This window comes from Dermacentor variabilis, unplaced genomic scaffold (assembly GCF_050947875.1).
Source record: "Dermacentor variabilis isolate Ectoservices unplaced genomic scaffold, ASM5094787v1 scaffold_13, whole genome shotgun sequence".
Lineage (NCBI taxonomy): Eukaryota > Metazoa > Arthropoda > Arachnida > Ixodida > Ixodidae > Dermacentor > Dermacentor variabilis.
Genome location: NW_027460291.1, coordinates 42,377,020 through 42,449,108, shown reverse-complemented (window position 1 = coordinate 42,449,108; position 72,089 = coordinate 42,377,020). Strand labels below are relative to the sequence as shown.

The window sequence follows — 72,089 nt, the reverse complement described above, 5'->3', positions numbered from 1 at the left end:
CCTTCAACATTCATCGTGACCCCCCGTAAAAGCCCTGCAGAAATTGCAGCGCTTACATTACTGCTATACCCATGTCCACAGGGAAGGCATACATAATGGCAGAGAGGAGGGAAAAGAGGAGGCAGAGAATGGGTAGAACTGACGCTATCGCGAAACGAGTGAATAAAATCCTTGCCAATCTTCGCTCCCACTTCCCATACAAGGAGGGGGAAGGGAAGGGGAGATATGGAAAAGGTCACGTGGGAAGGCAAGCAAACTCTACTATAATATAGGTACGGTGACATGACAACCCCCTCCTCCCCTTTGGGACCGCTACTAGCCCTCGCCTTGCTTTCACATCAATGTTTCCCTTTCATCCATGTCACTCGTTCGGAGCGCACCTCCAGAAAGGTTCTGTTCCGCGGGAATGGGGAAGAGGTTTCGTCAGAATATTTCGGGGAGGGGGGGGGGGGTCGAGTTCTCAAACCTTCACCCTGTCTACGCCAATGTTCTACGTATAGTGTTAGCTGCTACGCCCACATAGCTGGAGATAGCGGGCCGATACCAAAAGCGGCTCAGTCTTCCACAACATCTCAAAGTGCTGCGTGCTTCGAGACAAGAATGCGGCAAACTGGCACATGATGACGCAAGCGCCAGACCACTCAAACAACTAGTTGGGAAGTTGGGTTTCGCAATGGGAGAATTGAAATTGTGACTTCAATGATGGCGGTACACAGCAGAAGCAGATACATACAGCAAATGCGTTTAGAAAGTAAGAATAATGAAATCATCGCCTTTTGACTCTACAAATGCGGCATCTAAATTCACCAGACTGCACACGATATCTATAAAAGTAGAATCTGCAGACTTGTGACAGCCGACGTGTCTGCTCTGATTCAAAGTGTTTCATTTTGTATTCAATAAATCGCTACGCTTCCCTATTCTTGCCTTCATTTAAGTTGCAATTTCTATTATTTCATTACCTATAAGAAAAGTAAGTACACGCAAAGGACTTTCCGTAGGAAAATTACCGTATCAGAACGTCTTTTGCCTTCGAGACATTCAAAGTGTGGTGAGATAATGCCGGCGGAAAAAAAGCTAAAGACACAGAGGCGAATTTCTTTCGCACCAGTAGGTGTTTTCTATCTTATTCTTTCTTTTCATCACTTACTTGCTTCGCACCGATGATGTCACTATGTGTTGACGGAAAGAACGAGTGGCGCTGTGCTTTCGCGACTTTCCAGCCGTGAAAATGCTCGTCCGTGTTATATCCAGACCGAAGGGTGTACATCATCTTCGAAACAAAAGTATATGCGGCTTACCTTCGTCGTCAAGTTTAGGTGTGCAGTCCAGCGCACAGGAAATCATGTCTGCCGCGGCGCAATGCTGCTTGAATGTGTCGTCACCATGTGCACGCTGCAAAATGATTTAGTGATGTTTTAGCTGATTCTGCTAAGTAATTACGTGATGTCAGCTCGCCCAAGGTGCAGTTGGGCAAGCACTGTGTAGTGTTTGGGCTAAGCAGTAAGTATACAGTTAGTCCTGGCAGCGCAAGCGTCCGACGCGCATACACCAACCGCGGCGTGTGAATTTTTGTAAACCATTTCGACAGCAACCATTTCGAATAGCCTCTTGAATGACCAATCTCGTGTTGCGTTATTTGCACCGCATAGCCTATACCGGCCAGTCGTGCACAAATCTTTCGTACTTCAAGAACATATCCCTAGGCAACTGTATACATTAACCAGCTTGTGATAATACTTGGCCGTTGGTGAGTAAAATTTTTACCGAAACCGAAGAGTTTAGCCGATAGAAAGGCTCGGCATATGCTACTGCAGGTTTTATATATTTCAAGTGACCAAGGAACAACAACAAAAAAAAACTCGTACACATCCAGTAGCACACAATCTCCGAAATGTAGACAAGAGTGATCAACCTGCCACGGTGGCTTAGCTGCTATGGCCTTGCGCTGCGCCAGATCGCGGTATTGAATCCCTGCCGCGGTGGCGGCATTCAGATGGGGGCGAAATGCAAAAACACCCGTGTGTCGTGCATTTGGTGCACGTTGAACATCCCCAGGTGGTCAAAATTTCCCGAGACCCCGCTATGGCGTGCCTCGTAATCCTGTGCTGGTTTTGGCACGTTAAACACCAAAATTTATTATAATCAGCAGTGGTCACCGTGAAATGAGGAAAGTGAAAAGGGGAGCTTTATGTAACCATAAAAAAAAAAAATGTTGCCCCTCTCATTTTGCTTTGCTGCAGCAGTGCATTCTTTCTACGACATTATCGAGTGAAAACGCTGCATCAAATAGCTTACAAACGTGGGCAATGACATTTACATAAGAAACTGCGATATGGTACCTTTTTCTACACTGTACTGCATAAAACTACACCACCATTCGTTGCGTTGTGTATATGAATACACAGCCAACTAGTCGGCCGGACGTTGATTGGAGGATCAAGCGCACGCCCACGTGATCTGTGCTCCGTCCGCCTCATGAGCGGCAGCAAATCTGGCCGTGTCCAGATAAATCATTTCATAATTATCACAGAATCGTTTTCAACTTGCCACGTATTGCTAAAGGCTCACTCACAGTAGGCCGACCCGACCCCGATTTTGGTCAGCCGACTGTCGGCGACAGCGTTTTTTTTTTTTTTTTTTTGTCGGCGCCTCTGTCACAGTGTGCTGGTGCCGAACAATCTGCAGGCCGTCGGCAGATTGGTCGGCGTCGGTGCAGTGTGACAGACGCGCTGACTCGAAGGAAAAAAACCCTGCCGCCGATAGTTGGAAGACCGAAATCGGGGTCGGGTCGGCCTACGGTGAGTAAGCCTTAAGTAGGCCACGGCAACCCCAAGGCAACCGCCGCAGAGCGTATACCTGGCATACAACACAGCGCACTTCTCCGAAGTCAGCATGACGTTAAAATCATAGTGCTAATAGATGGCGCCGCTGCCTGTGCAATATGGCGGCGCCCGAGAAAAAAAGAAAAGGTCTATAGGTGGCGTGCGCGACTAGTGCGGCAGTGCCCACTAACCGTACTGTGGCTGGCTACACTTCTCTCGTGCTAAAGCGGACTTCCCGGCTAGCTGCATTTGTCGTCTGGCCCTTGCGTCACGTGTCAGTTTCTCGCATTCTTCCGTAGCAGCAGACAACACTTTGAGATGTTGTGCAAGACTATGCCGCTTTTGGATCGGTCCACTATCCCCAGTTATTTCCGTGTGGCAGCTAACACTACTCAGAAGGCGGGCGAACTTTATGCCGCCTTCATATTCAATGGAGGTCGAACAGGTATTAACCTTTCCTTGCCGGAGTTCAAATGGTTTAATCATTTTAGCATAAACCACCTAACATACATATGTTTAGGTACGTACGATTGTATAACACTTCGTAGCAGATAACTTAATAGTCCCTGTTTCTTTCACTTAATTCCCTATGTAGGGTCCAGGAATAGGCATGTCCTTTACTCACGTCCAAAGGCCGGAGTATAAATAATGCCGTCACCGTCGTCATGCGATCGTCGTCACTGTCATCGTTGCCATATTGCGGCCATGGTAACACAGACTCGCATAAACCACACAACTTCTCGCATTACATAAACACGTTGCTCCACCTGGCAATGCTTTGCGCTGCACCAAACGAAGCTGGATAGCCAGCAACTTGCATAATGCATCGCATACGGTATTTGTTTATGACAGTGTGTTGGATCTGCATATTTTTATAAATAATTTTGTTACCATTGGTCGCCCTCTTCATGTTTAGAACTATTCTGTTCATTCGGAATCTTCGTTTCTGCATTATTTCGCTGACGCAGTTGCGCGGGTTCCTGCGCCGCGGTCCCGATGTTCTCGGTTGTTGCCAAGCTGGGATCGGAGGCGACACTCCGCGCTGTTTCCCAATCGGCAGCATTCCGCGTGGCTTGCGGCTGCAGTGCCCGAGTCTAAACGCTATTGGCCATGCGTTGAGGCCCTTGTATTAGAAATTCACCTCGTGCCGCCTCGTCGCCAGTAAAGATTGCAGATCTCAATTCAAGATTTCTTGCATGTGCGCAGCTTCTATTCGATGGGCAACTCCGCTGCCCCATCCTCCTACATTCCACGTCCCGCCATTTTTCAGGCTCGAGCACGACAGCCCACAAACCCTCGGACTCGTCGTCGCTCAGAGGTGGGTTCTCCGTACAAACTCACTGAAGCTGATGAGGCCAACACGCGAGTCGTCAAGCGCGAAACTTCCCCGCATAACTCCGTACAGCCAGATCCCTGTAGAGCAGCCAATGCTGTGGTTCGTGTCAGTCACCCTGGAGCGACAAGCGGCTCTTTGCGGCGAACAACGAAAGGCTCTCCGTGTGACCGCCGCCAAGGCTATGCTCTTTGCCACACTTAGCCCGCTTCCGATCCTCGTTGGCGATTCTCGCTTTATTGCTCGAAGCTGGCGAGACGGCAGGTATAGTGAACGTATGGCGTGGGTTTACATCTCTATGTTAGATATTTTTACAATCAGAAGTTGACGCGTTAACAAAATCCGCACTAGTAAGTTTGAGATTCAAGGTATAGTCGAACTAGCTAGCTTATCATGTTAATGTGATGTGCCTCAATTTACATATATTACACAATTTCGCGTGACGGTCGCGTAGAGTGGACAAAATAAGAGAGCGATGGTTCGAGATAAAAATAAGTGTACTCGCTGACTCTTAGAGTTTCTCTCTTATCTTTGATTCGATGGAGAAGGTGTTCGTATATTACAAATTCACCGAAGATTGCGATGCTCCCAAATGCGAAATTTGAGTGCAGCTCTATACGTGCTTTCATTTCGCGATATGCTGGCTCGCGCGGGCAATCTGTCTCGTGTGGCATGTTTCAAACGGAGCGAAGTGTAGCGCGACTGCGTCCCTAATCGGGGGACCGCGAGAGGCAGCACGTAGGTAACGCACAGGCGCGATTCACAGCAGCCGTCGCAGACTGACTTCCCAGACGACGCATGCTAGTGCGGCGCCATCGCGTTGTCATCGTCGCCGCAGAGCGCGTCTTGCGAGGAACTACGCTCTTATTGTTCCGCTTTCACCCTTCCCTCCTCCGCCGCTTTCCCCCTTGCCCTCTCTTCGCTGTCACCCTTTTTCATCTTTCAATGTGTTTGTTCGCTCCGTGGCGCCGACGCTCACCGTAGGAACGAAAGCCTAAGAGCTGCGTTCCAAAATTAAATTCACGGGTTTTAAGCGCAAGAACTACGATGTGATTATGTGGCACGTTGTAGTCTTCTTTAACTTGCACCCAATGCATGGTAAACGCACGTTTTTGCACTTTGCCCCATCGAATAGCGACCGCTGCGGCCAGGAGTAGATAGTGCACCTTTCGGGTTAGCACGGTTTCTGTTTGTATGTAGTCTTGAAAGTTAACTTGCAACTTTCAGTGTCCCCATTATACAACATTACCTATTACGTATACTTCGAGGTTGACTTTTGTTTTCATCTATTTTAGAGCTGCGTTTGCATTCGTGTATACTTCGATAGTGCTTATACCGCCGGGAGATCATCTTTCCATTTCTCGTGCAGGGAATGGCCGTCTCTCTGAGTAATCAAGCTGAATGACTAGAATTACATTATCTGCAACAGGCTGCATTTAAAAATTCCATAAAACTTTGATGTGATCATCATGTGTCGATCGGGTTTGGAAGGTGAAACACCTCAAGCTTCTTTTTTTTGTTTTCTTTTTTAATGCGAGATGATTACTTGGCTCATTCAGCCACCCCGCCATCGTCAGAAAGCCGCGGCAGAAAAACGACACAAGAGTTACACCATCATTTAATTTATTAAAGTAAGGAAGAGGAAGATGGAATTCACTCAAATGGACGGTTCACCATTACATTATTAACATATGGGTTAGCAATCCAGGCAATTAAATTAAAGCTGCAGGGATAGGCAGAGAATAGCAGCATTTTAGGATAAATTCAGAATGGCTTCAGAATAATTAAACGTCTCGATAAGTTATTAGAAATGAAATGAGTAGAAGAAATAAGTAGAAATGACACCGCTATACGTGGCCTTTTTGGACATTAGGTGAGCGTACGAAAAGGTAAATCGCAAAATTTTGTGGGATATTCTGGAAGGGGAAGGCTTGGGCGAAAACTGTATACAGGTTTTGAGATAGATTTACCTAGAAAATATTGTTTGCGTTGAATGGAAAAGGATGAGGAGCGAGGAGGAAGTTGATATCAGCAAGGGACTGAGGCGAAGCTGCCCTGGTGATGATGGAAAGGGCGCTAGAGGGAAGTAATATCGGGTTTAATCTCTTATGCAAATAGGTGGGTGTAACAGTAGAGCAGTAGCTTCCAGGTTTGTTTTATGCGGTTGACATTGTGTTGCTAGCTAACAAGCAAAGTGATATGCAACGTCTTGTTAATTTTGGTGGACAGGAAAGCGAGAATTTAGGTCGCAAATGTAGCGTTAAAAACCATGTGTTATGGAATTCAATGGAAACAGTGAACAGACTGTGTAAATGCGGGGCCAGGAAATACCTCGGAAAAAAGAATGTAAATACCTTGGTATATGTATAAACGATATACCATGTGCTGTATATAACCATTTCCAGATAGATATCTGGAAACACAGGAAAAAATAACAGCAACCGGGAAGAGAAATACGTCTTTAATGAAACACGGAGCGCTATGGGGATACAATAGGTAGGAGGTGCTCCGGGGTATATGAAAAGGTTTGGTGGTTCCAGGACTTACATTGGAAAATGCGGTTGTTAGCTTGAAATCAGAGGCACAATCGGGACTCGATGGCAACCAAAGGTCAGAGGGATGCCTCGCCTTGGGCGCTCACGGGAAGACTACGAATGAAGCTGTGCAGGGTGATACGGGCTGGGCAAGCTCTGAAGTGAGAGAACCTCAACGTAAAATTGATTATGAATAACTACTGACTAATATGGAGAAAAGTTAGACGGGCTTGGAGAGTTTTCAGGCATTTGTACAACAAAAAAGAAAAAAAAAGAAACGCGGATTCACAGTGCAGGAAAAGAACTAGGAAGCTCTCCAGCAAGTATGCTAACTGTATGGTGAGCAACATGGCAACAAAGAACATCAAGCGGAAAGTCAGAGAGGCTGAGATAATCTCATGGGTGGCGGCATTGGAAAAGAAACCTGCCATGAGTAACTACGTCAGAGGAAAAAAAAAACGAAATCGGAAAAGAAACAATTCATGATAACTCAAGGGAAGCTCCTACTTTTCGAAGCGAGAGCGGGATGCCTTAGAACACGCACTTATAAAGCGAGATATAAGAAGGAAGTAGACGCATGGTGGCTGTTGCGGTAAAGCTGGGGAAACGATGGAGTACGATTTATTAGAACGTGAATATATCTTTCCAGCGGTCGATTTAGGCATCTCAGGCCTCTTTCAAGAACATGGATTTAGCGAGAGCAGGGGTAACGTAAATATGTGCGCAGAAGAGATTAGTAAGCGGCGATTGGAAGATTGGTGAATAAAAAGTAGGCAAACGACAAACAACCGAGGCATGCAAAAACAAAGCTTACAATGGGGGTTCAGCAACATTGGTTACGGGAATTCATCGTGATTTTTTTCTCCTTTCCTTTTTTTCTTTGTTATCAAAGGTAGGACATTACGCAATATAATAAGAAGAGCTTGGTGGCGCAACCCACCTCTCCGTTCCAAAGGGCACACTGACGGCATCCATCCATCCATCCATACCACCATGTTTTTGCACGTATAGGTTCCTATGGAAGCTTCGCTGCCCGGTGTATTTACCTTGGAGGCGAGCTGCAGCAACTCACTCTGCCTTTCGCGTGTTCGGGATCCCGCCAACGCCGTCGACGAATAAGATGCAGCGCGCTTAAGGTGCCCCTCGGATGACGACGACTACGACATCCCCCCGGAGTATGAGGTGAAGTTCGCCTACGAAACCGATGAAGAAATTTAGTGCTGACACTATGGTGCCGGATCGGAAAAAAATACTGGCATCGCTCGGCCAAGTGTAGTAATCGAGAAATAACACTCAACGCAAGGGAAACACTGTACAACTCAGCTGAGAGATCGCACAACGGCCTGTTTGTCGTCTGGCGTTGTTGCGACCTCACTGGAAGCCACATTACCCTCCGAAACATAACGCAGCAGCGCCAAACTCGGCAAAATTTTGCCGCTGCATTAAACTCGGCGACATACCTTAGCGACACGTTATGCTCTCGCATTCACACGCAACGATTGCTTAGTTGCTCCCATCAATTTTTTTTTGATGACACCATACGGCTCTCTGGTGTCCCCTTAACATGTTGTATGGCACGGAGGCACGGCATACAACGCTGGAATCATTGGTGTGTTCTGCCGGTGTTCACGGAGCACAAGTTCCAGAAGACTTTGGGAAGATATTTTTTTGTCGGCTCCCCCTATTTATTTATTTATTTATTTATTTATTTATTTATTTATCTATATAAAATACCTTCAAGGCCCTATGGGGGCAATGTGTAAGGAGGTTACAAAATCAAATGTATAAAGAGGAAGAGTAAGCAGCCTTCTGAAGTCTTGTACAGAAGATACGTCCCAATGCAGGGCTTTTCAACATGACTAGCAAAATCAAAACATGAAAGGGGAAAAACTGAAGTAATAAAATGTCACCAAGGCACACTTCAAGGAAAAAAAAAACACGAGTAAAATTAACGTAAGACACTAATGCTAGAAAGTACAATACAGGAAAATTGAACAGATCAAGGAATACAATGCTTCAGGGAATATTTCGGGAAAAAGACGCAATAAAGCAATTTATACATGGCATGCAAGTGAACACGTGACGCAGCATAAAATACCAATTGATAAGAGCGAGATAGCAATGCATCAATGGAAATAAAAACATCGCAAGAAGTTCGAAGCACATTGCCAAGTACTAGAAACAAGATAAAATGGTTTGTATATACTATTATGAAAAATGTCCTTGTAGGGGATGAAATATTTCTTGATCTGACTCGGAACCAATGTTATCAGAAATGGCTGTAAGGAGTGCGGAGAAGTTAAAAGCATGTGCCGTACCGTATATGAGCGCGAAACTTAAGTAGTTATTTAATCGGTGACACGTGTTTTAGGCGATCTGGATGTGCTGTGCGGAGTGTGTGGCATTATAAACATATTTGCGAAACAAGGATATTGGAGCGATATTACGGCGAAGAACGAAAGGCAGGAGGAAATGATCGAGTTTATTTGCGTTACGCTGGATTCGTGGCTATAACTACGTGAGATGAAACGGGCCCCTCGGTTCTTCACTGATTCAAGCATGTCGATTAAGAAGGTAGGATGTGGGTACGAAATGGATTATGCATACACGAGCTGGTGGACGAACAAATGGCTGATAGGCCAACTTGTGGATGTTGGAAGGTGAATTACCCAGATAACGACGTAGGTAACCTAATGTCCTTGAAGCTTTTGCACAGATGGCTGCAATGTGGTCTGTCACGGAGAGGTTTTCGGTTAGTAAAGCATACAGTAAAGCATATAGAAAAGCAGCCGGCCTGCTGCTTGCAGTAAGCATTGTTCAGCATATATTCACGAATGAATCTGTGCAGCAGGTGAACAGCAAGGTGTCCCAACTATCATGCAGCAAGGTTTAAAAAATACGCGAATGCCACGTAGCTGGACCGAACGACGGTAATGCTGTTCGCCGTCGCACGGAGGTACTCAGATTATTCTTTCCATTCCGCCTAATCACATCGTTACTCTTAATTACTTGATCAGCTTCTCAAATGTTATATTTAGATGAAGAGCGTCTGTGAGAAACATGTAGAGGAACACGAAAAACTTCCACTAAAGCTTTCGGTTGCTCAACACGTGCTATAAAAGAAGAGTTTTTCCGAGCCTGAAAGGAGCGCGCGAACACACGCAAAGTGCCTCGAGCGACCAGGCACGCGGCCATATTGCGTGCATTCGTGGCTAATCTCGCTGATGTCGAGCGTGTCAGTAGAAGGGGCGAATGGTATCTCAGGCAGCACGCCCGTGCGTTGTTGGCTGATCTGGGGTCTGTACGAGAACACCGAGGCGTTTAATAACTGCACTGGCAGCCATTTAGCGCGGTTTCTGACGTTGCTGCGTCCAAGACACAAAAAAGGGAAATAAGTTTTTGTTTTGTCGTCGCTTTCTTGCACCGTTCGACGTTTACTCACACACAGATATATGTATATACATGGTGTTTCAGCGAACACATTTAAAATATTTTAAAGGTTGTCTGCGGCAGATAGCTCAATTATACTTTATGAGCCGGTCTACTGGAAGCGGCAGACACTGCTTGCATGAAGAATTCAAATGCAAAATAGACTAATTAGTGAGAAATCACTAATTAACTGTCTAAGCTAATTATCCTATTGCCCATATTGCAATTTACAAATTCTAGCAGTGGATTTCGCAAGGCGGATCCGCTTAAAATGAATTCTGAGAGTGACACCAGTTTGGGGATATAAAATCCCAAACTTTGCGTAGACACGCATTGGCGTTCCAGTTACTTGTGTGCTTCAGTGCATGAAACTACGTTTTTTTTTACCAAATTAACTCGAATGCCATTGCATTTCTTCGCGAAGTTCGGGAATTTATATATCGAAACCGGTGTCGTCTGGAAAATTCTGTCCAAATAGATCCGCCTTGCGAACTCCGCGGCCAGAATTTGTAAATTGTAATATGCGCCATAACGTAATTAGTTAAAATCTTAATTAGGGGATTTTTATTAATTAGTCGATTTTGCATCGCGATTTTTTGTGCGAGTATTGTCCGCCGCTTCGAGTAGACCGTCTCATCAACTAGAATTGTGATATCTGCCACTGTCAACTTTTAAAGATATTTAAATGGGTTCTCTGAAACTCGCTGAATATATATATATAAATATATATATATATATATATATATATATATATATATATATATATATATATAGAGAGAGAGAGAGAGAGAGAGAGAGATAGATATATATATATATATATATATTTTATTTATTTATTTCATACTGTAGACCTAGTTCAGGTCCAAGCAGGGCGGCTAGACATAGCAATAATATAATGCATCAATCAATTGAAACAGGCAACAACGAGTTATTCAAGTCTGTTATAGTTCGGGGAAAAAATGAATACTCTAATACATCCGTCCGTGTTAAATGTGTCGAGTAAGCCTAGACGTTGAACTAGATAGATAGGATGGAGGAATAATTGGTAAATCTACATTCAAAAGCAATTGCAAAGAAATCGAATTCTTAAGTTTTTCCTTCGTTGCTCAAGGATTTCGATGCCATTATCACGCATTACTTGTGAGGGAGAGTCATATCGTGAGAATTTTGAAAATATGAATTGCACGGCTGTCTTCTGTACCCTTTAGAGACATTTAATATTTTGTATAATAAACGCGTCCCAAACAACACATGCATACTCAAGTTTCGGTCTAATTAATGAATAATAAGCAAGCATTTATACGTTACGTGGGGAATCTTTAGGTTTATGTCGCAAAAAATATAATTTACGCAAGACCACAGAACACATATTATCAATGTGTAAATTCCACGATAAATTGTTAGTAATTGTGACACCGAAATACTTATATTTTGTTCCTTCATTCAAAGGCAACGAACCTATCGTGTTACTAAAGGTTAGTGGAGTTTTCTGAGGAGTAAAGCGAAGAAAGACCGCCTTTTCAGCGTTAAGCCGCATTCCCCACAATTTGAACCGATCATTAACGCCAGCTAGAGAAGTATTTAAATCAATTTGATCATCTGTTGAAGTGATTGCTCTAAAAAGCACACAGTCGTCGGCAAACAACCTAATTTGCACACTGGAACGAATATATATATATATATACATATATATATATATATATATATATATATATATATACATATATATATATATATATTTATATATATATATATATATATATATATATATATATATATATATATATATATATATATATGTATATATATATATATATATATAAATTTAATTTGACGATATAAAGAAAGCGACATGACATTAAAGCCTAGGAAAGCAACGGGTAAATTAACCGTGGTTGGAATTACTTACGCCTCTAAGTAATCTTGCGACACTGTTATAGTTAAAGTGAACTTCAGATATATGGTCCAGCCATAACTCCGTGTAACGCTGTACTGGAGCCATATTAGGGGTGTGTGAACACAGACGGAAAATAACGAATAAAACAGCATGCCTTCTTATATTTGTCTGCTACTGGATGTAGTACTATCTGACTGTAACCTCGGAATATATTCCTGCTCCCGGCCACTATTCTTGAAAAATTTTCACTGCTCCGTCGTGTTGTCTGAAATGTTAAGCCATGTGAATCGGAAAAGCCTTTTTTTTTAATGTAACGTTAACTTTGCGTCAATCTCCTAATTAAGTGTCCTCATAATTTCATGCACCTGTGGTTTCTGACTTCTCTTGTAGGAAAAACGATGGCATTGTCGTTTTTAATTAGCTTTCTAGCATCGTTATTCATCCGAGGCTTGTCTTGACGCCCGTTTCGTGTTATGACTTCAGAAGGGACTAAAGCGTTTATGAACGCAATGAATTTAGTTGTCAGAGCAGTCACATGCCATCGCAATCTCTGGAATACACTGTATTCAAGAACTTTGGCAAATACAATGTAAGTTCGCATTTTATTGTTGCGTTGTCTTCATTACCATAAAGTTAAACCTACCTGGGCCCCCTATATATGGTGCTTTGGCGGCGAACTGCAATCCATGCGGAACAAGAAATTATGATGGCAATATACCGGGAATTATTTCGACATTCGAAACAAGCGGTCCAGGGTTTGCCAAGAAGAAGTCGAGCATTGGAGGTGCAGTGTTCCTTTGGCACGTGGTTTCAGTCACAGGCTGATTTAAAATATTTGAGGCTGTGATGTCCGCAAATTCTATAGACAAAGCCTTCCCGTTTTCAAATACCTACTACGAAAACACTGTCTTACCATAAAACTTGTTGCTTGTTGACATGCCCCCCAATTATAAAGCCGTGATTTGTTTTCCACAAAAAAAGCACAAAAATACCAGCTTAAAAACGTGTACGGTTATTCGGAAAATGAAAAGGATACACAGCGGCAATGGCCAGACAACCGCCAGTGTTGATTTTGAGTTTACGCCGCGCGGATTCGCAAGATTCGAAAGACGCCGAAAGCGGACAAGGCTGAAGGCACCTGTGTGTATTCTGGTCAGAGTGCAAGACAGAGAGACCAATTTATTCGTCAGAGTGGGCAGCTAATTCATGGCCTCCTCAGGAAGGCCAGATGGCCGCCAGGCGATGCGTGACGGCGACCTCTTCGGCTCGGAGTTTCCCGTCCGGGCTGTAGCTAAGCAGCGCGGAAGGCGTAGTAATGTGAGGGAGAATTTTCGGCATTGCGAATAGATCCATGTAGCTGAGATTCATTGCCGATTACAACGCGAGGCTTAAAAGAAGAAACCGAGACAGCAAATGTGTCAATTTTATTTATTATACTGCGGCAATTAAGTATTATCAAAATGAGGTCTTTCCAGACGGCAGTCTCATACCGCTGTGCTATCTCTTCAGCTCCAGAATCTTGTCCTGATTGGTATCATAAATGCACCACCTATTACCCATATAAAGGACAGGAAAGAAGGCTAAACTAGGGTCCCGATTTTTTAATAATCATATCATAAGAAGTCCAACAAACAATGACACCACGAAAAACATGGGTGAAATAATTGTGCTCACAAATTATATTAAAGAAATAATAGGTTATTGGAAATTCATGTGCATGAAAAAACAACATGCCGAAGACGGGGAACGATCCCACGTCTTCGCGTTAAGCGCGCCATGCTGTACCAGCTGGGCTACCGTGGCGCCGCTTGCCCATCTACTTTCTTGTCTATTTATGTTTTACTAATAGAACTAATCCTGGGAGTGTTAGCCAGCGTCACCACTCGCAAACCTTGGAGGCGGATGTGGCACATCCTTTCTGCCGCAAGAGTCACGAGTACGTGATATTTTTTGCGTGAAGGCAACTGATCAATAAACCCACACATGCTACCTGAAGGCATCAATGTTGCCTTTAATGTTGGCTTGGAGAGTCGAGACTTTCGTTATATAATAAACGAGAAGAAAGGCGGTTAACCGAGGCGACTGATTTTGAATAATGAGATCATAAGAAGCCACCAAACAGTCACACCAAGGAAAACGTAAGAAAAATTGCTTGTACTCACTGATTGAATTAAAGAAACGTAATTCCTAATTAGTAATTCTCGTTTGTTACATAACAAGCGTCTTGAATCCGGCAACGTTGATGCCTTAAGGTAGCATGTGTTGTCTTCACCCAAAAAGATCACGTGCTCGTGACGCCTCTGGCAGAAAGGGTGTGCCACATACGCCGCCAAGGCTGGCGAGTGGTGGCGCTGGCTAAGACTCCCAGGATTAGTTCTAGAAGTAACACATTAATACCCGAGAATGTAGATGGGCAAACGGCGCTGCGGTAGCTGACCTTGTAGAGCATGGCGCGCATAATGCGAAGACGTGGCATTGTTCCCCACCTTCGGTACGTTGTTTTTCAGCCACATTTATTTCCAATAATCTATTTAATTCGGTTAGTGAGTACAAGTAATTTCCCCTACGTTTTCCTTAATGTTATTGTTTGTTCGATTCTCATGATATGATTACCCTTATGCAACTTATCATAGTGAAGCTGAAATGACACCCCCCCCCCCCCCCCCCCGTTCCTCCCGTGCTGCAGCAGCTTTGATTGTGCATGGGGAACACAAGGGGTGAATTCTTCGTGCATCACTTATTGTGACACTTTCAATTTACACCTTCAGACACAACAAGCATTGCTAATCTTTGTAATGATTATTGGCATAATAACTGGTCCGCGCTTTCCACTCAGATGATGCTTCCCACATATATCAGCGTTTCATCGCATTCGCATAAAACGCGACGTACCCCACAACGCTCTTTTTTTATGACACATCCGAGCTGAAGCATAATACAGCATTCACACAATTGCATGTACAGAACGCAGAAGCGCAAATGAAAAGCAGGCCTCGTTATAGGTCAGTCTATTCTCTGTACGCATGTCAAAAGTGCGGCACCCTAATGGACTCACTTAAGAACTGCAGGGGCTTGGGGGCGTTATGGCAGGTTTATATTTTAGGCTATAGAGTATGTAAAATTTTAAAAATTGCCTGCGGCATTGTAACGCAATTCCAATCCTTCAGCTGGAATAATGGTAGAGGCTGATATCTGCGCGAGAAATCAAAATTCCTAACTGACTTATTAGCACATATTTAGTTTAAGGATGGTCGCCGGCGCTTTTGCAAGGCATATGCATTTTGATCGAATCCTAAGGGTGGCACCGTATTCCAGATACCCACCACGAAAGTTGCGCTAGAACTGCTGTGCTGCTCTTGCTTTTACTTTCTTAACACCGTTTGATGCATTTAAGCACAAGACTACCAGAAGATCGCGGTACAAGTACACGACCGCGAAACACACCGTAATCATTTCAGCAGTTGTACTCCTTTTTTGCGATTGTTGATAGCAAGGCTATAGGAGAGGAGAGACTTCGGCACAGCATGAAATCATCTCTTCTCGCATAACGACAGCGTTTTAGCATAGCCGTCACGCGAATAGACAATCAAAACCATATTTATTAATATATTAAAGAAGCAGTAGAACAAAAAGTCTGGGATCACGAAAGCAAAAGCGTCAACATAAATTTCCTGGCCACGCGCGCGTACTCTTTATAGGGAAAGAGTAGCCCACGTGACCTCGTTCGCCAACGCTGGTTCGCTGGAGGCGCAGCAGCTGCTGCATGCGATGGACGTGGCGAAGTGATTGCTGCTCTTGGCGGTGCTGCTGCGTGCGATTCTTCGGCATCGAGCAGCCACCGCAGCGTCGCGGAAGGGCAGCACGCCGGCAGTTCCGGACACTGCGAGGGTCAAATATTAACCAACCACACCCGTGGGTCTCACATTTAGCAAAAAAAAAATATAAAAACTACTGTTCGTTGGATTACAATCTCGCTCCAGGACGGTGAAGAGTGTCGAAGTGCGCAGGCCAATTGCAGCGAAATTGGGCCGAGCAAATTCAGCGCTTTTTCCGCATGCAGGTAACCGGGCATGCGCGCTTAGTCGTTAACGAGCAACATGTCGTTCTAGCAGTTGACGACGATTCTCCGTCGCCCGCCATTGTTACTTAGTGTCGATGGTATTGGGCTGCTAAGCACGAAATGCTAAAACACCGGTGTACTAATATTTGGGTGCACGTTAAAGAACCCCAGCTGGTCCAAATTTAGGGAGTCCCCACCGACGTCGTGCACCATAATATGATCGTGCTTTTCGCACGTAAAACCCTACATTTTTTCAACGATTCTCCCTCTGTCTTACGACACTTGTTGCCTCATGTTTTCCTGCACTGCAGAATCTCCGACTCGCAAGCAGTCGTTTACAAACCCTTGCCGCGGCCTAAGGAAATAGCAGGTCTTGCTAAAACAATTCGATAAACGTGCAACATTGTCCATCTTGTTTTGCAAATTTTAATCGCAAAATGTCATTAAACAAAGCTGAAACACTCACGCGCCAAGTAAAGGATAACTGAGTTCTAACGGTCGATTCCAAGTAGAACGTCGCCAATGGCCGATGTGCACATACCATTCATTACCCCCTCAATGACGCCAGTTGTGCTGCTGCGTGCGATTCTCAGGCGTCCAGGAGTGTCTGCAGCTTCGCCGAAGCACAGCGTGGCCACGGCTCCTGGAACCGTGACAGCACAAAACAAGCCCTTTGTAATCCTTGCGTGGCACTTGTATTGTGTGACAAATCCACTAACATTGCCCACGCTCACTCGAAGCGCTGTAAAGAGGCGGGTATGCAATTATAAGTTCCGGAGCAGTCGGGCAACGGCAAGAAAATAGTTCCTAGCGAAATAATCCAATTTGAACAAGAACACCTGCACCATGAAGACCACAACTCCTCCTTTATTCCAGTTGCCTCCAGCATTCCTCAAGGGATGGTGCTTTGTGCTTTGCTTTTTATAGTCTGTTTTATTGACTTGCCTGACTGCATGTCGTCCCGAATAAGACGGTTCGCCGATGATTCAGCCATTTTCCGTAAAGTTTCTACTAACTCTAACCGTGAAGGGTTCCGACCACACCTAAACGCATTGAGTACACGGTGTTCAGACTGGTAAATGCCCTTAAATTATGCTAAAGCTAAGTGCATGTCATTTTCACGCTCTACGTCTCGTATTGAACGTCATACTCTCTTTACAATAAGATTGTTGAGGAGTCAATTTGCAAAGTGATACAATATGTTCGTCATCACATCATCGTTAAACTTGCATCTGTTGCCTGCAAATTTGAAATAATAAAACACAGACTAAAGCAAGCGCGTTTACACTTAAACAAAAAAGATCCACCATATACACCGCATTAGTGATACCTCAAAGTCGAATACGCATGCGCCACCTGCGATCAGAACCAGGACTCCATCGTGCGTAACCTTGAATCCTTGTAAGCCGCGCTGCTTGCTTTATCTTTACAGATTATCCCGCGCACTACAATGCTGCATGTTTAAAAAATCGTGCCGAATTGCATCCGTTATCACTACGCCGCAAACACGCGCGCCTATCGCTCTTTCGTAAACTTCACCATCACGAGCGTTTGCATTGATGGCTTCTTTCACTCACGCTCTGTCATTTTCTCTCGCCGAGATCACCCTCTCTAAGTCAAAGCCCGGTGTGTATCACTTAGATCTTGGCGCTCAGTAATTAATACCCAGATTCATACTTCGCTAGAATAACCTACCATCAGACATTGCCTACTGAAGTTCACCCCGACAAATTTCAACAAATCCTGCGTACGTATGTCATAATGTGATGTCTCTGTGCAATGTGAAAGTTTCTTTTTCTTTTCTTTTTGAATGAGTTATATTCTATGTTGTGTTCCTTCGGTACCTTTGCTATTCGGTAGATTTCGTTTTCGAATTATCCTCTTTGATTGCCTTTTATATATTCTGAGTTCTAGGTGCTTCAATGTTCGAATTTCTGCTAATATACTGTTAATGTGGCTTAATCCAAGCTGTGATCTTACTACTCATAGTCGTGTCTGCGTATTTAGTCGCGTATTTAGGCGCGTTTGTTGTATTCTTTAGAAATTGTTATAACAGTATGTTCACGTGCCCCCCCCCCCCCCCCCAATTCTAATACCCTCTTCCGCAGGGCATTCGGTGGTGTTATTGAATAAATAGATAAATAAATAAATAAATAAATAAATAAATAAATAAATAAATAAATAAATAAATAAATAAACTTTACAGAATATTTCTCTTCGTACTTATACGTAAGAATTCCTTAGGAACTTCTTAGGCGACGAACACAGGCAAGAAGACGCCGCCGCAATTTAGCGTTTGCCATCTTGACTTTGTCCGACGCCCAAATGGGCTCTTTTCTCGAGTATGTGAGAACTCAACAGGGTAAACTAACGACAACAGTAAAATATCAGTCGCTTACTGATGACTTTTACGCATTGTTCCAATTTTATGCTTTGAAAAAAAAAAGACAGTGTTTTTGAACCTAAGAAAACGTCAGCAGTACAGCGAGAGTACTTCCTACAGCGGTGCAAAAGTGGCGATTTGGATCCCTAGCCTTCGCTTTCGCGCCAAAAATAATTGTCCACGAAGACAAAGCTGCTAGAATAATTTTTTGTTTCTTATCGTCCAGACTGGCGTTCACTCAATGGGAGAAACAGATGTAAAGAAGGCGTATATTATTGACTGGACAAGCAGGTACTTTTTCGATTTAAGGTTTGTTTGTCGAACAGTGAGAATGACTTATATAGACTCTCAGTAACGCGCCGTGGTTGCTTAGTGGCTATGGTATTGCGCTGCAAAGCAGGAGGTCGCGGGAACGAATCCCGACCAGGGTGGGCGCGTTTGGATGGGTGCGAAACGCGAAAAAACCCGAACAGTTAGGCTTAGCTGCACGTTAAAGACCACCAGAAGGTGAAAATTATTCCGAAGTCCCCCACTATGGCGTGCGTCATAATAAGATCGTGGTTCTGCCTTGTAAAACACCATCTTAAAAAAAAACATGAAGAATATTCTCTAACGAAAGCAGCAAATCCTAAAAATATACTTGAACGCTTGAAATGACTCTCAATTTTTCCTGATGAGTAGACGCCTTTTAATCCAAATAATCCAAACAAGGTGCCTCTTATGGTACACTCTGGTGGTTCCTACGACGCTCCAAGACGGTTTACAGCGATGCGGAGCCCTCTCGTGATTCGAGCCGTAGAAATACTGCCCCAGCCGAATGTGCTAGCTGCTGCCAGAGCCATCAGATTAGCCAAGTGATCCAGCTTCCCTAGGATCTCGGTGGCGCTGTCGTGTGGAAGACATACAGCACCGCCTCCTAACGCTCTCTGCTGGAGCGCGGCGCTCTGAAAACACCACGCGAATGTGTTCAGAACGCCTGGTTTCAACCAGCCGAATGCAAACTGCATCCCGAGAGCGCCCCAAAGAGGCCACTCCTCTGTCAAGTCAATAAAGAAATACCACGTGACACACTGTACTGTGGGCGCCTATCAAATCACCTTGACGGCACCACAGCTATTAACACTGATGGCGAATGAAGAAACACAACTTGCCATTACTAGGCAGGGGCAGGGACTTTGGTGCCGGAGCCAGAAGCACGGCAGGATACTGGAGTTGCCACCTGCTGCTCCTGCTGATCCCAGAGGGCAGCCCAAGATGGCGTCATGGTGGCACTTGCGCTGGCAGACGTGGCGAGGAGACCTGCTGCAGTCCTTGTGGCGCCCAGGCAGCCGGAGTGAAAACTGGTAGGCCGAAGTACGCTGCGTAGCCCCGCCAGCATAAAGTCGGCTTCTATGTTTGGTCCCTTTGCGCAACTACACAATGAAACAGCCATTTACATAAAATTATATTGTCGTTCATCTAAATGATTCAGTTAGCTACCAGGGGCGCTATAACGTAAAATTATCCGAAACTTTTCTAATCAATTTCTGAGATCAGCCCCCCGCGATCGGTCAAACACTTTTTCGGACCACCCACGCTTCACCTGTCTGTCACGCGACTTCACGAAAACCGCGATGGCTCCCCATCTGATATGACGTGCACACACTGATTATGCATGATTTGATCGAACAAAAGAAAAATTGTAACATCCGATTCGACGGCTTTTCACCATTAGCACTCGGCTATTGGTCAAAAGTTTTCGGGCTGCACCCTCTTCACCCGCTTGTCACGCGGCGTCACAAAACCGCAAGAACTCACCGCGTCAAAGTGACGTGCACGCGTTAAAGATGCAATAATATGCCGCACAACTGAATTTTCTTCTGAACAGCCGCACCTTGCCTCGTTCCCAAACGAATAAAAGATGGCTGCTGCCGATCCTTCAGGCATTGGCTACTCGCACCTGCCAGAGAGCATGGTTTTTTTCGCTTATAATAAACTGCTTGCGTGGCCGTGTAACCTTTTTGAGCACTTTCGGCACGTTTACGATCCCACTGTTCCAGCTCTTCTTTGTTGAGGATTCGTTTGAGCGGCATTCTTAACCCTCAGTTGCGCGACGTCGCGATTTTCGACCAGCCACCGCAAGCTAAGCAAGAGAAAGCGGACCAATCGCAGACGCCGACACCACCCTCTTCATCTGGTTATTCCTTTGAGTGCGGTGGCTCGGTCCCATCGAAGCACTGTTCACTTGAGCGTGCTCCTCGCCTCCTGCCACCCAATTACAACTGAAACACTTCAACGTAGGCAATGTTATTCTTTTCGAAAGCAAAGAAAAGTAGGAGTGTTTGATTAGGCTGTTCAGGAAGCGCTGCGGGTCGCCGCGTGATGCTTGCGTTGGCGGTTGCGCAAACTTGACGTCAGAAGATTGGAATAGAAACGTATTGGAATAGTTTTACGTTATAGGGCGCCAGGTCATTTTTTTTTCTCGGCGTGGGTTGGGCGGGAGTTAGGTGTCGGAACTGCTAACCAATGATGAGTTGCACTACTCTGGCAATAATTTTATCGCCGGGGGTTATTTACCGTGCTCCGAATCCACCTTGCGCGAGCGATTTTAATACCGCGCAAGGTGCGAGAGAGCGACAGAATGGCTACTGCAGGGCTCCCATGACCGCTTATTACCTCATCAAATTTTAGCTTCTACAATTATTCAGTCTTTATTAAAAACGCAGAACCACGCCCCCTGCGTGGACTAAATATCCGCACAAAATATGGATACAGGGGTGCACACAGAGGCACTTCTTCGATTATACGTTTCTTGTGGTTTAGTATTTGCAAAATTTATATCTGTAGAACGTACTTACAATTACCTACGCGAAGACTCCAACGTCAGGGTTAAAATAAATAAACAAAAATACACGGCTGACCGTTCCATTCTTAGTGATGAATATTGTGAGGAGGTTTTCAATCCAGACTGATAAAGGACAGAAAGGCATAATGGCCCATCCTATACTGAATATGAAGATATCCCGTGACGTAGCGTGCTAATGAAATAATATTGATGGCAGGGCAGCTACATTCACTCACAGCGAATGAATAAACATCACTTGCCAGGGCTCTGCAGGAGCGCAGCCTTTCGTGCCGGAGGCAGAAACACGGTAGGATGCTGCAGTTGCCAGGTGCAGCTGCTGTCCCCAGAACGCAGCTTGACATGGCGTCATGGCGGCACTTGCGGTGGAAGACGTGGCGAGGAGACCTGCTGCAGTCCTTGTGGCGCCCAGGCAGCCGGAGGGATAACGGGTCGGTCGAAGCCCGCTGCGCAGCCCCGCCAGCGCGACGTCGGATGGAGAGTGAAACCGGACGGCGGACCCCATCAATGCGCCGTTGACGTCTTGCGTGAGGGTGCCTTCTCATCCGGGAACGCCTGAAGGAGTTCAGAGCGGCTGAAGGGGCCATCGTGTCCGAGAGTCTCGCTCGGTTGGCTGGTTGCTCTCGTGCAGCGTCTCGTGCAGCGTCTCGTGCAGCGTCGAACGCAGAAGGACGCTTCGTCTTCGTCTTTTACTCGCACATGATCCTGCCACACAGGCGATGGGCATCACTATGAACACGCTTATGAATACGAAAATGGAATGTGTTTATTGTCACGGACATCCACACAGAGGTACGATAGTTCTATACACATTTAACTTGTGTAAAAGTGGCGGCCGGCTTTTCGGAACGATGTTCATGTTTTTACGTTTGCGCGCCGCAGAAGAGGGAGCTGTAGTTTGCAAGTACGGTCCTTTCATCGAGAGTCATGGTGGCGTCCTTTTTGTCCTTGAATTGACAAGCTGTTCTGCTCAAGTCTAATTCGTAAGGAAGAAAAGAAAGGTAGCTGTACGAAAAAGCTAATCAAGAAGAAAGCCAGAAATAAAGGAGACGAGATACAGGGAACGTAAGACGCGGCAGAATTCAATCATTGCCTCCGCCTCTGATGCCGGTGTAATACGGACGTGCGCAAGATGTCTCGGTAATCAGACAATGATGTCGCTGCCAATCCAGAAAGGCAATGCTACTTACAGCGTATATTGACATCATTTTAATATGCGTACTAGTGCATCTCAAGTGCACCGCTTTCATGGGTTACTTGCTTCGAATTATATTAAATATGTGAGGCAGAAAAGAAGAAAATAACGAAAAAATACGGCAGTACCTATTTATTTATTTAGTTATTTCTTTATTTATTTAATTGATTTATTTCGATAGTACGCGGTTAAGGCTAGATGCGCTCGGCGTTTTATATGAATGCGCAGAAAGAGACAACATTCGAGTGGGCTGAGTGCGAGCACCAACAACAGCAACCGTCTCTTTGCTCTTCGTCTTCTGCTGGCGCCCGTATTTCTCAGTGCAAATTGTTTATTTATTTAATTATTTATTCATTTATTTATTTATTTAGTATGCCTCAGAGGTCCCTAAAGGGAAAATTACATAACGGGTGGGCACATACTGAAGAAAGAGAAATATCTAAGTTAATGTGATTAGCGTTGAAACTATCGCTTTGAGCTATTAAGCTAGTACATTGAGCACCGGAGAGACATTCAATGGCGCCTTTCATACTGGAACGTTGGTGTCAGACATTCGTGGTAGTTATTAAAGTGACAAATAGAGAAGCGCGAAAGGGTTGAATATCTTTATTTGACCATAAATAATAAATACATGGGTGGATGAACGTCCCGATGCTACACAATTTAATAGAGACAAAGAAAGGGGCAATTTTCAATGCCAGAAAGATGGAGAGGTCGCCCTGAGTGAAGTTCCTGTAACCTGCTACTCCACGCTGGGGAAGGGATTTGTCGGAATGACAGAGGCTGGATGTGAAATGCAAGGAAGGCGGTTGTGTGCTGAACATGATGATGATTAGAGCTGCACAGCATACTGTTCCTGTGCTCCGCGTACATACACGTCTTCGGGGACAGATGTAGAGATTACTGAGGTGTAGTCACGGGAATGTCTATAGCTTGCATGATTTTTGCAGCTCTTGGAGCCGCTGGCATGTTAAAAACAGATAGTAGCAGCTGCAGGGCGTCGGTTATTTGTCGCAGCATTAGATTGATGAGGGAGCCCGAAGTTGATTTTTCGTTGCACTGCCGTTTCTGGCGCTCACAGTCCAAGCCCCTGTGCGCGGCTGCAGACGTGGCCATGCATTCGATTCCAAGCCTGTGCTGCTCGCTTGAAGCAATAACGCTTGGAGAGGCCCACCGATGACGATTCAAATACCTTCCACTGGAACTGCGGGATGAGAGCCGAGGAGATCTCGGTTAGACCAGCAGCTTGTTCATGTCGACGACGCGATAGTCTCCTCCGGTGCTGCGCTTACGCTGCCCCACCTTTGTGTAACATACTTCTCTTGCTCGTTTAGTTCAATATTATTATCTTCTTTTTCTGTTGGGGACAATCGCTGAAATTTACCTCGTGTGGTCCGCTGTAGGTCAAGCACTTCATTTTTTTCCAACCGTGCATAAATACATGTCGTGGCTGCCTGCGAAGCGAAGTCATGCCGTCTGGCATATGAACACAGCGCTGGCACGACCAAGCTTTCGGGACTTGCGACATCAAAGTGGTTAGGGCACGTAAGGATGCACAGAGTGTCTCACATAGCCCACCTTGACGTGATCAGGTGTCGTGTGTCCCTCGAAAAGGAGCTTGAAGCTCGTCGATGACCTTCACTGTTGAAGACAGAAGCCCTAGGAATTCTTCATCGGTGATGTCAATGAAGACATCGTAAATAACGCTTGCGTTTTTCTTAGCGTTGAAAGCTACCTCATTAATTCTTTTCAGAGCCACATTAAAGAAGGTAGGTCTTGAGAATCTGTCTTGAGGCACAAACGCAAGATTGTAACTTGCGAGTAGGTGGTCCTTAGGGGCCATGCTCATTCACGTCCTTAGTTGTCTTGCGGCCTTTGCTCTTCAATCGCTTGACCTCCACGATGGTGTAGTTGTTGTACGAGTCCAAGGATTCACTGTTGGAGAAGCAGCAGCCGGACCTCTCCACATCGACGTGGCGAGTCTTGCACAAATATCGCTGGGCGCCAAAGTGCAAAGAGGCCTGCCCAGCACAAGTAATGGCGAGCCGTCTGTCATCGCCTCGGATGGCTTTTTGTTGAGGAAGCACAATTTTGCCTCAACTGTAACAAAGGTATCGCAGCAAACTTAATAAGCTACGCTAGTTCAGCTCCTGCAGTTAACCACGCCTACACGTGACAATAAGAAAATGGGCTCCGTATTATACCCTTGAACATCAGGCGTTCCTTCACATACCTGAAGAAATGTGCATGATAAACGTGAATGCACGGACCCTATAGATATGCGTCCACTGCAGCCCGTTAAAACCTGAAAGACCAGAGCCTCTGAGTGGTGGAAACAGGTTATTCGAACCAAGATTTCCACAAAATTGCGGATATAATTCGCATTCGTTAAAAGTACAGAGTTTGAACGGTTGTTCGAGCGTCCCGTAACCCCTATTTGATGTCTCAGGGCGAGGTTCTGCTTCTTACCCCTTAGACGCGTGTTTGCTTTCCTTCCGCAGGGGCGGAAGCCCGATCAGGGTTAAATGAATAAGACACCAGCCCTTTCAAAGCATCAGTGGTGTGGTCGAAAAGGAAAACAAAGTGTTGAAGTCACTCAGCAACCGTTCCTCATGTCACCTCTCCTACCCCCTTCGTTTTTCGACTGTTGAAACTGGCATGTTGAACGAAAGCGTCCACATGTGCTTGCTTCCGCAATTTGTGCCTCTGATCTCTTTACCAATATCCCAGCTTTAATTACTTTTAACAAAACGCTCGCGCACAACACCAACAAAAAAATATTCGAGGGGTGTCTGTAGAAGCTACAATTGCGGATACCTAAGGCCGCGAAGTCTTCTTGCTACAGTTCATGATGTGCTGGTGAGACTGATAATTGTTGATGGTACGATTGCATTATATAATTCGGGCATATACTATAAGCGGTCGTCCTGTACTGTAGAGCCTGTCTGGTGCCTTTTGTTGTCCCGATAACCATAATCAAAGAACAGCTTGCGCACCAGTGTCTCCATGCGTTCATAATGATGATGACGTTCCTCCACGATTAACACGGGGTCGTTATAACAGTGAAGCTCAGGTAACACCGGGTCATGTACCGTTTAGAGAACGTACAAAGAAGTAAATAAAAAACCGTAGCATTGACTCAAGCCTTGCTATTAGTGTCTCCCTTACTCAACATGTGTGTTGTATATTTCCAATGTTGTTGCGAACGAGTCGAGTCGGTTTTGTATGGGAGACAATATAAATCGACGTATTTTCAGGGCACATAATATACAGCTCTAAAAAGTATCCTGTTGCAAGTGTATTTATTACTGACGCAATACCTCTAACAAAATGTCAATTTGTGGTCTTCGAGTGCTTCTGAACTGAATTTCATTATTTTCATTTTTTTGGCAAGGGCACGTAGTTTTTGATAAGTATGAGCCGGAAACACTGACATAGGAAGGTTGAACTGTACTCAATAGACGCACAGAACGGCACTGATGTAGCTGATGTTCTTGATTAAATTTTCACTGCTTTGTGGTTGTTTTGTGGTTTATTATTTATTTAGGTGAATGTAGCAAAATGGGGAAATACGGATCTTTATTTTAATTAATATTCGCAACCCATTGCGAGCCATAAACCCAGGGACCCGCCGCGATAGCGCAGTGGCTTTTGCTTTGCGCTGTTGAGTTCCAGGTGGTGGGTTCAGCTCTAGCCGTCATAGCCGCATTTCTACTGTAACAAATAATTAATATGCTCGTGTACTTTGATTCAGGGGCCCAATAGAGAACCCTACGCGATGAGAAATTAATCCAGAATGCTCCATTACGGTGTGCCTCATTATAATATCGTCGTTTTGCATTTAAACGCCACCGAAATTATAATTTTAACATTTCGGGGACAAGATTCGCGCTTCACACAACCATAAACTTTAGTACTTGTGTTGCTAAACCTTGCACTGCGACCTCCTCTGAGGTAGATAAAGCTTTCTCTACTGGCTCGGTCCACTTTAATAGGAGGTAGTATTTGGGGTCCAATACAACGTGGGTTCCTTCATGAACACCTGCACGGACCTGTGATGAGTATTCGGGCGAGTACCTTCACAACGGGGAACAAATACGTTTTCTGTCCATTGTGCAGTTTCTTCCTTTCCTTCTTGGCCAGCAACTCGATAAGTTTTCCTCCGCCAGACTCGTATGCGCCTCTGTTACCGGCATGAATATCGTAGCAGTTCGTTAGAGTTTTCGTATCGATTCCCAGCAGCGCGCTTCATTGCCAAAAAAAATCGTCAATATTACCATTGGCATCAAGGTTAACATCCTCGATGAAAGCATTCCAGACGCAACTTCATCGTATTGCAACCTGACGCGGCGTACGAAAGTGCGTCGCTCCTTACTTTCGTCCGGAGTCGCCCACTTCGGTGTTCGTCGCACTCATGTTGCATTTTTGGCCCTTAAAACCCGAATATTTAAGTGTCCGGCTCACTCAACTGTAACTCCAAAGCTGTATTGGGATAGCAGTTTTTTATATAATGATAAAGATATAGACATTGCAAAGGGAACAGCAAGCCTTCTGGGGGACCATGGGTCAAAATATTTTATTTATCTTCAAGGAAATGGCTGCACTTAGCGATGCGCCTGTTAATGCGATTTTAAGGAGCTCCATGCAAGTGTGAAATTTTTTCCCAATCGCGACCGCAAAACACCCCTTTTTAAATCACATTGACAATTTACTGGACGTCTTATAAATGCAGTGATAGCCTTAAAGTTGGACGAAAGCTTCATGCACATGACTGCGACGGGCAGTGGAGTCGCTCCAATAGTTCTCGCTTTTTTGTTTAGGGGCTCGTGATTCTTGGGGTAAGACAGCAGGCCATGCGGCGCACATTCAAATGAGATCTCTTCGCACGATAGGATTACGACATACTCGAAGAATGCGACTGTACGATAAATAGCTCCTTTATTGTAAATATTATACAATCACAATTTTCTTTGTACAAGTGTATTTTAAGGAATCACACATTATTTAAATAATCACAGAGAAGCATCCGCACAGGAGAGCGATAGCATCGACAAAATAACAATGAGGCCACCACAGCCATCTGGAGGAATGCGTGGCAGAAGGAGGAGGTGCCCAACGGCTGAGCCGACGTTGCCCACGTAGGCCACCAGTATGTGGAGCAGGCTGCGGAGTGGGGAAGGGAGGCTTGGATAGGAGCCACACATCCGCCGTGTCTTCCTCCTGATAGCAGAACATGGTCAGGAGATGCCAATCCTTGCCACCGTCCTCATCTTGCGGCATGCAATACATCCCGTGAGTGCTTGGACCACGCCACTGCTGGCCGCCTCCGAATATTTGTGGTTGAAAACTATATAGACGGAACACGGCCATCACTCCCTGGACTGGAACGGCTTCTTTTGACCGGTCGCCATTCTTCCATGAGCAGAGCGCTTCACCGGAGTCAACACTTTCACTACGTGAGGCGAAGCTGTCCCACGTAGATGAGAAGGATGAAGTCTGTGACAATGAAGCCGGTGCTCCGTTGTTGGCCGACGCACATGACAAGAAAGAAGCCTGCACCACAGTTTAAGAAGGACAGTTACGAATGTGGAAGTGGACAGGCTGGTGGCATCCTGATTATTCCAAGATAATAATTTATCTTTTTTTTTCGTAGGGTAACCTTGTCTTCTTCTCGCGAGCAACACAAGGCACGGGGGTTGCGAACGGCAATTCGGCAACCCTTACTGCAAACTCCTGCTAGCTTTGCAGTATGAAGCGGAGAATGTGGCAATATTGTCTTTTACGTTTTGCCCCTGTTCCTAGCTAATTACGTGTCATGATACACTGCTGAAAACTGGCATTGTCAACGACGTTTGGATGTAGGCTTTCTACTAAGTGTGTACGGCCAAATACTTCCATGCTGAACGAGCAGACAACGAAAGGCCGCTCTGGTGATCGACTGACGGGGTCTCTGAGCTTCAATAAACCACATCCCGATTTTTGAGCTATGTTGCTATCTCTCTCTCACAGACACACTCACGCGGGCACTCGGTAAGCAACCGTCTTCAACTAACTTGAACACAGTCTGCACACGTGCATGAAATATGTACATGACATTGCTACAAAACATTGCGACCGAGAACATTTGGTGTTCGTTTCAAATCCTATTATCCAGCTCCATATACATAGTTTACTGCTGCTGTTGAAAGGCGATAAAGCTGTAAAGTTAAAGTTTAGACACAAGGGGAGTGGAAGCTGCTCGTTATGTTCATCAACCCATGACGTTTGAAGAATCGCTTCAGTTACGCACGCCATGAGTACTCTTTCGTGTTTGTGTGCGACATTGTTTTTTTAAGACTCATATCAGTTATGCGCTGACGTATTTCAAGTTACGCGCCGAGTTCCAAGATATCTTGATCATATTAAGTTTGAGACTTATAAAAAACAACGCTATTTCCGGTACATCAAAGAATAAATTGTGAAGTAGCAATAATATCCTAACGGATTGCGCGGAAAATGATCGCAATGTACATCCATGTGAATTTAAGGCTATACAGCTGTCCAGACAAAACCCCAGCAACGTGCTCGCAGCACTTCAGTAGTTATATATCACGCGGCGAAGAGAGGTGTGGACTCTAGTCTTTGGCTATGGCTAAGTAGTGCCTGTCTAATTGCGTTAATGGCCTGAGGAGCACGTCATGATATAGGAAGGAAATTTCTGCTTGTATATTATTTAGTCACTTTGCGCAACCCCACAATGACAAAGCCGTTTACATAAAATTATTTTGTCGTTCATTTTAACGATGCAGTTTAATACAGTCACTCTCCTGGCGTTTTACGTGCCAGAACTAGGATCCTCTGATCATCCAATTACTACTCGAAGTTCTTTATGAGCGTTCTTGCATTCTTCCCCCAGCGGAATTTTACCCCCAGCGTCTGGGATCGAACCCACATCCTGGACCTTTGGAGAGCGACAACATGGCCGCTGGGCTACCCTGACTGCTTATTACCTCGTCATCTATTAGTTGCTACTGTTATTCACTCATGGCAGTCACTGCATCGACAAAATATCTCTAATGAAGATGGATAGATGGGCTGCAGACATAGGCACTTCTATATTTATACGTTTCTTGTGGTTTAATCTCTGTAAAACTGGACAAATGACATATCATAGAGACCGCCTGAAAATTATCTGCACGAAGACACCAACTTTAGGATTAAAATGAACAAACAAACACATGAGAGACCGTTCCATTTTTACTGATAAATACCGTGAAGAGGTTTTATATCCAAACAGTTAAAGGGCAGGAATTCAGCATGGCGCACCTTAGATTCAGTATAATGATATCCCGTGACGCACCATGTTATCTCTGCCAATCAACTCAACTTGACGGAAGGGCAGCTACATACACCTATGGCGAATGAAGAAACGGAACAGGAGCGCAGCCTTTCGTACCGGAGCCAGAAGCACGGTAGGATGCTGGAGTTGCCAGGTAGTGCTGCTGATCCCAGATTGCAGCTTGACATGGCGTCACGGTGGTACTTGCGCTGCAAGACGTTTCGAGGAGACCTGCTGCAGTCCTTGCGGTGCCCAGACAGCCGGAGCGAAAACTGGTCGGCGGCAGCCCGCTGCGTAGTCCCGTCTGGACGACTTCGCATGCAGAGTGAAACTGGACGGCAGACGACAGCAGTGCGCCGTTGACGCCTTGCGTGAGGGTGCCTTCGCATCCTGCAGGAACGCGTGAAGGACTGCAGAGCGGTTGAAGGGGCCATCGTGTCCGAGATTCTCGCTCGGTTGGCTGATTGCTCTCCTGCAGCGTCGAACGCAAAGGTGTGGTATGGTATGGTATGGTATGGTATGGTATGGTATGGTATGGTATGGTATGGTATTCCTTATGCGATGGCGCACACCCACTGTGGGGGATTGGCAAAGATTTGGATGAAATTAGGCTATCTTTATTAAAAACTGAAAATGGTAAAGCTAACTGAAGGAAATGAACAAAAATAAAATGTTTAAGAATTCAAGACAATCTCTTTGTAGCAATTCACGGTTGAGCAAATATCCCTGTGGCACTGTCCAAGAGAGGAGGCTCCTAGAGAAAGGATATTTATAATTGAAAAGCTCAAACCAAGCTGTGTAAATCTTGATTCTAGATTTTTAATTAAGGAAGTGAAACGGCGGCAGAATAAGAAAAAATGCTCTATTGTTTCATCTTCTCCACAGACTGGGCACAGAGGGGAGGGCACCAGACCAGCCCTGTGACGATAGAAGTTTAATTTCGGTATTCGAAAACGTAATCGGGTAAAGATGACTTCAGTTTTTCTGGTGTGAAAATAATTTTTAGGCCAAGGGAATAGGAGGTGTCGATATTCTGAAAAATTTGCTACAGCTGGGTTCAAAAAGTCTTGAGTAATTGTATATCTCCTGAATCTAGTAGTCGTCAGGTAAGCTATTGTAGGAAGTAATGGTAATACAGGGCCACTGAGGGCCGCTCTCGCGAGACTGTCAGACATTTCGTTCATGACTAATCCTTTATGCCCAGGCACCCAAAGCAATCTAATTAAATTTATGTGGGCAGGCATTAGAAAATGAAATGTACGTAAAAGGTTAGTGACACCATTTGCTGTGAGCGAGGAACATACAGATAAAGAATCTGTTATAATTACTACCGCCGATGTTGACAAATTTAGTTTGCGTAAGGCTAGGACCACAGCTAGAAATTCAGCCAAAATACGGAATAAAAGTCCGGAATCCTGATTTTTCTTCACACTGTGAGGCGTCTGTCGCAATGACCGTACTTATAGATAATCTCAATAAATGGTCCTGTAATAGGCCGTTTAATATATTATGAGAGATGTTTGCATTATTTTGGTAGATGTCATCATATATAATTTGTAGGTTCTCTCGCACATCACAAATAGGCGGTACCTCCCAGAGACGTACATTTAAGGGATTTATCAATGTTTGTACGAAGACCACCTGTGGTGTATGAAAACGATGCCAGTGTACTCCGAAGAAAAGTGCAGGCTGGGAAATGAATATGTATTTCAATCTTGTAATAGGGGATTCATACACTTTCCAGACTGTTTGCACCGTCAGTGACCGAAATCTACACAATATTGAGGGCAACCTGACTTCTTGGTGTAATATGTTATTGGCAACAGATTTCGGTAATCCGCAACACAGTCGCAGGGCTTCCCGCTCAAGTAGAACAAGGGGACGTAATTTATAAGCTGGGGCACCAGAAAACAAAACACATCCAAATTCTAAAATGGGCCGCACATACATTTCGTATATCATTAAAAGTGGATCTCTCCGCATTCCGGACCGACTATTGCACAGCTTACGTAGCATACCAACTGCTCGTATTCCTTTTTTAACTATATGGTCAACATGGCCGAGCCAGTTGAGGGAACCGTCATATACTACACCCAAGTATTTCACCGACTCCACTTGAGGTATAGTCTCGAGGCGATAGGATATCGATATATTAACGGGAGTGTTAAGAGGGAAAACCAATATCGAGGATTTGCTAACGTTAAGTGAAAGGCGAATTTTGTTTAACCAGGTTTCTATGGCGTTGAGGTAGTTTTGTAGTCGATAATATAGAGAGTGAATATCACTGTCTGATGCGAAGAAAGCAATGTCATCCGCGTATACGTATGTTTGTACATCTTGATGAAGAGGAATGGAACACTTCAGAATATTAAATAGTAATGGTGAAGTGAAAGCTCCTTGAGGAACACCTCGTGATTGATTATATGTACTCGAGGAAACGCCTCTTAGACAGCAGTAAAATGTTCTTCCATTTAAAAATTCACCAATCCAGTTTGAAAAATTATTTGGAATCTGTAGATTTCGCAATATATCAAATGAAATTATGTGTTCTACACTGTCGTAGGCTTTGGAAATGTCTAATGTCACAAGAGCTCCTATTTGCCTCTGTCGCCGTGCTAATTTTATTCTACTTTCTAGGTCCACGTGAGCATGCCAAATTGAACATGATGGTCGGAATCCTATTCGGCAGGGGCTAAGCAAGTCCTTGTTCTGTATAAATTTAATCATGCGGGCATATAGAAGTCTTTCAATTAATTTAACCAAATTTGAAGTTAGCGCAATTGGCCTAATGTTATCTATTGTATATCCTTCCCAATGATTTTTAAGAATAGGGATGATTTTAGCAATTTTCCACGCAGACGGAATCCATGAGAAGCGAATTGAGTAATTTACAATAGCTAAAAGGTCATCAGGAGCTTCCTTAAATAAAATTCTGATCATAGTAGATGTTACCCCATCAACACCGGGAGCTGAATGTGGAAGTCGCTCCACGATTTCAGCCAATTCTAACATGGAGATTTCTGTAAAATCATCTGATGCCCTTCGTAAGTGAGAACCACGTGGCAAGACAGAAGAAAATCTTATTTCTAATCCTTCGCGATTTCTTCTAGTGATTGTTTCATTTCATCGCTACTTAAGATTATAGAGGCAATATTAATTTGACGCGGAAGAATCTTTCTACCGCGTAGAAAACGGAACAATGCACGCTTATTTTTATTGTTAGATAAGAAATCAAAATGCTTACAGTCGAATTCATCTTTGGCTTTAGAAACTGTATGTTTAAAGACAGCTCGAAAAAATTTATAGTCACTCCAATTTTGGGGAATCTGGTTATGCAATAATTTTTTCCAAGCAGCTTTTCTCTTTCTGTAGTCTCGGGTGCATTCTTCATTCCACCAAGGACTATAAGAATTTCTGTTATTCAATCCAATCTCAAATTGAGCCTTTTTTTGAGAACTTTCCAAAGCGGAACAGTTAATTGTGGTTTTTTGTTCTGTAGGCGCATCAGACCGAGATGAAAGAACATTTCGTAAGCATTTTTTAAAAATGTTGTAATTTATGAAGGTTCGAACCTGATCACTTATAAATGTTACCGGACGTGCAACGTCAAATACTATTGGAAGGTGATCACTGCTTGTCAAACAATCAATAGTCGACCAAGAAGTTACGGAGAGACTCGGGCCAGAGAATGTAAGATCTAGTGAAGAGTAAGATCGGCCTATAACAAACGTAATAGATCCGGAGTTTACGCACGTGAGGCGATTGTCCAACGACCAGTTCCACAATCGGGTGGCGCATAAATCTGTTCTTAAACCCCATGAGATATGGTGAGAATTGAAATCACCTGAGATTACAATGTCACGTCCACAAGAGTTAATAACACTATCCAGTGTGCTAGTGTCCTGTACGCCAGATGGAAAATATGCATTAACTATGGTAAAAGGACAACATCCCGGGAGAGCCAATTTTATAGCTATAGGATTTCACACTCTGGAGTAGAAACTTGAAATGAAATTTTAGCCTTATGGCAAATTTTAGATGAGATAAGTGTAAGTAACCCGCCACCTCTTGTAGGACGGTCTAATCGAAATGACCTGTTGAATTTCAGTTGAAAAGATTTCTCAGGTTTTAGCCACGTTTCTTGTAACATAATTAAATCAGATTAGGTTGAGAATTTAAACAAGTTAAATCTACTGATGCAGAATATAAAGAACGGCAGTTCCGCTGAAACACTTTTACTGATCCTATTTTTTGAAAAGTGCCGCAGTCGAAACTGCCTTCTGCAGAATGTTATCCTTTAGCACAACACTGGACTGACTTTTCTTCGCTTTTGAGTGAGGACCGGGGGAGGAGTCTTCACTAATAGACGACATGGTTCTTTTATATGCTCGAGCATTTTGTTCTACCTCTGTCATCTCCAAATCTCTATTAGTCAGATTACAAGTTGTAGGGCCCGCAGAAGAGGGATTTGAAAGTCTAATATCATTATTGCAAGGATTGGCGTCTGATCTTTCAAGGTTAGTTTGGTACTCAGGATCAACTGTTTGCGTTGGTACAGGAGCTGGGCAGGTAGTTTGCAACAAATGATATAAATGACTAGAAACGGCCTGTGAGATACATTCACCAAGGCTCATTGCCAACCTTTCCATAGCTTTTGTTACTGCATTTTCCACAGCGGCCTCTATTGTTGCAGTAAGTGATCGGTCCGTTGTAAGACTTTGTCTACCTATTATCCCCGCATAGCCAGATGACCTTTCTTTCACAATGTTTATGGCCTCCATCCTTGAGCAGCGTCGACGATCAATTATTCTTCTTCTTTTACTCCCACGTGATCCTCGCACACAGGCGACGGGCATCGCTCTTCATATTTTTATAAATTTGAGTATGGAATGGGTGCTTACTCCAGCTTAGATTGACATGGTTTAAAGATTTTCCCAAATCATCCTGATGCGCGCCAGCTTCGGGTTTTACTTGCTGTTATTATCCCTCACTAATGCGAGCTCACAAAAGAAAAGTATTCGGTGCTTTTCGAACGAGGTTCCTAATCCCTTCTTCCATTGTATATGTCACCATTTCATGTCAGTGTCCTCATCGCTGTATTTTCTGCCTGTTGTTCGGCAAACACTTCATTAATGCAGCCGTCCTCCTTCTGCGTTGCCTCGAGAGTAACGTAGACAGAATAGGGGCATCGTTTTATGAAAACTCTTTTACCCCCGATCGGGACGTCACATTATATGTGCCCGTCTGTGCAGAAAAGGAAGTGATGGGGAGAGGTGAGAAACTAGATGCAATGTTTTGTCAGAATTTGAAAGTTGACTTAATATTCCTTAAATCATACTTTCTTTCGAGCTGTATACAAATATTTGTGGATATCACGCTCACATGAAAGCTTGTAGGAAGGCAAAATGTTTATCGACAGTCTGTTTGTTTTCTTAAGTTATAAGTTATTAGAAATGAAATGAGTAGAAGAAATAAGTAGAAATGACACCGTTATACGTGGCCTTTTTGGACATTAGGTGAGCGTATGAAAAGGTAAATCGCAAAATTTTTTGGGATATTCTGGAAGGGGAAGGCTTGGGCGATAACTGTATACAGGTTTTGAGATAGATTTACCTAGAAAATATTGTTTGCGTTGAATGGAAAAGGATGAGGAGCGAGGGAGAAGTTGATATCAGCAAGGGACTGAGGCCAAGGTGCCCTGGTGAGGATGGAAAGGGCGCTAGAGGGAAGTAATATCGGGTTTAATCTCTTATGCAAACAGGTGGGTGTAGCAGTAGAGCAGTAGCTTCCAGGTTTGTTTCATGCGGATGACATCGTGTTGCTAGCTAACAAGCAAAGTGATATCCAACGTCTTGTTAATATCGGTGGACAGGAAAGCGAGAATTTAGGTCGGAAATGTAGCGTTAAAAATCATGTGGTATGGAATTCAATGAAAACAGTGAACAGACTGTGTCAATGCGGGGCCAGGAAATACCTCGGAAAAAAGAATGTAAATCCCTTGGTATATGTATAAACGATATACCATGTGCTGTATATAACCATTTCCAGATAGATATCCGGAAATACAGGAAAAAAAAAAACAGCAAACGGGAAGAGAAATACGGCTTTAATGAAACACGGAGCGCTATGGGGATACCATAGGTAGGAGGTGCTCCGGTGTATATGAAAAGGTTTGGTGGTTCCAGGACTTACATTGGAAAATGCGGTTGTTAGCTTGAAATCAGAGGCACAATCGGGACTCGATGGCAACCAAAGGTCAGAGGGACGCCTCGCATTGGGCGCTCAAGGGAAGACTACAAATGAAGCTGTGCAGGGTGATATAGGCTGGGCAAGCTCTGAAGTAAGAGAACCTCAACGTAAAATTGATTGTGAATAACTACTGTCTAATATGGAGAAAAGTTAAATGGGCTGGGAGAGTTTTCAGGTATTTGTACAACAAAAAAGAAAAAAGAAACACGGATTCACAGCGCAGGAAAAGAACTAGGAAGCTCTCCAGCAAGTATGCGAACTGTATGGTGTGCAAGATGGCAACAAAGAACATCAAGCGGAAAGTCAGAGAGGCTGAGATAATCTCATGGGTGGCGGCATTGGAAAAGAAACCTGCCATGAGTAACTACGTCAGAGGAAAAAAAAACGCAATCGGAAAAGAAACAATTCATGATAACTCGAGGGAAGCTCTTACTTTTCGAAGCGAGAGCGGGATGCCTTAGAACACGCACTTATAAAGCGAGATATAAGAAGGAAGTAGACGCATGGTGGCTGTTGCGGTAAAGCTGGGGAATCGATGGAGCACGTTTTATTAGAACGTGAATATATCTGTCCAGCGGTCGATTTAGGCATCTCAGGCCTCCTTGAAGAACATGTATTTAGCGAGAGCAGGGGTAACGTAAATATGTGCGCAGAAGAGATTAGTAAGTGGCGATTGGAAGATTGGTGAATAAAAAGTAGGCAAACGACAAACAACCGAGGCATGCAAAAACAAAGTTTACAATAGGGGTTCAGCAACATTGGTTATGGGAATTCATCGTGATTTTTTTTCTCCTTTCCTTTTTTTTCCTTGTTATCAAAGGTAGGACATTAGGCAATATAATAAGAAGAGCTTGGTGGCGCAACCCACCTCTCCGTTCCAAAGGGCACACTGACGGCATCCATCCATCCATCCATACCACCATGTTTTTGCACGTATAGGCTCCTATGGAAGCTTCGCTACCCGGTGTATTTACCTTGGAGGCGAGCTGCAGCAGCTCACTCTGCCTTTCGCGTGGTCGGGATCCCGCCAAGGCCGTCGACGAATAAGATGCAGTGCGCTTAAGGTGCCCCTCGGATGACGACGACTACGACATCCCCCCGGAGTATGAGGTGAAGTTCGCCTACGAAACCGATGAAGAAATTTAGTGCTGACACTATGGTGCCGGATCGGAAAAAAATACTGGCATCGCTCGGCCAAGTGTAGTAATCGAGAAATAACACTCAACGCAAGGGAAACACTATACTTTCAGTACAACTCAGCTGAGAGATCGCACAACGGCGTGTTTGTCGTCTGGCGTTGTTGCGACCTCACAGGAAGCCACATTACCCTCCGAAACATAACGCAGCAGAACTAAACTCGGCAAAATTTTGCCGCTGCATTAAACTCGGCGACATACCTGAGCGACGCGTTATGCTCTCGCATTCACACGCAACGATTGCTTAGTTGCTCCCATCAATTTTTTTTTCATGACACCATATGGCTCTCTGGTGTCCCCTTAACATGTTCTATGGCACGGAGGCACGGCATACAACGCTGGAATCATTGGTGTGTTCTGCCGGTGTTCACGGAGCACAAGTTCCAGAAGACTTTGGGAAGATATTTTTTTGTCGGCTCCCCCTATTTATTTATTTATTTATTTATTTATTTATTTATTTATTTATCTATATAAAATACCTTCAAGGCCCTATGGGGGCAATGTGTAAGGAGGTTACAAAATCAAATGTATAAAGAGGAAGAGTAAGCAGCCTTCTGAAGTCTTGTACAGAAGATACGTCCCAATGCAGGGCTTTTCAACATGACTAGAAAAATCAAAACATGAAAAGGGAGAAACTGAATTAATAAAATGTCACCAAGGCACACTTCAAGGGGAAAAAAAACACGAGTAAAATTAACGTAAGACACTAATGCTAGAAAGTACAATACAGGAAAATTGAACAGATCAAGGAATACAATGCTTCAGGGGATATTTCGGGAAAAAGGCGCAATAAAGCAATTTATACATGGCATGCAAGTGAACACGTGACGCAGCATAAAATACCAATTGATAAGAGCGAGATAGCAATGCATCAATGGAAATAAAAACATCGCAAGAAGTTCGAAGCACATTGCCAAGTACTAGAAACAAGATAATATGGTTTGTATATACTATTATGAAAAATGCTCTTGTAGGGGATGAGGATATTTTTCCTGATCTGACTCGGAACCAATGTTATCAGAAAGATTGTATCACAAGCGAATGGCTGTAAGGAGTGCGGAGAAGTTAAAAGCATGTGTCGTACCGTATATGAGCGCGAAACGTAAGTAGTTATTTAATCGGTGACACGTGTTTGAGGCGATCTGGATGTGCTGTGCGGAGTGTGTGGCATTATAAACATATTTGCGAACCAAGGATATTTGAGCGATATTACGGCGAAGAACGAAAGGCAGGAGGAAATGATCGAGTTTGATTTGCGTTACGCTGCAGTGGTGGCTATGACTACGTCAGATGAAACGGGCCCCTCGGTTCTTCACTGATTCAAGCATGTCGATTAAGAAGGTAGGATGTGGGTACGAAATGGATTATGCATACACGAGCTGGTGGACGAACAAATGGCTGATAGGCCAACTTGTGGATGTTGGAAGGTGAATTACCCAGATAACGACGTAGGTAACCTAATGTCCTTGAAGCTTTTGCACAGATGGCTGCAATGTGGTCTGTCACGGAGAGGTTTTCGGTTAGTAAAGCATACAGTAAAGCATATAGAAAAGCAGCCGGCCTGCTGCTTGCAGTAAGCATTGTTCAGCATATTATTCACGAATGAATCTGTGCAGCAGGTGAACAGCAAGGTGTCCCATCTGTCATGCACCAAGGTTTAAAAAATACGCGAATGCCACGTAGCTGGACCGAACGACGGTAATGCTGTTCGCCGTCGCATGGAGGTACTCAGATTATTCTTTCCATTCCGCCTAATCACATCGTTACTCTTAATTACTTGATCAGCTTCTCAAATGTTATATTTAGATGAAGAGCGTCAGTGAGAAACATGTAGAGCAACACGAAAAACTTCCACTAAAGCGTTCGGTTGCTCAACACGTGCTATAAAAGAAGAGTTTTTCCGAGCCTGAAAGAAGCGCGCGAATTCAAAGCAAAGTGCCTCGAGCGGCCAGCCACGCGGCCATATTGCGTGCATTCGTGGCTAATCTCGCTGATTTCGAGCGTGTGAATAGAAGGGGCGAATGGTATCTCAGGCAGCACGCCCGTGCGTTGTTGGCTGATCTGGGGTCTGTACGAGAAACACCGAGACGCTTCATAACTGCACTGGCAACCATTTAGCGCGGTTTCTGACGTTGCTGCGTCCAAGTAAAAAAAAAGGGGGACTTAAGATGCTGCTGTGGCGTTTCTTTCTTGCACCGTTCGACGTTTACTCACACACAGATATATATATATATATATATAGATATATATATATATATATACAGGGTGTTTTAGCGAACACATTTAAAATATTTTAAAGGTTGTCTGCGGCAGATAGCTCAATTATAGTTTATGAGCCGGTCTACTGGAAGCGGCAGACACTGCTTGCATGAAGAATTCAAATGAAAAATAGACTAATTAGTGAGAAATCACTAATTAACTGTCTAAGCTAATTATCTTATTGCCCATATTGCAATTTACAAATTCTAGCAGTGGATTTCGCAAGGCGGACCCGCTTAAAACTAATTCAGAGCTTCACACCAGTTTCGAGATATAAAATCCCAAACTTTGCTTAGACACGCATTGGCGTTCCAGTTACTTGTGTGCTTCAGTGCATGATACGACGTTAGTTGAACATATTAACTGGAATGCCAATGCATTTCTTCGCGAAGTTCGGGAATTTATCTCCCGAAACCGGTGTCGTCTTGAAAATTCTGTCCAAGTGGATCCGCCTTGTGAACTCCACGGCTAGAATTTGTAAATTGTAATATGCGCCTTAACGTAATTATTTAGTGAATTTTTATGAATGAGTCGATTTCGCATCGCAATTTTTTGTGCGAAGTTTGTCCGCCGCTTCGAGTAGACCATCTCATCAACTAGAAGTGTGATATCTGCCACGGCGAACCTTTAAAGATATTTGAATGGGTTCGCTGAAACACGCTGAATATATATATATATATATATATATAAATTTATTTATTTATTTATTTATTTATTTATTTATTTCATACTGCAGACCTAGTTCAGGTTCAAGCAGGGTGGAGAGACACAACAATAATATAATGCATCAATCAATTGAAACAGGCAACAACGAGTTATTCCAGTCTGTTATAGTTCGGGGAAAAAATGAATACTCTAATACATCCGTCCGTGCTAAATGTGTCGAGTAAGCCTAGACGTTCAACTAGATAGATAGGATGCAGGAATAATTGGTAAATCTGCATTCAAAAGCAATTGGAAAGAAATCGAATTCTTAAGTTTTTCCTTCGTTGCTCAAGGATTTCGATGCCATTATCACGCATTACTTGTGAGGGAGAGTCATATCGTGAGAATTTTGAAAATATGAATCGCACGGCTGTCTTCTGTACCTTTTAGAGACATTTAATATTTTGTATAGTAAAGGAGTCCCAAACAACACATGCATATTCAAGTTTCGGTCTAATTAATGAATAATAAGCAAGCATTTATACGTTACGTGGGGAATTTTTAGGTTTATGTCGCAAAAAATATAATTTAGGCAAGACAAAAGAACACATATTATCAATGTGTAAATTCCACGATAAATTGTTAGTAATTGTGACACCGAAATACTTATATTTTGTTTCTTAATTCAAAGGCAACGAACCTATCCTGTTACTAAAGGTTAGTGGAGTTTTCTGAGGAGTAAAGCGAAGAGAGACCGCCTTTGCGGCGTTAAGCCGCATTCCCCACAATTTGCACCAATCATTATTGCCAGCTAGAGAAGTATTTAAATCAATTTGATCATCTGTTGAAGTGATTGCGCTAAAAGCGCACAGTCGTCCGCAAACAACCTAATTTGCACACTTGAGCTAATATATATATATATATATATATATATATATATATATATATATATATATATATATATATATATATATATATGACGCTATAAAGAAAGCGAAATGACATTACAGCCAAGGAAAGGAACGGGTAAATTAACCGTGGCTGGCATTACGTGGCCCTCTAAGTAATTTTGCGGCACTGTTATAGTTAAAGTGAACTTCAGATATATGCTCCAGCCTTAACTCCGTGTAATGCTGTACTGGAGCCATAGTGGGGTGTGTGAACACAGACGGAAAATAACGAATAAAACAGCATGCCTTCTTATAGCTGTCTGCTACTGTATGTAGTACTATCTGACTGTAACCTCGGAATATATTCCTGCTCCCGACCACTATTCTTGAAAAAGTTTCACCGCTCCGTCGTGTTAATGAAGTGTTAAGCCATGTGAATCGAAAAAGCCTTTTTTTTTAAGTAGCGTTAACTTTGCGTCAATCTCCTAATTACGTGTACTCATAATTTCATGCACCTGTGGTTTCTGATAATGGGATCATAAGGAGCCACGAAACAGTCACACCAAGGAAAACGTAAGAAAAATTGCTTGTACTCACTGATTCAATTAAGGAAATGATAATTCCTAAATAGTATTTCTCGTTTGTTACATAACAAGCGTCTTGAATCCGGCAACATTGATGCCTTAAGGTAGCATGTGTTGTCTTCACCCAAAAAGATCACGTGCTCGTGACGACTCTGGCAGAAAGGGTGTGCCACATAAGCCGCCAAGGCTGGCGAGTGGTGGCGCTGGCGAAGACTCCCAGGATTAGTTCTAGTAGTAACACATTAATACCCGAGAATGTATATGGGCAAACGGCGCTGCGGTAGCTGATCTAGTAGAGCATGGCACGCAAAATGCGAACACGTGGGATGGTTCCCCACCTGCGGTACGTTGTTTTTCAGCCACATTTATTTCCAATAATCTATTTAATTCGGTTAGTGAGTACAAGTAATTTCCCCTACGTTTTCCTTGATGTTATTGTTTGTTCGCTTCTCATGATATGATTACCCATATGCGCTTATGATAGTGAAGCTGAAATGACACCCCCCCGTTCCTCCCGTGCTGCGGCAGTTTTGATTGTGCATGCGGAACACAAGGGGTGAATTCTTCGCGCATCACTTATTGTGACACTTTCAATTTACACCTTCAGACACAACAAGCATTGCTAATCTTTGTAATGATTAATGCCATAATAACTGGTCCGCGCTTTCCACTCAGATGATGCTTCCCACATATATCAGCGTTTCATCGCATTCGCATAAAACGCGACGCACCCCAGAACGCTTTTTTATGACACATCCGAGCTGAAGCATAATACAGCATTCACACAATTGCATGTACAGAACGCAGAAGCGCAAATGAACAGCAGGCCACGTTATAGGCCAGTCTATTCTGGGTGCGCATGTCAAAAGTGCGGAACCCTAATGGACTCACTTAAGAACTGCAGGGGCTTGGGGGCGTTATGGCAGGTTTATATTTTAGGCTATACAGTATGTAAAATTTTAAAAATTGCCTGCGGCATTGTAACGCAATTCCAATCCTTCAACTGGAATAATGGTAGAGGCTGATATCTGCGCGAGAAATCAAATTTCCTAACTGACTTATTAGCACATATTTAGTTTAAGGATGGTCGCCGGCGCTTTTGCAAGGCATATTCATTTTAATCGAATCCTAAGAGTGGCACCGTTGTCCAGATACCCACCGCGAAAGTTGCGCTAGAACTGCTGTGCTGCTCTTGCTTTTACTTTTTTAACACCCTTTGATGCATTTAAGCACAAGACTACCAGAAGATCGCGGTACATGTACACGACCGCGAAGCACACCGTAATCATTTCAGCAGTTGTACTCCTTTTTTGCGATTGTTGATAGCAAGGCTATAGGAGAGGAGAGACTTCGGCACAGCATGAAATCATCTCTTCTCGCATAACGACAGCGTTTTGGCATAGCCGTCACGCGAATACACAATCAAAACCATATTTATTAATATATTAAAAACGCAGTAGAACAAAAAGTCATGGATCACGAAAGCAAAAGCGTTAACATAAATTTCCTGTCCACGCGCGCGTACTCTTTCTAGGGAAAGAGTAGCCCACGTGACCTCGTTCGGTAACGCTGGTTCGCTGGAGGCGCAGCAGCTGCAGCATGCGATGGACGTGGCGCAGTGATTGCTGCTCTTGGCGGTGCTGCTGCGTGCGATTCTTCGGCATCGAGCAGCCACCGCAGCGTCGCCGAAGGGCAGCACGCCGGCACTTCCGGACACTGCGAGCGTCAAATATTCACCAACCACACCCGTGGGTCTCACATTTAGTCAAAAAAACATAAAAACTACTGTTCGTTGGATTACAATCTCGCTCCAGGACGGTAAAGAGTGTCGAAGTGCGCAGGCCAATTGCAGCGAAATTGGGACGAGCAAATTCAGCGCTTTTTCCGCATGCAGGTAACCGGGCATGCGCGCATAGTCGTTAACGAGCAACATGTCGTTCTAGCAGTTGACGACGATTCTCCGTCGCCCGCCATTGTTACTTAGTGTCGATGGTATTGGGCTGCTAAGCACGAAATGCTAAAACACCGGTGTACTTATATTTGGGTGCACGTTAAAGAACCCCAGCTGGTCCAAATTTAGGGAGTCCCCACCCACGTCGTACACCATAATATGATCGTGCTTTTTGCACGTAAAATCCTACATTTTTTCAACGATTCTCCCTCTGTCTTACGACACTTGTTGCCTCATGTTTTCCTGCACTGCAGAATCTCCGACTCGCATGCAGTCATTTCCAAACCATTACCGCGGCCTAAGGAAATAGCAGGTCTTGTTAAAACAATTCGATAAACGTGCAACATTGTCCATCTTGTTTTGCAAATGTTAATCGCAAAATGTCATTAAACAAAGCAGAAACACTCACGCGCCAAGTAAAGGATAACTGAGTTCTAACGGTCGATTCCAAGTATAACGTCGCCAATGGCCGATGTGCACATACCATGCATTACCCCCTCAATGACGCCAGTTGTGCTGCTGCGTGCGATTCTCAGGCGTCCAGGAGTGTCTGCAGCTTCGCCAAAGCACAGCGTGGCCACAGGTCCTGGAACCGTGACAGCACAAAACAAGCCCTTTGTAATCCTTGTGTGGCACTTGTATTGTGTGACAAATCCAGTAACATTGCCCACGCTCACTCGAAGCGCAGTATAGAGGCGGGTAGAAAATAGTTCCTAGCGAAATAATCCAATTTCAACAAGAACACGTTCACCATGAACACCACAACTCCTTTATTCCAGCTGCGTCCGGCGTTCCTCAAGGGAGCGTGCTTTGTGCTTTGCTTTTTATAGTCTATAATATTGATTTGCGTGACTGCATGTCCTCCCGAACAAGACGGTTCGCCGATGATTCAGCCATTTTCCGTGAAGTTTCTACTGACGCTAACCGTGAAGGGTTCCGAGCACACCTAAACGCATTGAGTACATGGTGTTCAGACCGGCAAATGACCTGAAATTATGCTAAAGCTAAGTGCACGTCATTTTCACGCTCTACATCTCGTTTTGCAACGTCATACTCTCTTGATTATAAGATTGTTGAGGAGTCAATTTGCAATGTGATGCAATATGTTCGTCATCACATCATCGTTAAACTTGCATCTGTTACCCGCAAATTTCAAATAATAAAACACAGACTAAAGCAAGCGCGTTTACACTTAAACAAAAAAGATCCACCATATACACCGCATTAGTGATACCTCAAAGTCGAATACGCGTGCGCCACCTGGGATCCGAACCAGAACACCATCTTGCGTAACTTTGAATCCTTGTAAGCTGCGCTGCTTGCTTTATCTTTACAGATTATCCCTCGCACTATAGTGGTGCATGTTTAAAGAATCGTGCCGAATTCCATCCGCTATCACTACGCCGCAAACACGCGCGCCTATTGCTCTTTCGTAAACTTCACCATCACGAGCGTTTGCATTGATGGCTTCTTTCACTCACGCTCTGTCATTTTCTCTCGCCGACATCACCCTCTCTAAGTCAAAGCCCTGCGTGTATCACTCAGATCTTTGCGCTCAGTCATTTATATCCAGATTCATACTTCGCTAGAATAACCTACCATCAGACATTGTCTACTCAAGTTCACCCCGAGAAATTTCAACAAATCCTGCGTACGTATGGCATAATGTGATGTCTCTATGCAATGTGAAAGTTTTTTTTCTTTTCATTTTGAATGAGTTATATTCTATGTTGTGTTCGTTCGGTACCTTTGCCATACGGTAGATTTTGTTTTCGAATTATCCTCTTTGATTGCCTTCTATATATTCTGAGTTCTAGGTGCTTCAATGTTCGAATTTCCGCTAATATACTGTTAATTTGGTTTCATCCAAACTGTGATTTTACTACACATAGTCGTGTCTGCGTATTTAGTCGCGTATTTAGGCGCGTTTGTTGTATTCTTTTAAAATTGTTATAACAGTATGTTCGCGTGCCCCCCACCCCCAATTCTAATACCTTCTTCCGCAGGGCATTCAGTGGTATTATTGAACAAATAAATAAAGAAATAAATAAATAAAGTTTACAGAATATTTCTCTTCGTACTCATACGTAAGAATTCCTTAGGAACTCCTTAGGCGACGAACACAGACAAGAAGACGCCGCCGCAATTTCGCGTTTGACATCTTGACTTTGTGTGACGCCGAAATGGGCTCTTTTCTCGAGTATGTGAGAACTCAACAGGGTGAACTAACAAAAAACGTAAAATATCAGTCACTTACTGTTGACTTTTACGCATTGTTCCAATTTTATGCTTTGAAAAAACAAGACAGTGTTTTCGAACATAAGAAAACGTCAGCAGTACTGCAGGACTACTTCCTGCAGCGCTGCAAAAGTCGCGATTTGGATCCGTAGCCTTCGCTTTCGCGCCAAAAATAGTTGTCTACGAAGACAAAGCTGCTGGAATTATTTTTTTTTCTTATCGTGCCGACCGGCGTTCACTCAAAGGGAGAAACATATCTAAAGAAGGCGTATATTATTGACTGGACAAGCAGGTACTTTTTCGATTTAAGGTTTGTTTGTCGAATAGTGAGAATGACTTATACAGACTCTCTGTAACCCGGCGTGGTTGCTTAGTGGCTGTTATTGCGCTCCAAAGCAGGAGATCGCGGGAACGAATCCCGACCAGGGTGAGCGCCTTTGGATTGGTGCGAAACGCGAAAAAACCCGATCAGTAAGGCTTAGCTGCACGTTAAACACCACCAGGAGGTGAAAATTATTCCGAGGTCCCCCACTATGGCGTGCGTCATAATAAGATCGTGGTTCTGCCATGTAAAACGCCATATTAAAAAAATACGTGAAGAATATTCTCTAACGAAAGCACCAAATCCTAAAAATATACTTGAACGCTTGAAATGACTCTCAATTTTTCCTGATGAGTAGAGGCCTTTTAATCCAAATAATCCAAACAAGGTGCATCTTATGGTACACTCTGGTGGTTCCTACGACGCTCCAAGCCGGTTTACAGCGATGCGGAGCCCTCACGCGATTCGAGCCGTAGAAATACTGCCCCAGCCGAATGTGCTAGCTGCTGCCAGAGCCATCAGAGTAGCCACGTGATCCAGCTTCCCTAGGATCTCGGTGGCGCTGTCGTGTGGAAAACATACAGCACCGCCTCCTAACGCTCTCTACTGGAGCGCGGCGCTCTGAATACACAACGCGAATGTGTTCAGAACGCCTGGTTTCAACCAGCCGAATGCAAACTGCATCCCCCAAAGAGGCCACTCCCCTGTCAAGTCAATAAAGAAATATCACGGGTCACACTGTGCTAGGGCCGCCTATCAAATCACCTTGACGGCAGCACAGCTATTAACACTGATGGCGAATGAAGAAACACAACTTGCCATCACTCGGCAGGGGCAGGGACTTTCGTGCCGGAGCCAGAAGCCCGGCAGGATGCTGGAGTTGCCACCTGCTGCTCCTGCTGATCCCAGAGGGCAGCCCAACATGGCGTCATGGTGGCACTTGCGCTGGCAGACGCGGCCAGCAGACCTGCTGCAGTCCTTGTGGCGCCCGGGCAGCCAGAGTGAAAACTGGTTGGCCGATGCACGCTGCGTAGCCCCGCCAGCATAAAGTCGGATTCTATGTTTGGTCCGTTTGCGCAACTACATAATGAAACAGGCATTCACTTAAAATTATTTTGTCGTTCATCTAAATGATTCAGTTAGCTAACAGGGGCGCTATAACGTAAAATTATCCGAAACTTTTCTAACCCAATTCTGAAATCAGCACTCCGCGATCGTACAAACACTTTTTCGGACCACCCACGCTTCACCTGTCTGTCACGCGACTTCACGAAAACCGCGATGGCTCCCCATCTGATATGACGTGTACGCACTGATTATGCATCATTTGACCGAACAAAAGAAAAATTGTGACTTCCGATTCGACGGCTCTTCGCCATTAGCACTCGGCTATTCGTCAAAAGTGTTCGGGCTGCACCTTCTTCACCGGCTTGTCACGCGGCGTCACAAAACCGCAAGAACTCACCGCGTCAAAGTAACGTGTACGCGTTAAATATGCATTATTATGCCGAATAAGTCTGAATTTTCTTCCGAATAGCCGGAGGCTGCATCGCTCCCAAAGGAATAAAAGATGGCTGCTGCCGATCCTTCAGGCACTGGCTACTCGCACCTGCCAGAGAGCATGGTTTTTTTTTGCGTATGATAAACTGCTTGCGTGGCCATGTAACCTTTTTGAGCACTTTCGGCACGTTTACGATCCCACTGTTCCAGCTCTTCTTTGTTGAGGATTCGTTTGAGTGGCATTCTTAACCCTCAGTTGCACGACGCCGCGATTTTCGACCAGCCACCGCAAGCTAAGCAAGAGAAAGCGGACCAATCGCAGACGCCGACCCCACCCTCTTCATCTGGTTATTTCTTTCAGTGCTGTGGCTCGGTCCCATCCAAGCGCTGTCCACTTGAGCGTGCTCCTCGCCTCCTGCCACCCAATTACAAGTGAAACACTTCAACGTAGGCAATGTTATTCATTTCGAAAGCAAAGAAAAGTATGAGTGTTTGATTGGGCTGGTGAGGCAGCGTTGCGGGTCACCGCGTGATGCTTACGTCAGCGGTTGCGCAAACTTGAAGTCACAAGATTGGAATAGAAACATATTGGAATAGTTTTACGTTATAGGGCGCCAGGTCATTTTTTTTTCTCGGCGTGGGTTGGGCGGGAGTTAGGTGTCGGAACTGCTATTCAATGATGAGTCGCACTACTCTGGCAATAATTTTATCGCCGGGAATTATTTACCGTGCTCCGAATCCATCTTGCAAGAGCGATTTTAATGCAGACCCCGATAGGAATTTGACCCCCAACCCCCGCTGGTCTGGGACCTAACACATGACCTCGACCTCTAGAGAGCGACAGAATGGCTACTGCAGGGCTCCCACGACTGCATCTTATACCTCATCAAATTTTAGTTTCTACAATTAGTCAGTCTTTATTAAAAACGCAGAACCACGCCAACTGCGTAAACAAAATATCCGCACAAAAGATGGATACAAGGGTGCACACGGAGGCACTTCTTCGAATATACGTTTCTGGTGGTTTAATATTTGTAAAACTTATAACTCTAAAACGTACTTACTATTACCTACGCTAAGACTCCAACATTAGGATTAAAATAAAGAAAAAAAAATACAGGTGAGACCGTTCCATTCATACTGATGAATATTGTGAGGAGGTTTTCAATCCAGACTGATAAAGGACAGAAAGGCATAATGGCCCATCCTATACTGAATATGAAGATATCCCGTGACGTAGCGTGCTAATGAAATAATATTGATGGCAGGGCAGCTACATTCACTCACAGCGAATGAATAAACATCACTTGCCAGGGCTCTGCAGGAGCGCAGCCTTTCGTGCCGGAGCCAGAAGCATGGTAGGATGCTGCAGTTGCCAGGTGCTGCTGCTGTCCCCAGAACGCAGCTTGACATGGCGTCATGGCGGCACTTGCGGTGGAAGACGTGGCGAGGAGACCTGCTGCAGTCCTTGTGGCGCCCAGGCAGCCGGAGGGATAACGGGTCGGTCGAAGCCCGCTGCGCAGCCCCGCCAGCACGACGTCGGATGCAGAGTGAAACCGAACGGCGGACCCCATCAATGCGCCGTTGACGTCTTGCGTGAGGGTGCCTTCGCATCCGGGAACGCCTGAAGGAGTTCAGAGCGGCTGAAGGGGCCATCGTGTCCGAGGTGCTCGCTCGGTTGGCTGGTTGCTCTCGTGCAGCGTCTCGTGCAGCGTCGAACGCGGAAGGACGCTTCGTCTTCGTCTTTTACTCGCACGTGATCCTCGCACGCAGGCGATGGGCATCACTATGAACACGCTTATGAATACGAAAATGGAATGTGTTTATTGTCACGGACATCCACACAGAGGTACGATAGTTCTATACACATTTAACTTGTGTAAAAGTGGCGGCCGGCTTTTCGGAACGATGTTCATGTTTTTACGTTTGCGCGCCGCAGAAGAGGGAGCTGTAGTTTGCAAGTACGGTCCTTTCATCGAGAGTCATGGTGGCGTCTTTTTTGTACTTGAATTGACAAGCTCTTCTGCTCAAGTTTAATTCGTAAGGAAGAAAAGAAATGTTGCTGTACGAAAAAGCTAATCAAGAAGAAAGCCAGAAATAAAGGAGACGAGATACAGGGAACGTAATACATGGCAGAATTCAATCATTGCCTCCGCCTCTGATGCCGGTGTAATACGGCCGTGCGCAAGATGTCTCGGTAATCAGACAATGATGTCGCTGCCAATCCAGAAAGGCAATGTTACTTACAGTGTATATTGACATCATTTTAATATATATACTAGTGCATCTCAAGTGCACCGCTTTCATGCGTTACTTGCTTCGAATAATATTAAACATGTGAGGCAGAAAAGGAAATAACGAAAAAATACGGCAGTACCTATTTATTTATTTAGTTATTTCTTTATTTCTTTAATTTATTTATTTCGATAGTACGCGGTTAAGGCTGGATGCGCTTGGCGTTTTATATGAATGCGCAGAAAGAGACAACATTCGAGCGGGCTGAGCGCGAGCACCACCAACAGCAACCGTCTCATTGCTCTTCGTCTTCTGCTGGCGCCCGTATTTTTCAGTGCAAATTGTTTATTTATTTATTTATTTAATAATTTATTTATTTAGTTATTTAGTATGCCTCAGAGGTCCCTAAAGGGGAAATTACATAAGGGGTGGGCACATATTGAAAAACAAGAAATATCTACGTTAAAGTGATTAGCGTTGAAACTATCGCTTTGAGCTATTAAGCTACTACATTCAGCACCGGAGAGACATTCTATTTCACCTTTCATGCTGGAACGTTGGTATCAGACATTCGTGGAAGTTGTTAAGGTGACAAATAGAGAAGCGCGAAAGGGTTGAATATCTTTATTTGACCATAAATAATAAATACACGGGTGGATGAACGTCCCGATGCTACACAATTTAATAGAGAGAAAGAAAGGGGCAATTTTCAATGTCAGAAAGATGGAGAGGTCGCCCTGAGTGAAGTTCCTCTAACCTGCTACTCCACGCTGGTGAAGGGATTTGTCGGAATGACAGAGGCGGGATGTTAAATGCAAGGAAGGCGGTTGTGTGCTGAACATGATGATGATGAGAGCTGCACAGCATACTGTTCCTGTTCTCCGCGTACATGCATACTTCAAAGCGCAACCCACACGTATTCGTGGACAGAGGTAGAGATTACTGAGGTGTAGTCACGGGAACGTCTATAGCTTGCATGATTTTTGCAGCTCTTGGAGCCGCTGGCATGTTAAAAACAGATAGTAGCAGCTGCAGGGCGTCGGTTATTTGTCGCAGCATTAGATTGATGAGGGAGCCCGAAGTTGATTTTTCGTTGCGCTGCCGTTCCTGGCGCTCACAGTCCAAGCCCCTGTGCGCGGCTGCAGACGTGGCCATGCATTCGATTCCAAGCCTGTGCTGCTCGCTTGAAGCAATAACGCTTGGAGAGGCCCACCGATCACGATTCAAATACCTTCCACTGGAACTGCGGGATAAGAGCCAAGGAGATCTCGGTTAGACCAGCAGCTTGTTCATGTCGACGACGCGATAGTCTCCTCCGGTGCTGCGCTTACGCTGCCGCACCTTTGTGTGACATACTTCTCTTGCTCGGTTTGTTCAATATTATTATCTTCTTTTTCTGTTGGGGACAATCGCTGAAATTTACCTCGTGTGGTCCGCTGTAGGTCAAGCACTTCATTTCTTTCCAACTATGCATAAACACATGTCGTGGCTGCCTGCGAAGCGAAGTCATGCCGTCTGGCATATGAACACAGCGCTGGCACGACCAAGCTTTCGGGACTTGCGACATCAAAGTGGTTAGGGCACGTAAGGATGCACAGAGTGTCTCACATAGCCCACCTTGACGTGATCAGGTGTCGTGTGTCCCTCGAAAAGGAGCTTGAAGCTCGTCGATGACCTTCACTGTTGAAGACAGAAGCCCTAGGAATTCTTCATCGGTGATGTCAATGACGGCATCGTAAATAACGCTTGCGTTTTTCTTAGCGTTGAAAGCTACCTCATTAATTCCTTTCAGAGCCACATTAACCAAGGTAGGTCTTGAGAATCTGTCTTGAGGCAGAAACGCAAGATTGTAACTTGCGAGTAGGTGGTCCTTAGGGGCCATGCTCACTCACGTCCTTAGTTGTCTTGTGGCATTTTCTCTTAAGTCGTTTGACCTCCACGACGGTGTAGTTGTTGTACGAGTCCAAGGATTCACTGTTGGAGAAGCAGCAGCCGGACGTCTCCAAATCGACGTGGCGAGTGTTGCACAAATATCGCTGGGCGCCAAAGTGCAAAGAGGCGTGCCCGGCACAAGTGATGGCGAGCCGTCTGTCATCGCTTTGGATAGCACAATTATGCCTCAACTGTAACAAAACTATCGCAGCAAACTTAAAAAGCTACGCTAGTTCAGCTCCTGCAGTTAACCACGCCTACACGTGACAATAAGAAAACGGGCTCCGTATTATACCCTTGAGCATCATGCGTTCCTTGACATACCAGAAGAAAGGTGCATGATGAACGTGAACGCACGCACCCTATAGATATGCGTCCACTGCAGCCCGTTAAAGCCTGAAAGACCAGAGCCTCTGAGTGGTGGAAACAGGTTATTCGAACCAAGATTTCCACAAAATTGCGGAAATAATTCGCATTCGTTAAAAGTACAGAGTTTGAACGGTTGTTCGAGCGTCCAGTACCCCCTATTTGATGTCTCAGTGCGAGGTTCTGCTTCTTAGCCCTTAGACGCGTGTTTGCTTTCCTTCCGCAGGGGCGGAAGCCCGATGAGGGTTAAATGAATAAGACACCAGCCCTTTCAAAGCATCAGTGGCGTGTTCGAAAAGGAAAACTAAGTGTTGAAGTCACTCACCAACCGTTCCTCATGTCACCTCTCCTGCCCCCTTCGTTTTTCGACTGTTGAAACTTGCAGGTTGAACGAAAGCGTCCACATGTGCTCGTTTCCGCAATTTGTGCCTCTGATCTCTTTTCCAATATCCCAGCTTTAATTACTTTCAACAAAACGCTCGCGCACAACACCAACAAAAAATATTCGAGGGTTGTCTGTAGAAGCTACAATTGCGGATACCTAAGGCCCCGAAATCTTCTTGCTACAGTTCATGATGTGCTGGTGAGACTGAAAATTGTAGATGTTACGATTACATTATATAATTCGGGCATATACTGTAAGCGGTCGTCCTGTACTGTAGAGCCTGTCTGGTGCCTTTTGTTGTCCCGATAACCATAATCAAAGAACAGCTTGCGCACCCGTGTCTCCATGCGTTGATAATGATGATGACGTTCCTCCACGATTAACACGGGCGCGTTGTAACAGTGTAGTTCAGGTAACACTGGGTCATGTACCGACTGGAGAAGGTACAAAGAAGTAAATAAAAAACCGTAACATTGACTCAAGCCTCGCTATTAGTGTCTCCCTTACTGAAGATGTGTGTTGTATAATATTTCCAATGTTGTTGCGAACGAGTCGAGTCTGTTTTGTATGGGAGACAATAGAAATCGACGTATTTTCATGGCACATAATATACAGCTCTAAAAACTACCCTGTTGCAAGTGTATTTATTACTGACGCAATACCTCTAACAAAATGTCAATTTGTGGTCTTCGAGTGCTTCTGAACTGAATTTCGTTATTTTCATTTTTTTGGCAAGGGCACGTAGTTTTTGATAAGTTTGGCGCGGAAACAGCGACATAAGAAGGCTGAACTGTGCTCTGTAGACGCACAGAAAGGCACTGATGTATCTGATCTTCTTGATTAAATTTTCACTGCTTTGTGGCTGTTTTGTGGTTTATTATTTATTTAGGTGAGTGTAACAAAATGGGGAAATACGGTTCTTTATTGTAATTCATATTCGCAGCGCATCGCGAGCCATAAACCCAGGGACCCGCCGCGATAGCGCAGTGGCTTTTGCTTTGCGCTGTTGAGTTCCAGGTGGTGGGTTCAGCTCTAGCCGCAGTGGCCGCATTTCTACTGTAACAAAACACGAATATGCTCGTGTACTTTGATTCAGGGGCCCATTAGTGAACCCGACGCGATGAGAAATTAATCCAGAATGCTCCATTACGGCGTGCCTCATAATAAGATCGACGTTTTGCATTTAAACACCACCGAAGTTATAATTTTAACATTTCGGGGACAAGAGTCGCGTTTCACACAAGCATAAACTTTAGTACTTATGTTGCAAAACCTTGCTCTACGACCTCCTCTGAGGTAGATAAAGCTTTCTTCTACTGGCTCGGTCCACTTTAATTGGAGGTAGTATTTGGGTTCCAATACAACGTGGGTCCCTTCATGAACACCTGCACGGACGTGTGATGAGTATTCGGGCGAGTACCTTCATAACGGGGAACAAATACGTTTTCTGTCCATTGTGCAGTTTCTCCATTTCCTTCTTGGCCAGCAACTCGATAAGTTTTCCACCGCCAGACTCGTATGCGCCTCTGTTACCGGTATGAACATCGTAGCAGTTCGTTAGAGCTTTGCTATCGATTCCCAGCAGCGCGCTTCATTGCCGAAAAAACCGTCAATATTACCATTGGCATCAAGGTTAACATCCTCGGTGAAAGCATTCCAGACGCAAGTTCATCGTGTTGCGACCTGATGCAGCGTACGAAAGTACGTCGCGCCTTGCTTTCTTCCGAAGTCGCCCACTTCGGTGTTCGTCGCAATCATGTTGCATTTTTGGCCCTTAAAACCCGAATATTTAATTGTCCGGCTCACTCAACTGTAACTCCAAAGCTGTATTGGGATAGGAGTTTCTTTATATAATGATACAAATATAGACATATAGGTCTCGAGCGTCTGTCTTAAACGCGGAAGTTTCTGCCCTGTATGTTAGCACCCGTAGAATGCAATGATTACACACTTTCCCTTTGAACGACACTGGTAAGCTGGTGCCTTCCCATAAAAGGCCGTTAATGTTCCCTTAATTGTGGGGGCTGTAAACAAGGTAAGGGGAGAGATTGTCTGCTGCGTACAATGTAGTCGCTTTCTCGCACTAAAGATTTGCGATAGATCATTTGGATATATCGAGAGTTGCACTAACCTTTACTAACATTCTTTTGGTATACTTTGACACTCCTTGGACGGCACTTTTCGAAAGCTGGTGTGAAACGAATATCTTAGACTGGGCTTGATTGTGGTCCCATTAAACTGCGATGCGATATCATTTGTGAATGAGGTCTTCCGCCACGGCATTGAACAGCTTGCGACGGGTACTAGAGGCTATGCGCACCATCATTCAGGTAAGATAGGTTTTCCGCCCTATGATGTTACACTCCAACATTTACATTCACTGCAACATTTACATTCACTGCACTCACTTATCGATACTAATGTTATTGGCACCCCCCTTTTAAACGGCGGGGCGAGCAACGGTGACATAGTCTGCTTGAGCTGATCATATTATAAAGTTTAGTATATCTACTGCAGTCTGATATTTTGCCGAGCTTTTTCTGATATTGTAAGGTTACCTATGCCTGTAAGAACGCGGCATTTATTCTCTTGATTTGGTTTCCCACGAATACTCTAAACGTGTCTTGCTTATTTGGACCGCTGACCAGATAATGCTCCCGTAAGCTTTCAACCCCTGCGCTTGTTCAAAGCCAACATTCCCTACTGCTCTGACTGGGGATTCCATTGCGGTTGTGGTTGGCCATTGCATCTTGACATTGTCATGTTAAAGTGGGTTTAGTCTTCTCTTGCAATAGACACATGCCACCTGCTGTTGAGAATATTTGCCCCTTCGTGCATTTATGTTCGGGCTGCCTGCTAGGTCGTCAAATATCCAGACATTGTCCTTTGTGCTATCGTATAAATTTTATCTGCTCCTTTCTCGCTTGCCGTATTTGTAAGTATCCGCAACCTTTTCGTGCAAGTAGCGTTCCGTGTATCTCTCGGCCGCGGTCCAACTTTCTCAAGGGCTCTGCTCCCGCGCGAACCGAGTTGCAGGGCGAGTTCAACGCCGCACGGCTTTCAGACGCACATGATGTGGTGCATGGGGCGTTGTTTATGGGCACTGTGGTGCAGCCTCGAGTCCGGGCCGACCCGAAAGCACGGGCCAGGCCTGGTTAAGACATTTTTGGGTGGGCCCGGTGCGGGGTCGGTTTTGAGGCTGCGGAAACCGGGCCGGACCCGTTCGCTAATGAGCCGAAGTCGGGTTTCAGAGCGCACGCGGACGTTCTGCATAGATGCAAGCCACTCCTTGCGAAGCCAAGCTGACCCGTTGTAAAAGCTAAACAAACTTGCTTCGCCTCCCTCCCCTCCATAACTGACATTAAAGCCGCTGTTGATACGATTATTTTATTGCAATTGTGCTATTTCTCTGCATTTTATTTCTTGAAAACACTGATTGGGGGGCGTAATCGTCACTGAAATACGCATGGCAATCTTCTCTGTAGGCCTTAAATAGAAACTTCGTCTCGAGTTCGGTAGGGTCAGTGTGGTAGCTCAAAGCGCTCACTTTCTGTAGGTTTCTGGTGAAAATGACGCTATGGATTTCAACCTTAGCTTAAACTCATCATATGCCATGCGATATTCCAACGTGATCTCAATTGCTGTACCTTGTTTATTATTATGGTTCTTTAAATGACCACCCAGCGGACATGTCCATTTCGTGTCCTGCTGAAGCTCTGATAGGATGGGCTGGGGAGACAGAAGGAGACAGGCGCCCCCACCCAATCACTACTTCCAACACAAGACGAAATTAACATGTCCACTATAGGTGGACACTTAAAGAATACCCCCCTTGGTATGGGCGACCACACCTTAAAGCAGCATTATTATGCTTCTAGGTTTGAAAAAAAAACAAAACAAGGAGCAATAAGATTTATAGCTGGTGGCAGTTACAGAACTTATCAACTTTTTATTCAATAAAATATTCTTTGTGTGGACATTCTTTTTGCATACAGATTATTATATTCTCTCAAATTTTCTCTGCCAAGTGTACCTAACATATTAAGGCTCGCTCTAAAACGGCACGCGTACATCAATGCATTTGTACGAGAAATAAATAGTTATTTTCGCGTGTAAGAACAAACTACAGTAAACGGAGCCTTAAATATCTAATGCTTAGAAAGCTAAATATGTATGACCCGTTCTATGATGTTTATGATGAAGTTTATAGGTTCGCTTCGTTTAGGTTATATTTTATTAAAAGGAACAAATAATACTGTTTGCTAATAGATGACTAGTTTGCATTTTTCCTGTTTTAGTTGATGTTTCATTCCCCAGTCTTTCATATAACATCTTGTCCTTTTGAAATGTTATTTCGCCATTGCCTGCTGGAAAATTGTGTATGCGTGCTACCCCGGGATACCATATATCTGTATTTATACTCTGGGCCTGAGATGCTCAATCTACATTTATGTAACGTTTCACTAGGGTGCATTCCCTAATTGATTGAAACAAATGAAGCAATCATTAATTCCCCGCAGTGCCTCAAAGAGCCACCGCAGTTGGCGTTCGCCTGTGAACGCACCCCGCAACGCAAGCAGGGGCGTCCTTCGCGTCGGCGCCTTGTCTCGAACCTTCGACGAGCAATTCCCGACCACCGGCCTTGGTCTACCAACCCCACACAACCGACCAGGAAAACGGGTGACGAGCCAAAGAAAGCTGTCCGATTTAACAGATGCAAGTCAACGCGAAGGAATAAATGCACACACCCTCTGCTTCATCTCAAAGGGGGGAGATAAAGTGAGAAAGGCAGACAGTGCAGTTCTTTTTTTTTTATCTCGCACCATCGCTCTCTCACTTGATCCGTCCTCAGCGAAGGTCGTGCGAATCGTTGCAATACATGTAAATTACGGTGCACAGCCACGGACACGATGCGCTAACAAATTCGACTGCATATAATATCACCGGAGGTGCCGTGCGCTGTGTGTGCCAGTCACCACGGAATACGCACGAATCCCCTCCGTTTGCGGCGCTGCCGACCGCTAAACCTACATCCGAACCTTTTTTTGGACCGTATCGAAGTCGGAAAGTCTGCTCCTGGCCAGCCGCCGCACTGGGTCTTGCCTCGCTAGAGGCTAGGCCAATCACTTGTAGAGCACCCACCCCCAACAGCCATGGAGGTGCAATCGCAGGGCGAAGACCTCGACCCGACAACGTTCAGACCCGGTGAGTGGACCACGATACTCCGTGCGTACAAGGGAAGCGAACCAAGCCCGGAAACGCTGGTTGTGCCTCCTCATGCAGCCCCTGTTCGAGATAAGCCTGCCGCACCCGCCGTCGGTGCTCCGGCCGACACTGCCCCTGCGACCTTCAAGCCGACATACCGTGCTCAAGAACAGCAGCTGCGCGTGACGGACGCAATCGCATTGCGAAGTAAGCAACTTGCTTCACTCCCTCCCGGCACTATTAGGGTAGTCTTCCGGCCAAGAGGAGGCCTCGCTTTGAACGGAGCCATGGCGCAGCCACTCATGAAAGCTCTGCGAGTCATCGCCGCTGACCGGGACCTAGGAGAGTTTCACCTCCGGATTCACCCGACGAATAACACGTTCACGGTCGCTACACCTCACGAGTCAACGGCCCTTCACCTCGTCCAAATCAAGGCAGTGGTCCTTCAAGAAACCAGTTACCCCGTCGCCGCCTACAACGCACCGCCTCCCGCTGCTGCGCGCGGAGTCATCTCGCAAGCCTACTGGGCGGAAACACCGGAAGAGATGCTACAAGACCTCCACACTCGCAACCCGGAAGCTGATATCGCAGCCTGAAGAATGGGTAGGACCCTTTCCATATTGATCACATTTGCGCATGGCCCAGTCCCTTACACCATACGCTACATGAGTGTAGTGCATAGATGCACGACGTACAAGGGAAGTCCAGACACGTGCAGAAACTGTCATCGACCGGGACACAGATACGACGTGCGCCCCCACCCCAAGAGTGGTCTCTGCCCGCGGTGCGGGGACAAGCATGAGCCGCGAGATGTTCCCTCCTGCATCCCGATCTGCATTCTCTGTGGGGAGCAGCACCTCACGGGCACCGGCTCGTGCAAGGCAAGAAATGCCGCCACCAAACGACTTAGCCCACCGCCTCAGAAGACAAAGTTCCCTACAAAGAAGGACTTTCCCCCGCTTAGCACGACTCTCCCGTCTACCTCTACATGGGCTTCCAAGGTTGCCAAGACGAACATCATGACCTCCCAGGACTCGGACATGAAGGCTCTGCGGGATGAGGTAAGGCAGCTCAAGGCAGCCCTCTCTACCTCCACCCCTGCTCTACCCCCCACTCCACCATCCGCATCTTCTTCATCCACCCCATCCGACCAACCTCCTCAGAAAAAGAGGAGGCCTGATGAGAGCCCAGTCCAACCTATAGACCTGGAAGCCAAATTTCAGGACCTCGCCCAAAACCTAGAATCCAAGTTCACAGAGCGCATTACTGCGCAGGTCACTGCACAGTGCCAGACTATGATTGAAGCTACCATTACCGGTATAATAGATAGGGTCATATCTAGCATCATGGCCAAGGTTGAGGAGCGTTTAGCTAACCTTATGCCTGGACTCTCAGCGGCCTCTCCTCCCGCAGTCCCACCTTCTGCACTCCTCCTTCGCCCCGCCACCCTTCAACATGGCTCCTCCGAGACACCATAATTCCTTACAAATTATTCAATGGAATTGCAGGGGCTTTCGGCGAAAGCGCGACCCTCTGCAGCAGATTATCGCCAATTCTTTGTCCCCACCAGACATTATCGCTATCCAGGATGCCAATGTTTGCAGGCAACTGCCAGGATACGCTGTTATCCCCTCTGACTCCACTGATCTTCCTCGGGTGGTTACATACGTCTGTAACACCTTGCATTATGCGGAGCACGACGTTACCTCCCCTATTGCTCACACCTTCATCGAAATTTTACCCCACACCCCTGCACAATCTCCCCTGTTGATGCTTAACTGCTATCTTCTCCCACGACAGCCGATTCACCTACTTGCTCCACTCCTCAAATCCGTAACCAAAATGGCCGGATCAAACCCCTTACTGGTTGCCGGTGACTTTAACTGCGCTCACGTGGACTGGGGCTATCAACGCACCAACCACAGAGGCACAGTTTTATACAATAATACGCTATTACTTCATCTGACCATCTTTAATGATTTTAGCCTACCTACGCGGGTTGGTAACAGTGTTACTGCCGATACTAGCCCAGACCTCACGCTTGGTAGAAACTTGGCTCACCTACAGTGGGAAAGAACGCAAGCCACACTAGGCAGCGACCACCACCTGATTCGCATAGCGGTGAACTATCGCCGACCTCAGCGCAAGTTTACCGCTAGGCACACAAATTGGGATCAGCTCCGTAAATTTAGGCAAGCGCAGCCAGCACAGGGCCCCTTCGACCTAGACCCCTGGACTACTCAGTTACAGAAAGACATTCGCCAACATACGCAAACGCTCGATACTACCCCAGGCACCCCCGTTATCGACAGTAAGCTCGCCCACCTTCTTGAAGCTCAAGAGAACATAACGCGAAGGTGGAGAACTCAAAAGCACAACAGGAAACTAAAACTTAAACTCACCGAGCTTCAATCCCCAATTGAACACCATAGTGCCACTCTTTGCAAAGCTAAGTGGGCTCAGGTTTGTGACGGCCTCCGAGGCAATCTCTCCACAACCCGCGCTTGGCACCTGTTACGCCATATGCTCGATCCCACGCAATCTAAAACTCAGACGCGTCTTAGCATTCGCCGCCTCACTCATAACCATCGGCAGGACACCGACGCCTTCCTCGCGCAGGTGAAATGCACCTATACCACCCCAGGTCCTCCTTGCAAACATCCCGAGTACACGGGCTCACCCCAACCACAGCTTGACGCTTCTATTACAGAATCTGAATTTCGCGCAACCCTATTGAAATTGCGCAATACCACACCCGGGGACGATCAAATTACGAACGCTGCCATCCGAAATCTTGATGATGACTCCATATCTCACCTCGTTACCTACATTAACGAGTGCTGGGAGGAAGGTACCCTCCCTGCCTCCTGGAAGCATAGAAAAATTATATTTATGCCAAAACCCCACAAGCCCATCACCCTCGAGAACATCCGCCCCATTTCTCTTAGATCTTGTCTCGGCAAGACCTTTGAGCACGTAATTCTTGCCCGACTGACAACGTACATGGAAGAAAATAACCTTTTCCCCCACAGTATGGTGGGCTTCCCTGAGCATCTATCTGCGCAGGATGCCCTACTTCAAATTACGCACGATGTGCTTGATGATACCATCCCCCATCTTACTAAAGCAATCCTGGCAGTTTACCTCAATAAGGCATTTGACAGAATTCGACACGCTGACATCTTACGGGAACTGCAGGAACTACAGGTAGGCCCTAAGACCTACAACTACGTTCGCGCCTTCCTCTCTGGCCGCACTGCCTCCTTGCACATTGATCAGCTCAGCACACCCTCTTATACACTCGTTGAATTTGGAACGCCGCAAGGCGCGGTCCTCTCCCCCCTTCTATTTAACATTGCTCTCATCCCCTTAGCCCAGAAGCTCAATCTTATCCCCCACCTAAAACATACTCTGTACGCTGATGATATTACCGCATGGACTACTCATGGCTCAGACGGGGAAATTGAGGAAACTCTACAATTAGCAGTCGACACGATTTCCACTCACGTATCATCTATCGGACTCGAATGCTCCCCCTCTAAGTCTGCGCTCCTCCTAATTAGACCAAAATCTGCCGCTAACTCACCCATCCAAATCACTTTACAAGGATCACCCATCCCCATCACTCCCACCCTGCGCATCCTTGGCCTCTACCTGCAGGATTCCGGACGCAATGACCATACCCTTAAAACACTCAAGGCCTCCACGCAATCAGTGTTGCAGCTTGTACGCCGCGTATCTTCCCTGCACAAGGGTTTAGACGAAGCAGACAACATGAAAGTTGTACATGCTTTTACGCTTAGCCGCATTCTGTACGCCACACCATATCTCAAGCTGAACGGCACGGAAACCGAGCGCGTGAACGCCATGATCCGCCTTGTAACTAAGGCAGCCCTCAACCTACCTCGCAGTACTAGCACAGCCAAACTCCTTGCACTAGGCATGCATAACACGCTTCCTGAACTAGTTGAGGTGCACCTTCAGACGCAGTATTTAAGACTTGCCGCGAGCGCCACTGGCCGCCATATCCTCGCCTCCCTTCGCATCAACATACCCGCTAATCAGTCAACCCTTATGGCCATTCCGCGACACATTCATACACCCCTTGTAGTGAAACCCCTTCCTCGAAACGTCGATCCCCAGTATCACATGCCCTCCACAAGTATTACGGACAAGTCGAGCAAGCCATCTGGGTAGACGCCGGATGTACAGCGCATGAAGCTGTAGCATTTGCTTACAAGCCCACCTTACCCCGACCCCTAACTCACCATCTTCCCTCGGGCTCTACACCTGAGCAAGCAGAGGAGACCGCCATCGCCTTCGCCCTTGCCCTTTCGGATGCTGAATACATCTTTAGCGATTCAAAGACTGCTTTGTCCAACTTTGCCAGAGGCAGAATTCACAACCCTGCCTGGAACTTGTTGAACATCCCCACTCAGAATTTACCACGCAGGGTTGAGCTCCGGAGGGTGCCGGCTCACTCTGGGAACCCTGGAAACGAGGCTGCCGATAAATTGGCCCGAGGTTTAATTTGCCGGGCTCAGGACAGCCTCGATCCGGGTTTCTCGAGGCAGCGGGTACACAGCTTTGCGGAGCTCACGCGAATACCCCGTTTGGACCGTCGGACTTACCCTCCTCCCCACCCCTCCCTGTCGCACTCCCAACAGATCCTCTGGAGACGCCTCCAGACCCGCTCTCTCCCATCCCCTCAGCTGCTATCCCACTACTGCGGCATCTCCCCTACATGCTCCCTATGCGGAGACCCTCATGCCAAACTCTCCCACATCCTCTTTGGCTGCCCTGCCGATCCTCTCCCGCAGGGACAGCCCGCCATGTCGAGCTGGGAGGACTGGGAGGTCCTGCTCTCGTCTACGGACCCGACATCGCAGCTTACTGCGGTGGCTCGGGCTGCGGACGTCATGAACAAAAGGAGCATGAACGTCTCAACGTAGTGCGGGACCGTGCTGTGGTCCAGGGACCCAGAGGAGTCCAGACTCACTTGCTATCAATAACGTTTTTCTGTCTGTCTGTCTGTTGCAGACGGAAAAATCAGTGACGGACAAAGGGAGAGCCTCTCTTTGTTCATCGTAAAGAACCGCTTGTCGCTCCAGGATGAATGACGCGAACCACAGTATTCGCTGCCCTACTTTGATCTGCACTGTTGTACCTAGTTATGTGGGCAAGCTTGGCGCTTGTCGACTGTCGTGTTAGCTTCATCAACTGTGTTAGCTTCATCGACTGTGCTGTAGGTGCACGGAAAACCCACTTCTGAACGGCTAAGGGTCTGGACGCTTCTTGGCTTTCGTGCTGGAGCCTGAAAAATGGTGCGACCTGGAAGCTTCGAGAGACCGGAAGAGGCCCGCCACGTCGCCCATCGTTTACGGACTGCGCATGCGCTTGCGGCAAGCCTTGAATGAAGACTACCCCGTCTTCCTCGGCGAGGCGGTACGCGGCGACTTGCTCAGCCGTGTGCGTCGACCCGCGGCCAACCATGTTTAGATTCTGGCAGTGCAGCCACAAGCGACGTGAAAGCCGCTCATCGGGAAACAGCGCAGTGTGGCGGCGCCGATGCAAACTTGGCCGCAGCCAGGAACGTGGTGGAAGCGCAGCAGGAGTCCTCGCAACTGCATTGCGTGACGTCACACTCGGCTCGTTACACTCGTACAGCCGGCTACTAGGACCTCGGGAAACGATGCGCAAGCCTGGCTAATGCTGCGCGTGTCACATGGAACGAGGAGCTGCGGGCTCGAGCTGATCACGGTGCATGTCGGGAACTATGGCACAGACTCACTTGAGCGGATATAAGTCTGGTGGCATGGGTATATGGTGCAAAATAAAGGACTGTTCTATAGAGCGAAAAAAGAATGCAAAACCGAATGTGTAAAAATGGAAAGAATAGATCGAAACTGAATCAGACTAACTATACATAAATTCCGGGAAGGTTTCACATACGATGGCTTTCCTAGTATGCGAATAGTCGAAACTTGGAATTTATGAGGCGTGTGCTCAATTTGTGAGGCGCTTCGTGCGGGACACACTGCTGCTTCAGTTGACGCCACCTGGAATTCTGCGCATCACAGTGGCACCGATACAGTGATTCAAGTGGGAGGCAAAGATATTTGTTGAAGCACGCACATGTACCCTTTCGGACACGCCCAGGCGAACGACCCACATTTTTCGACTGCACAATTCCCGTACCGGCAGATATATTTGGTAGGACAGCTGAATAGCTGTATAATCAGGAAAAAAGACATTATTGCCTGAGTATGCCAAGTATGCTTTTCGCATTAAAATGTCGAAATATTATACAGTTCTCCTGCACTGTGGGAATCGATCATAGCCGAAGAATTTAGCAGGTGTCTGGCTGTGCAGAACAAGGTGGAACAACGTGTTTTTGTAGGGCGAGCAGCTATGAGAATGACGCGAACGTCTGTGTGACGACAACAGCGATATGACGACGACGAAAGTTACGACGACCGAACGACGGCGATGACATAATTTATACTGTGGCCTCTGCACGTGACTTGAAGGCACGCGTGTTCCTGGGACCTACATAGGTACTGTATGGGCGTAAGCAAAACTATGGCATCAGCTGCGACTAAGTGTTATACAGTGCTACGTGTCTGTGTCTATGTTAAGCGGTTTATGTTCAAACGACGGTGCAGTTTGTACTCCGCCAAAAAACTTTAAGACCGGTTCGACCTGCGTTGATCACGAAGGCGGTACGATATGTCCTCGATCTACGCCAGTCGCGTAGCCAGAAATGTTTTTCTGGAGAGGGGGAAAAGTACACTACAGTGTGACTGTGTACAGTGTGACGGAGGCGCCGACACGACAGAAAAAGACCCTGCCGCCGATAGTTTAAAGACAGAAATCGGTGTCGGATCGGCGTACTCTGAGTGAGCCTTAAGTAGGCCACGGCAACCCCAAAGCAACTGCCGCCGATCGTATACCTGGCATGCAACACAGCGCACTTCTCCGAAGTCACCATGGCGGTGAAATCAGAGGGCCAATAGATGGCGCCACTGCCTGCGCAATATGGCGGCGCCCATGAAAAAAGAAAGGTCTATAGGTGGCGTGCGCAACTGGTGCCGCATAGAGACACTGGAAAAAATTTCAGAGTACCGCAAAGGTCGGGATTTGACTAGCAACACTGAGCGGCCACCGCCATGTACCTTCCAAGCCGGCTGCGTCGCGGGAAGGCCACCACGTTGGAAGAGCTTGATATTCGGTGACTCACCGGGTTGAGTGTTTACTGAAGTACAAATACTTTGTGCCCGGAGATAATGGTGGCTAAGAACGATCATAAAATGTTATTTTGTGCGACGTAATGCAGCCGCTGGTTGTTTTGCACGCCGATCGTGTTTACTGCTGGAATTGTGCTACGATTGTGGGCAGCAGCTTAGCGCGGCTATCGGGAGCTTATGCGCGCGTTTTTTTTCACCCTTCCGCGCAGCGAGCTACGAAGGAAACATTTCGTCACATTGAGCCGGAATGAGGCAAGCTTGTGCGTTTGGGCATGAACCATCGTGGACCGCCGTCGGCTTCTACTGAATGTTTCCAAACAGGACGAAACTGACACCTGACACTGTCACAGGCACGTACGTTCATTGTATAATTTCACAAGCTAAATCGGATACATTTCATTTCGTTTGTAAGCGGATACCGCGCGTCCTCGATTGTGCCGAGCGACTTCGTCCGCCGTATACGCACGACACACTGCGACTGCCGTGTGCGCACCGGCGTTTGGCCGTGATCGTAAGACGATCTGTGCACAGCAGGCGTAAAAACCAACTTCGATTACCATTTTACGCACTAAATCTTGTGGAAGGCCAATATGAGCCGTTTGCGTAATTACAGCAACGTATATGTACTTCTGTACACTGATAATGAGAGAGAGTTTGCTACATTGCGATTTATGAACGCGGCTGTCTAGTGCGTTCATGAGCGGCTACTCTTCTCAACTTATTTATGACTGTTTTCTTAGACTGCCAAAATTTCCTGCCTGTGAAAAAAAAAAAAAAGCAGGAACGCCCACTGGTGACGCGGACTTTTTTTTTCTAAGTTACATAGGCGATGTATAATATTCTTGTGCTTTTAGAGCGGTTTATGTAACATGCGTAGTGACAGAGTGAAACTAAAGCTACTGGGTGTTCTGTTGTTTTGTAGTTCTCGTTATGCATCAAGCAAAACATTATTTGGGTATGAACCGTTGCATTTCAACATAAGACATGATATGTAGGCTGACTTCAGTTCATTGCGTGTGGTCGGTTACAAGCTCAAAATTTGAAGCATGTGTTGCGAACATCACCTGGCCTTTGGTTTCAAGCTCGAAAAGCGTATATGTAAATGAGCAAAGGATAAGTGGAAAAAAGGAAGTATGATGGGCCTCGTATTGACCCTGTTTTTATTGACTGCGACCGTCACGATCTGCGAAACACAAGTGCCATATGGGTCGAGTGACTCGAGGCGAGAGCGCGCTCGCGTGCGCGGAGAAATCATGCGAGCACCTGGTGCACGTGAGGACGCGGAATACTCGCGCGGGAAGTGGGCCTTCGCGTGCCACGAGCACAGAATAACCGCGTGTGGTGAGCAACAAACGCGTACACGTGTACCCGCGTCAAGCCTGCAATACGCGAACGATCCCCGCAGTGAACTCCTCTTTTCGTAGCATCGTTAACACCACGTGCGCTTCGCTTAAATATCTTTTAAAACAGTGCCGAAAAGCACAAGCAAGGTGCACTTATACCTCGCAGACGCGGGTGTTTTTTGAAAGCTTGAAGTTCTCCCGGCCGATTCTGTTTAACCACGCAGAACGACGCTATCGGTCATTTTTCCCGGTCGGAATCTAGAAAAAAGACTTTCCAGACTAAGTTTTGTTGCTGCATCCGAAGGCGCAGCAGCCAAGCTTGATTTCCTTGCAGTCAAATGCGAGCGCGACAATCGGAACACAAAAAACGTAGGGAATCTGCGCTGCCTGCGCTCTAACCCAGCAGGCCCGCCCGGCGCTTGGAAGGTATATGGCACCCCAAAGTCACGTGGTACGCTTGGGCCAATGAACGCGTCGGCGGCGCGAGGAAAACGAATGCGGTACTCAGAAAATTTTTCCAGTGAATCTAGTGCCGCAGCGGCCACTAACCGTGCTGTGGCTGTCTACACTTCTCTCCTGCTAAAGCGAACTTCCCGGCTAGCTGCATTAGTCGTCTGGCCCTTCCGTCACGTGTTAGTTTCTCGCATTCTTCCGTCGTAGCAGACAACACTTTGAGATGTTGTGCAAGACTATGCCGCTTTTGTATCGGTCCACCATCCCCAGTTATTTCCGCGTGGCAGCTAACACTACGTAGAAGTTGTGCGACACTCTATATACCACCTTCATATTCAATGGAGGTCGAACAGGTCTTAACGTTTCCTTGCCGGAGTTCAAATGGTTTAATCATTTTAATATAAATCATTAACCTGAAACACTTCGTAGCAGATAAATTCATAATCCCTGCTTCTTTCGCTTACTTCCATATGTAGTGTCCAGGAATAGGCATGTCGTAAGGTCACGTCGAAAGGTCGGAGTATAAATAATGCCGTCACCGTCGTCATGCGATCGTCGTCACTGTCATCGGTGCCATATTGCGGCCATGGTCACACAGACTCGCATAATCCACACAACTTCTCGCATTACATAAACACGTTGTTCCACCTGTCAATGCTTTGCCCTGCACCAAACGAAGCTGGATAGCCAGCAACTTGCAAAATGCATCGCATAAGGTGTTTGTTTATGACAGTGTGTTGGGTCTGCATATTTTTAAAAATAATTTTGTTAGCATTGGTGGCACTCTTCATTTTTAGAACTATTCTGTTCATTCGGCATCTTCGTTTCTGCATTATTTCGCCGGCGCAGTTGCGCGGATTCCTGCGCCACTGTCACGGTGTTCTCGGTTGTTGCCAAGCTGGGATCTTAGGCGACATTCCACGGTGTTTCCCAATCGGCAGCCTTCCGCGTGGCTTGCGGCTGCAGTGCCCGAGTCTAAACGCTATTTGCCACGCGTTGAGGCACTTGTATTAGAAATTCACCCCGTGCCGCCTCGTCGCGAGTAAACATTGCAGATCTCAATTCAAGATTTCTTGCATGTGCGCAGCTCCTATTCGATGGGCAACTGCGCTGCCCCGCCCTCCTACATTCCACGTCCCGCCATTTTTCAGGCTCGAGCACGACAGCCCACAAACCCTCGGACTCGTCGTCGCTCAGGGGTGGGTTCTCCGTAGAAACTCACTGAAGCTGATGAGGCCAACACGCGAGTCGTCAAGCGAGAAACTTCCCCGCATAACTCCGTACAGCCAGATCCCTGTAGAGCAGCGAATACTGTGGTTCGTGTCAGCCACCCTGGAGCGACAAGCGGCTCTTTGTGGCGAACAACGAAAGGCTCTCCCTTTGTCCGCCGCCAAGGCTACGCTCTTTGCCACACTTAGCCCGCTTCCGATTCTCGTTGGCGATTCTCGCTTTATTGCTCGAAGCTGGCGAGACGGCAGGTATAGTGAACGTATGGCGTGGGTTTACATCTTCTTGTTAGATATTTGTACAATGAGAAGTTGACGCGTTAACAAAATCTGCACTCGTAAGTTTGAGATTCAAGATATAGTCGAACTAGCTAGCTTATCATGTTAATGTGATGTGCCTAAATTTACATATATTACACAATTATGCGTGACAGTCGCGTAGAGTGGACCAAATAAGAGAGCGACAGTTCGAGATAAAAATATGTGTACTAGCTGACTCTCTCTTATCTTTGATGCGATCGAGAAGGTGTTTGTATATTACAAATTCACCGAAGATTACGATGCTCCCTAATGCGAAATTTGAGTGCAGCTCTATAGGTGGTTCCATTTCGCGATACACTGGCTCGCGCGGGCAATCTGTCTCGTGTGGCATGTTTAAACGGAGCGAAGTGTAGCGCGACTGCGTCCCTAATCGGGAGATCGCGAGAGGCAGCACGTAGGTAACGCACAGGCGCTATTCACAGCAGCCGTCGCAGTCTGACTTCCCAGACGACGCACGCTAGTGCGGCGCCATGGCGTTGTCATCATCGCCGCAGAGCGCGTCTTGCGAGGAACTACGCTCTTATTGTTCCGCTTTCACCATGCCCTCCTCCGCCACTTTCCTCCTTGCGCTCTCTTCGCTGTCACCCTTTTTCATCTTTCAATGTGCTTGTTCGCTCCGTGACGCCGACGCTCACCGTAGGAAAGAACGCCTAAGAGCGGCGTTATAAAATTAAATTCACGCGTTTTAAGCGCAAGAACTACGATGTGATTATGTGGCACGTTGTAGTGTTTTTTAACTTGTACCCAATGCATGGTAAACGCACGTTTTTGCACTTTGCCCCATCGAATAGCGACCGCTGCGGCCAGAAGTACATATTGCACCTTTAAGGTTAGCACGGTTTCTGTTTGTATGTAGTCGTTAAAGTTAACTTGCAACTTTCACTGTCCCCATTATACAACATTACCTATTACGTATATTTCGAGCTTGACTTTTTTCATCTATTTTAGAGCTGCGTTTGCATTCGTGTATACGTCGATTGTACTTATACCGCCGGGAGATCATCTTTCCATTTCTCGTGCAGGGAATGGCCGTCTCTCTGAGTAATCAAGCTGAATGACTAGAATTACGTTATCTGCAACAGGCTGTGTTTAAAAATTCCATAAAACTTTGATGTGATCATCATGTGTCGATCGGGTTTGGAACGTAAAACACCTCAAGTTTTTTTTCTGTTTTCTTTTTTAAAGCGAGATGATTACTTGGCTCATTCAGCCACCCCGCCATCGTCCGAAAGCCGCGACAGAAAAGCGACACAAGATTTACGCCATCACTAATTTATTAAGTTAAGTGAGGGGAAGATAGAATTCACTCATATGGACGGTTCACACTTACATTGGTAATATATGGGTTAGCAATCCAGGCAATTAAAATAAAGCTGCAAGCATAGGCAGAGAATAGCAGCATTTTAGGAGAAATTCAGAATTGCTTCAGAATAATTAAGCGTCTCGATACGTTTTAAGAAATGAAATGAGTAGAAGAAATAAGTAGAAATGACACCGTTATACGTGGCCTTTTTAGACATTATATGAGCGTATGAAAAGGTAGACCGCAAAATTTTGTGGCATATTCTGGAAGGGGAAAGCTTGGGCGATAACTGTATATAGGTTTTGAGATAAATTTACCTAGAAAATCATGTTTGCGCTGAATGGAAAAGGATGAGGAGCGAGGAAGAATTGATATCAGCAAGGGACTGAGGCGAGGGTGCCCTGGTCAGGATGGAAAGGGCGCTAGAGGGAAGTAATATCGGGTTTATTCTCTTATACGAACAGGCGGGTATAGCAGTAGAGCAGTGGCTTCCAGGTTTGTTTTATGCGGATGACGTTGTGTTGCTAGCTAACAAGCAAAGTGTATGCAACGTCTTGTTAATATCTGCGGACAGGAAAGCGAGAATTTAAGTCGGAAATGTAGCGTTAAAAACCATGTGTTATGGAATTCAATGGAAACAGTGAACAGACTGTGTAAATGCGGGGCCAGGAAATACCTCGGAAAAAAGAATGTAAATACCTTGGTATATGTATAAACGATATACCATGTGCTGTATATAACCATTTCCAGATAGATATCTGGAAACACAGGAAAAAATAACAGCAAACGGGAAGAGAAATACGTCTTTAATGAAACACGGAGCGCTATGGGGATACAATAGGTAGGAGGTGCTCCGGTGTATATGAAAAGGCTTGGTGGTTGCAGGACTTACATTGGAAAATGCGGTTGTTAGCTTGAAATCAGAGGTACAATCGGGACTCGATGGCAACCAAAGGTCAGAGGGACGCCTCGCATTGGGCGCTCACGGGAAGACTACAAATGAAGCTGTGCAGGGTGATACGGGCTGGGCAAGCTTTGAAATGAGAGGACCTCAACGTAAAACTGATTATGAATAACTACTGACCAATATGGAGAAAACCTAAAACGCGCTGGGAGAGTTTTCAGGTATTTGTACAAAAAGAAAGAAGAAACATGGATGGATTCACAGTGGCGGAAAAGAACTATAGGAAGCTCTGCAGCAAGTATGCGAACTGTATGGTGAGCAACATGGCAACAAAGAACATCAAGCGGAAAGTCAGAGAGGCTAGATAATCTCATGGGTGGCGGCATAGGAAAAGAAACCTGCCATGAGTAACTACGTCAGAGGAAAAAACGAAATCGGAAAAGAAACAATTCATGATAACTCGAGGGAACCTCTTACTTTCCGAAGCGAGAGCGGGATGCCTTAGAACACGCACTTATAAAGCGAGATATAAGAAGGAAGTAGACGCATGTGGCTGTTGAGGTAAAGCTGGCGAAACGATGGACCACGTTTTATTAGAACGTGAAGATATCTGTCCAGCGGTCGATTTAGGCATCTCAGGCCTCCTTGAAGAACATGGATTTAGCGAGAGCAGGGGTAATGTAAATATGTGTGCAGAAGAGATTAGTAAGCGGCGATTGGAAGATTGGTGAATAAAAAGTAGGCAAACGACAAACAACCGAGGCATGCAAAAACAAAGTTTACAATAGGGGTTCAGCAACATTGGTTATGGGAATTCATCGTGATTTTTTTTCTCCTTTGCTTTTTTTCTTTTTTATCAGATGTAGGACATTAGGCAATATATTAAGAAGAGCTCGGTGGCGCAACCCACCACTCCGTTCCAAAGGACGCACTCACTCACTCACTCACTCACTCACTCACTCACTCACTCACTCACTCACTCACTCACTCACTCACTCACTCACTCACTCACTCACTCACTCACTCATTCACTCGCTCGCTCGCTCACTCACTCACTCACTCACTCCATCCATCCATCCATCCATCCATCCATCCATCCATCCACCCATCCACGCACCCACCCATCCATTCATCCATCCATCCATCCATACCGCCATGTTTTTGCACGTATAGGCTCCCATGGAAGCTTCGCTACCAGGTGTATTTACCTTGGAGGCGAGCTGCAGCAACTCACTCTGCCTTTCGCGTGGTCGGGATCCCGCCAACGCCGTCGACGAATAAGATGCAGTGCGCTTAAGGTGCCCCTCGGATGACGACGACTACGACATCCCCCCGGAGTATGAGGTGAAGTTCGCCTACGAAACCGATGAAGAAATTTAGTGCTGACACAATGGTGCCGGATCGGAAGAAAAACAGTGGCATCGCTCCGCAAAGTGTAGTCATCGAGAAATAACATTCAACGCAAGTGAAACACCATAGTTTAAGTAGAACTCAGCTGAAATATCGGACTACGGCCTGT

The 72,089-nt window shown here is 45.7% G+C and overlaps 1 protein-coding gene across 2 annotated transcripts; it reads right to left on the bottom strand.

Moving 5' to 3' along the window:
- Positions 1-15,599: 15,599 nt before the first annotated feature.
- On the bottom strand, positions 15,600-49,402 carry LOC142566850 (uncharacterized). 2 transcript variants are annotated; one of them, XM_075677752.1, is made up of 4 exons: positions 48,962-49,402; positions 46,970-47,176; positions 44,075-44,176; positions 15,600-15,898 (listed from the first exon to the last, which is right to left on the bottom strand). In XM_075677752.1, the coding sequence occupies exons 1-3, from the start codon at positions 49,304-49,306 to the stop codon at positions 44,123-44,125; spliced, it is 606 nt and encodes a 201-aa protein (XP_075533867.1). In that variant the 5' UTR covers positions 49,307-49,402; the 3' UTR covers positions 15,600-15,898; positions 44,075-44,122. The 2 variants fall into 2 exon arrangements, with proteins under 2 accessions (XP_075533867.1, XP_075533866.1); XM_075677751.1 differs by lacking the exon at positions 15,600-15,898 and adding an exon at positions 43,058-43,355.
- Positions 49,403-72,089: the final 22,687 nt, after the last annotated feature.

Excerpts from the sequence above, each read along its gene's own strand:
- LOC142566850 (XM_075677752.1), bottom strand. The coding sequence starts at position 49,306 with ATGGCCCCTTCAGCCGCTCTGAACTCCTTCAGGCGTTCCCGGATGCGA. Across the intron at positions 47,177-48,961 it reads TGCGCTCCTGCAGAGCCCTG|CGTGCATCGGCCAACCAGTT; the intron begins GCAAGTGATGTT and ends GGGGCTACGCAG. Across the intron at positions 44,177-46,969 it reads CCTGCCCCTGCCGAGTGATG|GACCTGTGGCCACGCTGTGC; the intron begins GCAAGTTGTGTT and ends TCACGGTTCCAG.